This window comes from Stegastes partitus, unplaced genomic scaffold, assembly GCF_000690725.1.
Source record: "Stegastes partitus isolate 25-593 unplaced genomic scaffold, Stegastes_partitus-1.0.2 Scaffold767, whole genome shotgun sequence".
In the NCBI taxonomy this organism is placed as follows: Eukaryota; Metazoa; Chordata; class Actinopteri; family Pomacentridae; genus Stegastes; species Stegastes partitus.
In genome coordinates this window covers 46,370-107,725 of record NW_007578498.1, presented here as the reverse complement: position 1 = coordinate 107,725, position 61,356 = coordinate 46,370, and the positions used below count along the sequence as shown (strand labels likewise).

Sequence of the window (61,356 nt, the reverse complement as noted above, 5' to 3'; positions counted from 1 at the left end):
AGAAAATATACTGGAATAAAACTGGGATATTTGATGTACATGAGCGGCGTTAAAGTGGACGTTTCTGGCAAAGAATATAAAAAGTCTTTTTTGAGAAAGCAGCCAATAAAAATGTGTTGTAAAATTCCATACAGTGTTGTTTTAAACTGCTTTTTTTTTTGCAACATTTTTTCTTAAATGTTATATTTAAAAATGCAAATGAGGCACTACCGCTTTAAACATGGCATTTGCATAACTGTTTAACAGGCAAAGTGTGATAAAATAGACTCTCTCACTAGTGTTTTCTTTCCACTAGTGACAAAGAAAAGATGTTACAGGAGCAAAATTTGCTTAACATCTGTGTGTGTGTGTGTGTGTGTGTGTGTGTGTGTGTGTGTGTGTGTGTGTGTGTGAGACTGCTGTAGATGTGGTCCTACAAAGGCTTTATTGATACACACTGTCTCTGATTCTGAGAAACAACGTGAATGATGTAACACAAATGGGACGGAGGCTGAGCAGCACTTCTTGGTTCGCTCGTTCGCTATCTGCCGTACGAGAAGCACTCAACTGTGGAAGCGCAATCAGATTTCAGACACTCGATGTAAAGACTACAGGACGAGCTGGTGGAGAAGAAAAGACACACTGCATTGATGCAGGGGTTCGTACAGTAATTGTCCAATGACCACCTCCTGTTCTTTTCCTCTGAGCCCTTCAGCACTGTCCGCCTTCCTTTTTATCTTTCAGTTTTTCCCTTCTTACGTTTTCATTCAACCACTGACCAGAAAGGATGAAATTGCCTGCCTGGAACTGGTTCCTACTCTCTCTACTGTTATATTACCATGCTCTCTACATGAATATATTGTACCGCTAATACTTGTGAGGGCCTTTCTCATTATTGACTGCAAAATTGATGCCATATACATGTGGTTGTCCTTCCTGCCATATTATGTAGACATGATATATAAGCATAGATGGTGCAGGGAAAGCATCCATAAAATCCCTCCATCATCTATACACCGCTCTATCATCTGTAGAGAGGCTGGAGTCTATCCAGTGCCCCCACCATCAGCTGACTCGGGGCGAAGGCAGGATTCATCCTGGACAGGTCACCAGTCCAGGCATCTGCTGAAGCTGATCTGTCAGTGAATGTATTTTCAGTCAAACAGGAGTTTTGGTGTTTATTAAAATGCATAAACACTAAATGTCACAAGAGGGCGTGATGGCGTCAAACAGTGAGTCCCATCACTACTTTTATACCATTTGGAGCCTTCATCTACTGACACATCCAGCACCCCAGCTGTAATGTCATCTGTGCTGGTCTTGGGGTCAGACCTGTTTAAATATGAACCACATGACAGCTCTCCAGAGGGGCAGCCAGATTATCTGGTGGTTGGTTGGTCGTAAACCCGCCCCCTCTGTGTAGTCAGATGGGATGTTTGTGCTCACATTTAGACCAGACAGGAGGCAGGACATTGAGTCTACTACTATTTTTGTTTCACTTTATGTAAAGTCAATGCTGCAAACACATCATTGACATAAGCATAGACTCAAAGGTACCTCGGCTGATTTGCCGAACACGTTTTTACTGTATGTAAAAACCAATCAGGTGTTTAACTGGAGCAATGCTTGGTGATCGAATGAGTCCAGCATTCAATCTGTTTTAGCTCCGTTTTGGTCTCCACCAACTCCTGAGGAAAATGTCTGGCTCTAAATCTTCAAACAGCAGCACAGTTAACTCTTAGTCGTTTAGTCACTGCACTTCCCTTTTACATCACACACAGTGAGTTCATCCATTGTTAAGATGTGTTGATTAGTAGCTCTAAACCCACTTTTTTTTACGCTGCACAAGGCCTCGAGTTTTTCTTCTCTTGATGATCCAAACAAATAAAGATAAAATGGCACCAATCGCACTGTTCCCCCGTGACATTTGGAAGCATCTCCACAAAGAGACATGACAGAAAGAAAGAAAAAAAATCAGCTAAAAGAGGAACAAATGAGAAGTAAAAAAGCAAGGATGTGAGCGTTTCAGAAGAGATTAAAAAAAAAAAAAAAAACCTGAAACCCGGCGGGTCTTTATTCCTGCAGCACAATGGGCAGAAAGCGACTCAAAGAGGCTCAGATGTGAAGACATCCTGCGAGCCACCGAGAACACATCACAACCTTGGAGACACAAATTGCTCTATTATACCATGTGAATTCCTGCTGAGCTTTTCATGTGCAGGCTAAAGGGATCAGCTAATCAAAGGCGCGAGGAGGAAGGAGCGCTAGCCGCATTTAGCCGCTGTCTTTGTTAGCATGGAACTACAGTGAAGTTGGAATTGGACAAACACGGCGGAAAAAGAGATCTTTTTTTTTTTTTATTCTCGACTTAAACTTCTATTAATCAGATGATTCATATCTAATGTGTGAAATGCTCTCTAAAGTGTGAATTTAAAACTAGCTCCGAGTCTGAAAGCAGAGATTAAATGAGATAAAGAAAGCTTGTTTAAATGCTTAAGTGAGAGCTGCAGCGTCTTAGTGTGAAGTTCATCCTGTGCTGATTGTGAGATCAGACACTTCCACTGTGCTGGTGTACGCACAGGTTTGTTTTCATTGTAAATGAGCAAAGACCTTGTGTGCTGAGAATAAACGATCTGCCTCGTTATACGTTGTGTTCCACTGTCATCAGTTTATCTTAAGAATACAACAGCTTTGTTTAAGCTGTGTAACAAATTGTATTTATTCCTCTAAATGACTGCGTCAATGAACACAGCTTCTAAACTCAAACAAGCTTGGATGGTTCATAGAAGTAACTTGTACACAACACTTGAAAAACACCCACATAGAAGCAAGACACCCGGACTGAAGGAGAAACAATTGACTTTAAAAGATGCCGATGTGTTGAGTCTCTTGTGTTACTATTTTTAGCCCTATTGCACCTTTTTTCAGCTGCTTTGGATCCAGATGTTTTTGTCTTTCTTTGCTGTCATTCTGTCTGTAGTGGTTTCACACGACTTGGTGTTCATTTGTGTCTCTTTTTAGTTGTTTTGCGTGATTTTTGTGATTGTTTTGCACTTGGTGGTGCTGCAGTGTGCAGTATTTTGTCTCAGTTTTGCATCCTTTTGCATCTATTTTTAACTGGCTTTGGTGTTTTGAATCATTTCGTGGCCATTTAGCATCTCATGCTGACCTTTCTGTATCTCTTTTTGCTTGTTTTGAGTCTCTTTGCAGTTGGTTTGCGTAGCTTTGCAATTATTTTGCATCTACACGTGTTCCAAAAACGACACAAACACCATGGGCTGTAACACTGCCTGTTGTTTCTTGGATGTTTTGCGTTCTTTTATGGTCATTTTATATCTCATAATGATCTTTTTGTGGCTGTTTTGAGTCTCTTTGCAGTTGGTTTACATTGTGTTGTAATTATTATGTCTTTATGACACTTCTCGTCATTTATGCCTCCTTTCTGGTAGTTTTCTTTGTGCCTCTATTTGCGGTTACTTTGCATCCATGTGTTCCTTTTGCACCTCTTTATGCTAGTTTTTGTATTTCATAATGTTCTTTTCCTGTCTCTTTGCAGTCACTCTTTTTCTGCCTTAATGGTTTTTGCATGATTTGTGTTCCTTTAATGTACCTTTTTAGTTGTTTTGTACGTTTGTGGTGCTGTGGTGTGCAGTATTTTGTTTCTGTTTTACACTGTTTGTGTTCTTTTTGTGTCTCTTTTCAACCATCTTTTGTCTCGTGACCTTTTTGTATCTGTTTGTGGTGTTTTTGTTTTTGTCGTTGTTGCTTTTCTCTGTGATATTTTTGCATCATTTTGTGGTCATTTTGTGTTTTCTCTTTCTCAGTTCTTTGTCTTTGTGGTTGTGTTGCATCTCTTTCAATTTATTCTGCATTTCTTTAGTTGTCATTTTGCATCAAGTAGCTGCTCTTTCTCGCAGTGTTTTTGCATTTGTTTTTGTTCCTTGAAACACTTGGAAAGAATCAGATATTTTCCATCAGACATATCCTGTCTGCCTGAGCATATCAAGATAGGAATAATCTTAGTCTAAGTTCATATGAATTCATGAAACTCTTTATTTTTGATTGTAGCTTTTCTTTCCTTTCTCATTTTATTTGTGTATAATGTGTTGTGAGGTTTGACATTTTGATCATACACATAGAAATCAACAAACATGAATGCTCTTCATGTTTAATATGTCTTTTTTTTTAATCGAGCTCTTACAAATGACGCGAGATGAGAGTTTACAGAAACATACAAGACACAAGACAAACATCAAATAAGTTAGATGTGCAACAATTGATATAAATATATCATTTAAGGAAAAAATAAAATTATATATATATGTATCTGTGTATACATAGACACATACTGTACGTACATACATGCACATAAAATAATATAACTCAAAAAATTTAAAAAAAAAATGTAATAATCATATTGCTGCCAACGGAAGACAGAAGGCAAAACAACAGCAATAGAAACAACACTAATATTAGCGCTAACAGTCATTCAAGTGATATCTAGAATCAAAGCCATAGCAAGATGGCAACAATGAAATCAATAACAACAACAACAACATGTTTAATATGTCTGCTTTGTTCACTATTAGTCAAAAAATGAATATTTCTCTCTGTAAACTTCAACAGTTAAACGGCCAAAGTCATGAAGTGACAAAAGCACTTTTTATCAAACCCACTAAAAGCTACTTAGACGAGTCAAGAGACAGCGAACGGCACAAAACAAGCAATTGTGAAAAGTTCTTCCTTTTATGTGTTTTCATTTTAACAGACAATGTTTAAGGCAAGAATACATGTTATTCACAAAGTGAGAAAATCTGCGAACTGAGACACTTTAGTTCAACTTTTCAGATGTGTTGAAGAAAAGACAGAAATTTGACCATCATGCTTTAATAAAGTAAAACCAACGGAAACACACTATGTATGAAGATGTTTTTTTTTTATAGGGCATTGTGATTAAATTACACACTTTGGATTGTTACATTTATCTGTATTATTGATTGAGGAGCATTTTCTGTTCATTCATAAGCACCAGCTGATGCATGTACTTATATGAATATGTTTATATGGATTAAATGACTAAAGGTGCATCAGGATGAGTTAACAGTGAACAAACAGCAGCTTGAAGGACTAAATTCATCCAGGTGTATGTTTATTTTTATGTTTTCATGCCCTGAATTGCTGTGAAACACTCTATAGATTCAGCTTTGCAGCCTTTTTGTTGCTTCACTTATGAAGCAGCTGGAAGGAGACCTGAGAAGCTTCATGATGTTTTAATGAGGATGATCCACCAGGTGAGGGCGCTCTCTCTCTTCCAGTCTGTGCACAGAGGAGGAAATCAAGCCTGAGTATCTCCTCAAAAATCAGCTCACAAACTGAGACAATGACTAAATCTGCACATTCTCAGCTGTTTGAATGAAGCGTGACTTTTGACTCCTGAAATACTCAAACAGAGGCTTCGGGTGAAATCCTGCACCAAGTTTGTTTTGATAAAATTCATTTTCCACTTTTCCTCAACAAGGTATTTATGGAAATGAGTGTGCAGTCAGAGAAAGGCCAGAATCATCTTGCCTTTTTTTCCCCCGCCATGAATTCAGTGAACATATCATCTCCAGCTGACAAAATGTATTTGGGTGTCACATTCCAGAGCTGTAACACCAGCGTCTGCTTTCACGGCTGCTATTTGCATCAGATTTCCCTTCATCTCCTCGGTTTCTCTCCACAAACACTGAAATGACGGTTCATCCTATTACCTGCAACTCTAGCGTAAATGTTTATGGAAATGGCTCATCGGAGCAGGCCAAGTGTTTTCCATCAGCGGCTCTTTGCAGTAATAATACTGCAGTGTTGATGTCAGACCCGCCCTGCCTGAAGAGGGGAGGCTAATGGCCCCTTTCCCCCCCTGCACGAACTAGTGAGTAGAGAAGGGAGGAAAAAAAAAAAATCTAATTCACCTTAAATGTGGTGCTGCAGGGTTGGGAAGCGAGAGGGCATCTGTTCAGAGAGTCCCCATTAAAGGAACATCATGTAAGATCAACCACAGTGCAATTACAGGGAATATGGACACGAGTGAGAGTCTGCAAGGCTCACACGTCTCACACACTTGTTGGCTTTTGGTGGCTTGTTGTTCAATGCAACATTTGAATTTCAGCCTTTATCTTTAACTAAAACAACAACAACAAAAATAATAAGAATTATTAAGAGCTTGTGGTCATTTTTATTGTAATTATTTATTTGTATTTAGTTAATCATTGTTGACTCTTTAATGGAGGATGTCTTTGTTGATTTTAAATCTTTGACTTTGTTCCTGCTAAAGCATTTTTCTGAAATCTTAGTTTTTAATATTTATCACATTTTTGCTACTTAACCTGTCTGCTGCATCTGTTTCCCTTTTCTGTCTTCAGGCTTTTTGTTTAGGTGAAGCTGTAAATTACTACAATTACATGACAAAATATTTGAAGCTAACAGGGGTGTACAAATTAGACATCTGAAATCTTGCATCTTACTTTAGATATTCGTGTTGGAGTAAATGAAGCTTCAACTGTACAGAATCCCTGAATCAGAGGATAAAGGATTGTACTCATCAGAAAAGACCATATTATAAAATAAAAAATAAAACTGATATTATATACTTTTACTAAAAAACAGAAATTACTACATAAATGAGCAAGATTTTCTAAAGTGGCAGATTTCTTTTGGATGCTGCAAATGTTTAAAGAGAAAAATATTTTATAGTGTAGGATTAGCTACTCAAACTTACTCCTGTAGCTATGAAAATAAAACATATAATAATATAACAATACATAAAATTACATATTCAGAATATAGAATGAGTCAAGTGAGGCATCTGGAATATTTTAGCAAAAAAAGCTGTTAATAACAGGCACAACTGATGATAACAACAATAAGTTGAGGAATTTGTGAATGCTTTAACAAAAAAAAAAGGACCAAAAGTGGAAAATAAATGTCCATTTAAACTGATAATTTAACCCCAAACCCAATATGATTTAGATGCTTTTCTGGTTGAATATGTGCTGAATATTTAGATGGATTTACAGAATAGACTGCGAACGTCTGTGGTATTGTAACTGGTGTTGTGCCAAGAACTGATCATGTTCTTCTTCTTGACGCTGTACTGTCCAGTTTATACATGTCTACAGCTGTTTTTATCCAAATCAAACTGTCTAAATACTCATACCTTTATTATATGTGACCATAGCAAAGGTGTGTATTTGTGAAACTTGACTGTTTTTTGTAACAATATAAATGTGAAAAAAAGTGTTGTCAGTTTATAGTGTAATCAGGCCTTAGATTGAGGATGATTAAAAGTAAAACTACACTACTGCTTTCTATGATCAGACTGAATGTATTTTGTATGTTTAATAGCTTTGCTTAGACTGCATTGAATATGATTTACAGATGGGTTCAATGAGAAAATAAAGAAACTCTGTCTTTTCCAATCATTCTCTGATCTATAATCATTCAAATATATTCCTAATGAATGAAATCAAGTTATTCATTTCACTTTTTAGCACCACGTGGCCGCAGGGGTCGCAGTTGGCGCACGCGGCTCTCCGAAACGCTCCGGAAGCAGCCGATAAGACCCGGACGTAGTACACAATGGCCGTGGCAAACAGCATGTAGCCGAAGTCTTCTACTGCTAGTCTTGTGTTTTAATTGAGCTATTTTATCCGTTTCGTACGAGTTCACATTTTATATAAGCTAACAGATTAACGAGTATTTACCGGAGATGGGAGTCCCGGCGTTTTTCCGTTGGCTCAGCCGAAAATATGCGTCAATTATTGTGCATTGTGTTGAGGAGAAGGTAAGTGGGTAGCATGTTAGCTAGCAGCCTGCTCAGTGAACGTTAGCTGGAAGCTTTGAACGCCTTTACTTCTGAATTCGTCTCGTTTACGGTCAGCGGTCCACCAAGTGTCTGTTTAAGCGGGAAAGCCGTGCATGCCGAGCTTCATTCGGGTTTTCTGAAGTGTTTTCTGTTTTGCTAACACGTTCACTGACGCTGAAAACAACGGAACTTTGTGTTTACTTCTCACGAGACTGTAAACAAAACGGCGCGCGTCTTCAGTAACTTCAGCCTGCAAACCAAACACTGCAATGCAAGGACAGCTTTACCTTTTTATTATTTTTACCTTTTTGCAAAATGGGGCTGAAAATGATATCCAAATGTTGCCATGTTGTTAGAAATTGAGTTTCCTTGGGGATGCTTATTTTTTAACCCATGACTGAAACACAGACAGGTTTAAAGTCAAATGTGTTTTTCAGATATAATTATCTATTATGAGTAGTGAATGCTCAAACTATGAAATATGAAATCTTTTTTTTCTCTCTATAATCTTAATGCGTTTATTTTTGGTTTCTGGTGTTTTACTTGTGTCTTGGACTGCGTTAGTCTCCCAGTTCATGTTCATCAGGAACTGTCATCACTTTGAACTGCATTCAAGGAGCCACATGAGTAAAGTTTGATTTAAGGAAAACATAAAACATACTGTTATACAATTAAGGAAGTGAAAGGATAGAGGTTGTGTCTTCAAGCATTTGCTAAGTGCATCGTTAATGTGTGTTGTCCAGGCCTTTGCTAATAATACTAAAGAAGTCTGCAGCCATTGATCATTTTTAATATTGAATTATCTGTTACTTTGTTGTGCACAAATTGCTGGTAGATAGTGACAAATGTCTCTTGGAGTTTCCCACAGAGCAGCTGCCATCTTCAAATGTCGTGTTTGACCGAACAGAGTTCAAAGAAAGAAAGTTTAACACAGCAAAAAAAAATGATACTTCTGCCTAAAAATCAATTTGGGGATCATCAAAATAGTTGCAGATGAATTCAGCAGTAATTAGTCGACGAACTTGAATCATTGCATGTTGGATAACAGAATGGTTTTCTATCTGTCTTCAAACAAACTGATTTGTTTGTGTCCTATTTTGTCTTCACAGGGCAAGGAGTGTAATGGAGTTCGTATTCCTGTTGATACCACCAAACCAAACCCCAATGAGGTGGAATTTGACAATTTGTACTTGGACATGAATGGGATCATTCACCCTTGTACACATCCAGAAGACAAGTAAGAACCATAAAGTTTGGACATTCATTGCACTGTTTTCTGTTTCGTTCAGCTTTGACAGATTTTCCCTTTCCATCATGTATTTAAGGCTTCTGTAAAAGCAGAGGTTTCGCTTGTGTGTGAAGAAACGAAGTGCAAATTCCATTCAGAAATGAGCTGGTTTTTACTGGCTAACTGTGTGTGCATGTTCATTCAACTGTTTCCAGAAAATGTGAATTGAATTTGACATATGTCAGAGCTAAATAATGTGTTATACTAAGATAAACGCTAGTAAGCCCACACTCTGTCTCTTCCACCACAGACCTGCTCCCAAAAATGAAGACGAGATGATGGTCGCCATTTTTGAGTACATTGACCGCCTTTTCAATATTGTGCGTCCCAGGAGAGTTCTCTACATGGCTATTGATGGAGTGGTAAGTTTTTATTTTTACAGTAACACAGAAGTACAGCCTGAATACAGTTTGAGTTTCAACAGCATTAATAGTGCATTTAGAAAGAAAGGAGTCCAACCCAAATTTTATCAGCAACTTTCATTATGACTTACTGTTTTCAGTGTGGCTATGGATGTTACTGTTTTAATTATCTGCTAACCTGATGGTTTTTAAAGAGATATACATCTATTGCTGTGCTTATATCTTAAAAGTAAATTTGACATCTTAATCTGTCTGACCAATAGTCCAGCATCCACAAAAAAATCAGAGGAAATTGATTATTTGTCTAATTCTTGTCTATAAAAATGGCAAAATAGCTGGAGATGTTCTAATCAGCATTTGGCAAGTGTTGATTTCCCTTCTTGTTAATAGCTCTGTTTAAGGTAAAGCTGTGTCTGTGTAACCTTGAGTCCTCTTTGTGGGAGAGCAGGTAGATGAAATCAAAGACATGATCACAGAGAATATATTTAATATGAGTTATAAATCATTTGCATAATACATAGAACAGAGTTTGATGAACTACTTTTTCTCTCAGTGGTGCTTTCACTTTGGTTAATTAATGTTGTGTCATTAGATATAGTTGGATTGAATGCTCACACCTGCCAGTCATGATGGACAATAAATGAGAAGCTTTACAAGTTTTTTGTTCCTTCAGTCTGTTCCATTACTGTTTGGTCCAACACAGGATCCGATTGTTACGCGCCTCAGTGTCCTAACTATTCAGAATAATGCAGTGTTTTGACTTTTGGTAGGTGTGACAACAGTTTTGATGGAAATCTAATCTTAACATCGGTTTGCCTCTGCTCAGGCTCCTCGTGCTAAAATGAACCAGCAGCGCTCTCGGCGGTTTCGTGCCTCCAAAGAAGGAGTAGAGTTGGCCGAGGAGAAGGGCCGCATGAGGGAGGAGATCATCCAAAAGGGTGTGTGATGTTTACCTCTTTACACTGCTGGATCCTAAATACTAAGAATATGTTTATTTCCACATCCTTCACATCACACAAATTACACAATTTCTCTGTGTTGTTATGCCTCCACACTGGCGACAGCTTTGGATGGAAGCATTATGTTTTCTTGTTGTTCATGCAACCCCTTTCTTGTTAACGGGATATCTTGACAGAGGTGTTAACTTACTGAGACTTACTGATGAACTGTTTCGATTTTGGTGGTCAAAAATCCTTGTCCTATTCTCGTGAATACAATACGTCAGGGACACATGGAGAGAAGTTCATGACATCTGGCCCAAATCTTCACTTAGACTCAAGACTGAACTGATTAGCAAAAGATGGTCAAAGATCCCTCTGACCTCACAAAATACATTTCTAGCCATTGAGAATTTTTAAATATAATATTTATATAGAAAATAAAGATCTAAAAATATAAATATTATACAATGCTGAACTGCTCTCTGATTGGTTTGCAAAAGCATAGAACCACAAGGCAGTAGTTCTTAGTATTTAAATATGCGCCACAGTCTTCGTCCTTTTGAATCTCTTGTGCACAGTTGTTCCGTGGGTCTGAAGTATAGTTTACACACACACTGAGAGGAAACATGCTTTTTCCTGTCAACCCTCTTAGCGCAGGACAACAGTCAGTGGCTAAAGTAAATGTAAAGTCCTGAATGAAGCAGACAGATGCACTTACCGCCCACTTTGCACCCGTTTTATACAGTGATAGATACGTCACCGTGTATCTGATTGATCTGTCTTTTTTTAGTATTACAGTCAATTCTCAATGTAAACGTGCTTGTTTTCTTCCCCTACAGGAGGTTATCTTCCACCTGAAGAGATTAAAGAGAGGTTTGACAGCAACTGCATCACTCCAGTACGTGTGCTACATTCGCTAGCAGTTTTAAATAACTTTTATTTGCTTGGAATGACAGAAATACAGATTTGTCTTTGAATATATCATTTGAATGGTGACTCGAACTGTTTCTGCAGGGAACAGAGTTTATGGACAACCTGGCACAATGTCTTCGATACTACGTGGCAGACAGACTCAGCAACGATCCAGGATGGAAGAATGTTGTTGTGAGTGTAACGTCGCTGCTCAGGCTTTGAAATACTGACAAATGTTTCCAGTTTATCTTCTTGTTTCTCGACTTAATTAAAAACAAAATGCGTTCCTTTATTTAAGCTATAGTTTTGTTTTCAGCTCTCATTGTAAGTGTTCATAGTTACTAATCTTTAGTTATTTGTTTATCCAGGTTTTCCTGTCTGATGCCAGCGTTCCAGGTGAAGGTGAACACAAGATTATGGACTTCATCAGGAGGCAGAGAGGTACAGCTGCTGCGCACCGTTTAACTTTAGTGAACATTTTATTAAAGCACCCACACTTCAACACTGCACATGACATTTAAAACTTTAGAATAGACCAAGTAGTCAAAGGACGGCAAAAAATACTGTAACAAGCAAATATGAGGGACATCTATCAAAGTGGGTACATATAAAGGATCACACAAGATCACAGATGATTTGCAGCGGACAGAATTTAATCAGACTTGACAGACTGAACACAGAAGTGCTGTTGAATATGATGTCGACTCTAATCTTCTGGTCCGACTAATGATTTGTCACCTTTGATGAATATAAGTCAAGTGTAAACCTTGATTACACACAAAAACACTGTCTGATATTCTGTTGACTCACTGTTAATGGTCCACTTTGACAGCTCAACCCAACCATGACCCCAACACACACCACTGCCTGTGTGGAGCCGACGGTAAGCCTTTAAGTCCTCCCCTTTAAATCCAGAATAAGAATCAAACGAGTGCACTTGATGTAAACAGTTTACTTTATCTAACCTGATCGTCAGCCTGAAGCGACCTTGTGTTTCCGTCTGACGGACTCATTTACATCTTACTAAGCCGGCATCGTTTTCATCTCGTTGAAGTAACGTTTTTTTCTTTTCGCGTCAGCTGACCTGATCATGCTGGGCCTGGCCACACATGAGCCAAACTTCACCATCATCAGGGAAGAGTTTAAACCCAACAAACCCCGACCCTGCGCTCTCTGTGGACAGATGGGTCACGAAATCAAAGACTGTCAGGGTGTGGCCAGAGAGAAGAAGGGGCAGGTGAGAAAACTTTTCTTCTGGACTTTTGAAGTTCACGTTTTTGTGCTGTATTGCATGTCTTGCATTTGTATAATTGACCTATAAAATGTGTTGTATAGCTTTTGACTTTTGTAAACCATCGCAAACTACCAGAATTGTAGCTTAAACTCCAGAACTAAGCATAACATCTAAACTCACTTTTATGTGCTGTAATGAAAACACAAAGCAAATATGAGAAACTTTAGAACCCTACGAACACGTTTTGTCATTTTTTACTAAACCACTTTGTGATCATGTTTCCCACAAAGGCAGTAATTTCACATCATGTTACTGTGGCTCATTTAATGACTACGTCTTGTGATATTTAAAGACATGTGGTATCATGTATTTTAAATGTGTAACTCTGTATATCAACAATTTATCACCCATAATGTATAAAACCCTCTGACTGTTTTCTTCTTCACTTTTAGCATGACGAGTTTGCAGACACGGTTCCAGTGTCTGAGCAGGAGTTCATATTCATCAGACTCTGTGTTCTGCGGGAGGTTGGTGGTTTATGTTCACTTTGTCAGACTTCCATTCCTTTTAGCAGGAGTTTGTCTTGTTCATTTTAGTCAAAAGTCAACAAAAGTCAGGAGGAAGTAGAATAGCTTTTGTAAATAATCTGCTTTTTTTCTAAGTTGTACAGAAATTCTCATTTTTTCTTCTTTCTGTAATAATCCAAACATTGGGCCTTCCTTGAACTGAGTTAACTTCATGAGCCAGCTTTGGATTCAGTTACTGTTCTTATTAATCTTGCTGTCTCTCCATGCCTTCAGTACCTGGCCAGAGAGCTGACCATGGCCAGCCTGCCGTTCCCCTTCGACTTTGAGCGGAGCGTAGATGACTGGGTCTTCATGTGCTTCTTTGTTGGAAATGACTTCCTACCGCATCTTCCGTCCTTAGAAATCAGGTGAGCTTCAATTCATCTCTCAAACACTGCTTTATTTGTTGAAACTTGGTTCAGTCAAGAGTGCTTCACTGTTTATGAGATAAGTCAAGATTTTCAAAGGTCCTTTAATAACACTGAAGCAGCTCTGTTGTCTTCATTCAAGAAAATTCTAAAATGCACTAAAGCATTGTAAGTTTGACACCTTATATTTGACACTTCAGATCAACATCACTCAGTATCTGCTTCACTGGGACGGTGCAGAGCTTTTTCTCAAGCTAGCCTCCATTCTACAGCTACAATTAGTGGCTGTTATTATTGTTATTCATTTGCTGAATATTTAATTGTTTAGTCTATATCAAGGCTTCTCAAAGTTCTCACCTCTGTCCACATCTGGACCAAACAACAAATTATTTCAGACACGGATGCAAATCTTGTTATAAACATAATATATTAAGTGTCATGTTTTCTCTTATTAAAAAATATCTATTGATCAATAAATTGCCTAATGCACAGTGTAGATGAAGAATAATGTACTGGAGAGGATTATGCATTGTTGCTGTTATTACATTAAAGTTTTCCAGACAATTTAACAGCTCCTAAATCACAGATAAAGAACATGTGTGTTTTTTTCCCCAATACACACTTTGTCAAACTAGTGTGAATGTAAGAAAACTAAAATCAAAGTGGACAAACGGGCCTGTGCTTGGCACCAGCCCGATCACAAGAAATGTGATGTTTGTGGTGAATCACAGACTTGGAGCTTAAACTGATGCAACTGTTTTCATGCATCTTATTTTTCTCACTTTGCTGGAATGTGTTTTGACTAACTTGACTGTTTTCACCTTAAATGTTTGAATGATACGTCATTGAGTTTGTTACAGACCTCTGACACTGAATGAAGGTCAGATTTGACTCTTTGAATAAGGAGCCTTGAATCTATGATGCCAGAAAAGCGTTAAAGTTCCTGGCACTTTACCAGAGAAAGCATTTTGTTCCTTAAAATGCTCGTGTCCAAACTACAAGTATTTACACAGAGTTGAGTTTACTGTCTAAGAAAAGTGTTAAGTCTTCATATTTGGGAGGCTAAACAAGGAATGATTTGGCTTCAATAATTACACAATTAGAGTAAATGAATGCACATTAATTGTCAGTTGACGAGCCATTTAAAAAAATATTTTTTTAGTTATACTCTGAATCACTACAGTTCCCTCAGCAGCACGTTTCAGTTTCTGACAAAGACTGATGGTAGAAATAAACATTGTGTTTTATTTCTTCAAATAAAATGCACTGAAAACTATTGTAGTGGAACCCCGAGCCTAGAAGCCAAGTGATAAAACTACACATAACTGCAACATCTGTGATTTGACTCCAGTCTGGGATATTTGTTTCATGCCAAACATCCTTCGTTTCCTTTGTTTTCTGTGTTCGTTTTCAGTAGCTGTCAAAAAAAAGAAAGCCAAGAATCTTTACAAAAGTGAAAATATAACAATAAAATAAAAGCTTAGCCAGAGGCTGTTTTTTTAAGCTTCACAAAAATAGGGCTGTTTGCAGGACTCTCCATATACTTGCTTTATTATTAGTTGTTATCGGGCCACTTCCCCTTTTACCCTCCAGCAATGATGAGCCTAAATACCACTGGAAAAGCTCAGACTTTTCTTGTTGTGTTTAGCTACTGTTTAGTGTTTTTTATTTCCACAAAATATAACAGGAGTATATATGTTGGTTGGTTAGAGCAGTCAAAGATAAGCACATATTTGGTGAGTTTCATCCATTGTCCCATCCGGATCATTATTGAAATCCATGTGCTTGGTTCCTTTTTGGCTCATTTTTAACTTGTTCTGTGTCTGTTTTCTTACAGAGAGGGAGCGATAGATCGGCTGGTCAACATCTACAAAGACGTTGTGCACAAAACTGGAGTGAGTGTCATAAGTTAAGCAACAAAGTCAAACCCTTCTTCAAGGGATAGAGACAATGCATTCTGGGAAATCACTAAATTTCCCTTGGTGCATGCGTCCAAAAAATAAATTGCTTCACATGCTGAATGTTGAAAATCTGTCATTTTCAGTGTTTTCTGTCCTTTTTGTCTCTAAAGCAGTGTTAAGCTGTGATGTGACCTGTCCTGTGTTTCTCTGTAGGGCTACCTGACACAGAACGGCTATGTTGACCTGGAGCGAGTGGAGATGATCATGCAAGCTGTGGGTGTGGCTGAGGACAACATCTTCAGGAAACGAAAAGAGGATGATGTAAATATTCAGTGTTTCTATAGAAATCTTTGCACTACGTCATATAACGGCACATACAACCAAACTAGTTTAGTTAAAGGTTAATGAAAACTTTCAATGTTTTTGCTGTTACTAGGTTTTACACTGACAATGTCTTGTTTTCTTTCTTGCAGGAAAATTTCAAGAGGAGAAATAAAGAGAAAAGAAGGAGGATGAAAGTGAGTGAAGGATGATGATACTAATAAATGTTTCCTTTTAATAACGATCAGCGTTGATTGAACCTCTCACAGATTACTTTTAGGCACATTTTGTCTCCAGAGTGGTCGAACAGCAAAACAGTGACCTAAATGGAACTGAATTAATCAGTCTCAATTTAGCAACTTCAAAAAGCAGGAGAAAAGAGACAAAGCTAAAATGTAATGTCTAGATTTTTGCAGTAGATATTGTTGTTGTATATTTTCATAGCGTTGCATATGGCTGCAATTGGGTGACTGTAGGCATCAAGTTACTTCTTTAATTCTGCTGCAGTAAAATTACTAAATCAACATTTTCACTTGTGACTATTAATTGTGCAGCAATGCGTCTTCCCGTTATTGTTAATGGTCAACTTCCCACTCAGACCTCATCTGGAGGTACCGATGTCCCAACAGTCCAACTGATCCTGGTCCAGATTTGCTGCTGTTTTGTTTTTGAGTTGTGACATTCGTACAAATGCTGTTCATGATACAGTGGCTGAAGATCACAGTGACACCAATCATGACCCCGTTCACTGAGCATTGTTGTTGGTTTTTTTCCTTCTCACTGCAGGCGGAGCAGCAGGGTCCTGCCTATCTGACCACGGGCCAGTTCGCCCCTCAGGCCCTGGGGAGAAGAGACCGACCTGAGGCCGTCCACAACGCTCGGCACCAGGCCTACGACATGAGGATGCAACACAACAAGGTACCAGTTGTTGTTTACACTTAAATACAGTCGTGACTCGATAATCTGGCCCTTAACAATCCGAAAACCTCACTATCCTGCTGGTTTTTAGGAAAAACGAACGGAACCCATTAAAAACAGCCTTAACATACCGACAGCCTTGGATTCTGACTCCGACATGACGTTTTATGTCACAAATCAGGATAACGGCATATTTTCTGACTGAACAATCTGACAGATTGGCTACGTTCAGACTGCAGGACTTAATGCTCAATTAGAATTTTTTTGTGAAATCCAATTTTTTTTGTGAGTTTGTTCAGATTTCCAAATAAATGCGACTTGTATGTGATCTGCTGTGTGAACTTCATACGACCCAAAAGTGTCCCGCATGCGCAGAAGAGGACACAACGACGTGAAGCAATGTCTTATTTCACTAAATTATAACTTAGCAATTTTTTAAATTTATTATTACTTTTTGTTGTTTCTAGTTATTTGAGTGACTATTGTGAATGTTGCCTTTTCTTTAATGGAAGGTTATGAATACATTTGAGGACGACTGTAAATAAAGGACCAGAATTCCAACATTACAGTATAACCTATTGCAGTAGAGCAGTCATGATGAAGTGATGTTTTTTCTTTCTTTTTCTTTTTTTTTCTTCTCCAGGATGCTGCTCAGTCCCTGAAAGCCATGATGAAGAACGGTGGCAATGTGAGTTTTGTCAGTTATGTGACAGACATACAACACGAGTGTGGCTAAGATGCAAGATATCCTTTCATACCAGGAGTTTTGTTTATCATTCCACCCCGACTGGAAAACAGTGGTTTAATACACTAACTAGGTTGTTGCATAGTTTTCTATCTGCTTGTCAGAGTAAAAAAAGAAAAGTAGGAAGGGAAAAGTGTTGGATCAGTGTCAAATGTCCACAGCTGAATACATCTGTACTCCAGCAGTAAATCTTTCCATCAGCAAACTACAAAAAATGTGATTGTTTCCTTGGGCAAAAATCCCTAGATTGTTTAAATGTCATGCTATCAGCCAATTTGAAGCAGTGTCACCTTGTCATCTGGATATTTCCTCCACGACATTATCTACGTGTGGAATGAACAGCGGTCTGTTTTGAACATGGATATGCTGTCTTTGGTTGAGTTCATGGCCAGGGTTTCTGTTTAAAGTGTCTCTCAAGCTGTTAAATTTCCTGCCCTTGTACAGCGATAAAATTTATCATCCGACAGTAGCTGGCCATACATTAGCACATGAATGAAGAGAGCACAAAGGAGCCAGAAAAACAGGAAGGCTAAGTAGCTATGGTAGTGATTATTTTTCCTCTCTGCATCAGCGTCCTTCGAGCACAGAAAATGCACATATGTATGTACAGCGCCTTTACCTCGTGTTGCTGCAGGTAGTTGACATAACTCATTATCGGTTTAAAAAAACAAGTTTTAGACTTCCTCTGAGGTGTAACATTACCATCGTAATATGTTTGTCAGTAACATTTAAAATGCACATTCTCCTGAAAACCATTCTTTAATTCATGCTATAAATAAAATGCAGTGAAATGTATTTTATCTTTATGCCATAATCGGGTTTAACAGGAGTTTAAGTCTAGGGACATTATAGCTGCTATACTGTCGGTCTTTACAGCAACGTATCATCTCATTTTTATATAACATTTTTAAAAAAAATAACCAAATAATCTAATTTGCATCTGTTGTGACATTGAGTTATTCTAGCTTCGGTGTTGGGAGGTTTTGCTGCATCTGTTGGTTTTATATGACAGTAAACTGAATATTGCATTAGAAGGTGCAGACATGAAATGACACTTTGGGATTTTAATTTCTAGGCTGTTTAGTAGTACTGGTCCTTAAATAAGGTTTTATTTTATATATATATATCTTTTAGGTGACCTTACCAGTCAGACTGATTCTTTTCTCTTTATTTAAAAAGCCACAGAAAGAAGAGACGCCAAATGGCAAGAGAGATTTAAAATATAATCTCCACATTAATCGCTGAAATAAAAGACATTCACTTCCTTTTTGTTTGGATCATTACCTAACAAAGAACACCTCAGAGGGTTCGTGTAATTTGCTGTGAAAATTTTCAAAGTCCTCTGAATGTTATATATAAAATACTCTGCGTTTTCCGACCACACAGTCCTTTAAAAAGAAAATGCTACAGTTTTTTTTTTTTTTTTTGTTCAGTGAATCTGAAGCTGTTTGTCCTTACGGGCGGAACGGTCAAAGCTTTTCACAGCTTTTTGTGTCAGTTTAAACACTGCATTACTGCTGCTGTTCAAAGAGATAAGCCCGTCATGTACAGCCCAGCTTTACGGTCTCTGAAAATGCTACAGCTCACTGTTTTATCTACTTGTGCTCAAATGTTAGAGTCTATGTTTAGTCATGTTTTCTCTTACATCAGATATAGTGAAAGTAAATTAGAATCCTTAAGCCAAGACTCTTGAAGTTTATTAGAGCAGATGTTGTACTGATTAAAAACTAATGAACAACTTTAAGATTTATTTTCCACCTTTTTCTGGTCATGGTTTTTATTTCATTAGTTAATTCATTCATTTTCTGTCTTGTCAGTCGTCTGCGGGGCCCAGTAACAGCACAGAAAGCAGGGGAGTGAAGCGGAAAGCCGAGGACAGTGACAGCGAGCCGGAGCCTGAAGACAACGTCAGGTACACCTTCACCAGCCGGGAGAGGACAGGGTGTCGGTGGAGGGCAGTTTGCAGGACACACATCTCAGGATTTTGATTTCCAGTGAATACAAGCCGTCATCTGGGGAAGCGCCTATGGAAACTAATCGTTGTGTTTGTGGTGATTACGAGGTCCACCTGAGCTAGGGGAGACCTCTTAATGTCTTAAAGTGTCTCTGTCAAAATTGTACTGATGAATTGTGGAAGCAGGTCAAGACAAGTGGCTGATGAGTACCCCATTCACTTTTCATTTTTCTTTTAAAAAAAAATTGCTGCTTCAGCTTTGGACTCCCACAATGTTGCCAGAACATTTTCTAAAATTTGCAATTAGAAAAAAAGGAAACATGGCCACCAACATTACCCACAATGCAACTTGACCGCAGACAGACTTTAGTCTTTATTCCCAACGAAAGCTCAACATATAATCTATCAAAGTGGTTTTCATGAAGAGTTTTTTTAGATTTCGCTCAGAAACGTTTCTGTTTGAGTCTGAATTGAACCCAGTCACATAAAAATGCAGCAAAACACTGAGAAAAACTAAATGTCTGTTTTGTTCTGCTGCTCAAGAGTTCTGCTGTAAACTTTCCATTCAATTATTGTTTTTTTTATTAACAAAGAAACTTCAATCCATTTAATGATACACAATACACACGGTATAGTCAGAAAGTTTCAGTTGAAGAGAATATTCTTATATGAGATGATAAAAATTGGTTTTCAGTCAGTTTTCTCACATTGTGCTAAGATGCAGAGGAAGGGGAAAAAAACAAGACTTCATTTATGCAGGCCTTTAACAAAAGATGAATAGATGCTTTGGTAACATCACTACTGAACTGCCTGCTGCATCGAAGGCTTCTGCGACACACAGTGTTCAGTACATTAGAACCTTCTCGTGACTGACCACCATAAGCCGACCAAATGAAGACAACAAAATGATTGTATCAGATGGGCTACTGATTAGCTGTCTGCTCTACACACAGTGGAAACATGATTGAATGTCTCCACGTGGTAACTACAGAAAACAGCCTTAAACAATATTAACGTTTGAGGTTGATCAGTTTTTACTCCGGTGTTTTGATCTGCTGTCGTCTGTTGAGATATTCTTAAAACCGTTTATAGTTTTTATTTTGATCTTTAACACTTTATAAAAAATTACCAGCTTTGCCATCTTAGCCAAAAATGACTTTCAAATTAAGTGATGGGTGTGCATGTAGTCAATGAAATGCTTCTAAAATACATCTGTACGGATAAGCCTCATTCAGCAAAGGTTGCGTTAACAAACACAACCAGAGAGATGCACTCATTAATGCCACCGTACTGCAGCACAAGCTGTTTAACTCTCTCTCACACACACACACACACACACACACACACACACACACACACACTGAGCCCTCTACTGAGCAGCTCCCACTTCCCTCTGCACGTGATTAATATGGAAAGCAGGAACATTCGAGTAAATTCCTCTGTGACGCACTCGTCAAAGCTGCTAAATCCATTGGGCTAAATTGGTATTCATGGAGGCTTTCCTCTCAGGAGTCGGCGCTCCCTGCGGCCCGCTCCGAGGATCCACGACACAGATGCTAGACAGCCTTGATTATGTGTGCAGAACGGCATCGCCGCCCCAAATCTACCAAGAAGTCAAAGCCATTAAACTATTCCTGGAGCTTTTTTAGCCTATAGATGAACAGAGGAGCCTCCTGAAAACCATTTGCTTTAATGTGTTGTTTAGATTCACTTGTGTTACAAACATCTGAACATGTCGTCCAATAACCAACAATGGATTTACAGTTCCTGGTCATCAACAGCATTAGTGATGAGAAAATATAGTAAAGTCTTCTTGGGCAACAACATTCAAACAGTTTATTGTTAAAATGTTAAGCCATTTTCAGTCTGGGTGGGAGCAATTAAAAAAAACAAAACATGTTGTGAAGTTGTTGGAGGTGCTGTGATTCAGACAGAAATGACCAAAGTGTGATGAACGCAGTAGATTAGAGCACTGCTGTCACTCAGAATGTAGCTTGTTGTCTCCAAATGTGTATTTATAAGTCAGAAAGCTCCATATGCACCTGCAGCAAGTTTTAGACTTGAACTGCAGAATATCCTGTGCTGTAGTCTGACGGGCAGTGTTGAGGTGTCTTAATGTGTCATATTTCCAGATCCAGCGTTGTGTAACAGATTTGATCGGCTGTCTGGTTGTAGTCGTACAGCAGAGTGTGAGTGAATGATCAAACTGCACAGTGTCCCTTAGAGTAATAACAGGGATAACAAAAGTCTACAGTGTCTGCAGTTCATGTCTGTCTTCATTAACTAAAGAAAACTAGTCCCTTCATCTAAGTAAGTCCAACCACACCTGTGTGTGCTGCAGGTTGTGGGAGGAAGGCTGGAAGCAGAGATACTACAAGACCAAGTTTGATGTGGACGTGACAGACGAGGACTTCAGGCGGAAGGTGGTGAAGTCGTATGTGGAGGGTCTCTGCTGGGTGCTGCGCTACTACTACCAGGTAACACTGAAACCACACTGTAGATCCACCACTCTGTACACAGGGAAAAAAACACTGACGTTTTTCACTCGCAAAAGCCAACAACAGTAGCTCTGGTAATAACTACGTCCATCACAATTAATACACAAGTGTCTGGATGCTTTTTTTTTTTTTTTAATATGACTGTGATTATTCTGTATAATGATTTGAATGTTTTCCGTTCACCAGTATGAACAAATGGATGAAATTGACAGAAATGTAATATTTCAAACACACACAAATGTAATGTCTTAATCACATTTCCCACCATTTGTGCCTCTTCGTCTGCTTTGGATTGGTGGCACCAAGTGTTTATCTTGAGATGCTTAACTTGTGATATTTGACCGACTGCATTTCGATGAGTATCTGTTTACATCAATGTCATGGATTTAGCTGCAAAGCCAAACTCCACACCACTGCTGTGGGCATATTTGAGTTTTAAGCCAAATGAAAAGAAGACCTCCACAACTTGGGAGGTGATTTATCAGAATTGTGTGCTTAATAATTTAATCTCAACTTGGATAATGGACGGAGGTTTCAGGGTGACACTAAGAAAAAGTCTAAGGAGAAAGACATTGTAGAGCTCTGATGAATCTGCTTGCATCTCGCCCACTACATAGAATTGCACACTTGGGTTTGTTTAAAGAAAAAGACAAGACAAAACTAAATATATATGTATGTATGTATATATATATATATATACACATACATTTTTTTTTTCCCAGTGGCACCGTGATTGCACTAGAAGCTAGTTAAAACTTGTCACCAAAGACGTATTGATTGCCATAACTACTAATACTTTTGAGTAAAACCACAAACTAGAAACGCCACAGTGATTAGTTTTAAGTTAGATGAAGATTCAAATACAAATTCTTCAACAGAACTCTTTTAAATGTTTAATGCACGGTCCTTGTTTGTACTTAAATGACTTTACAACACACAGTTCTGATCTTTTTCTTGATTTAATGACTAACTTAGATTAATATGTTTACAAATAAGTGGGACTGAGCGAACACACATTAATTTCTAAAACAAGCATGTAATCATAAAAGATGTGACCATAAATCTAGAACACTCGCTGAATTTTAGCTGATGGTATTTAGAATTAAGGCAACTCCAACACTCTTCAGTCTTCAAGTGACCTCCCAAACAAGTGATGCAAAGTAAAGTCAAACTCAAAGCCAGAATGAGAAGTTGGACCACCCGTCCTTCCTAAGCAAACAACTCTGAGAAAACAAGGTCCTCTGATGAATCCGCTGATCCTCACATCTCAGCCAGTGTCGCTTCAAGCATCTGAACCTCCAAGCAGCTTCCTGACACTTTATGGTCAGTGGGCTCATTGTTTACTGCACCACAAAGTCCTGCACCTCTATGCAAACAGCACAGCTTTGGCTGCAAGTGTAAAGAACTTTAAAAAAAAATCTTAGGAGCAATGTGACAAAATTATAATAACATAAATATGTCTTTTAAAAGAATAATCTAAAGTTGAATTTCTTTAATTATTTATTTTACAAAAGCCAAAAAAACTGAATTAGCAACTTTTGTCCAAGTGCCGACAGCTGTTACTAAAACCAGAAAAGAAGACTGCTCCACGTATTCTATTTATGCTATTTGGCAAGGCCTGTTTACATTTATAGTTTATTTTCAAGTTTGTTTGTTCCTCTCGGTGTCTCTTGTCACCTCGTCTTCTCCGTGTAAAGCACAACCTGCAGCTCAGCCGAATAATCCCACAGTTTCTGTCAGGTGACTTTTGACCGTAGTTGATATAATCATGGCTTCTCAGTTGAGTCAAAGTGCACAGAATTTTTTAATTTATTTTTTAAACAGGATCTGGTACAAACTACTTATTTCTGTCATGTAGATTAAAGCAATTTTAGGTATCTACATTTTAAGCTTAGATTTGTTTAATTTTCTCTATTGAACCACGTCACACATGGTGCATTCAAGGACTGTGGGGAAGTTGAAAATGTGAATTCATGGCATTTCTGGATCTGGTCAATCGTGTCTTTAGCCCAGGTTGAAAAGGTTAAATTGGGAAGGCACTCCATAAACTGCTTAAAATGTGTCCATCACTGCTCTTGTAATAAAAATGAAGATTTTGTTGGATCTAATAGTAACACAGATGATTTATGCGTCAAAATTTAGTTCACAGAAAAGACATGTAATAGGTGATCAGTGTTTTTAATGGCACAGCAGTTCTTTTATTTGTTTTTAAAACCAGTAACGGTAAAGCTTCCTGCAGCGGTCTCTAATCTCTCCAGGTGTTGTTAGACAGTGTGATTCTACACTAAATCATTTTACTGTTGTACAATATTGATCTTTATCTCAAAATGAAATAATCAGCTGTGGGCCCTCTCCAGAAGAGTCGGGGCGCTTCAGGCTGAGCCGGGGGGATTTGTCCGAACTGATTGTGCTCTCAGTGTACGCACACTGTGTTGACTCCACATGCTCACCAATCCAAAGCCCGTCTCAGGGGGCCATTCTGAATGAATTCATTAGCGGGCCCTCGGTGGACGTGGACGTGTCTGCTCTCTGCTGCCGCACATTCACGGTCCTGTATGCCGCCGCAGAGTTATGATCACGCACACCTCGCCAAATGATCGAGGAAGACGGAGCTGGGTTTATCCAAAAACACAAAAGACGAGATTCACACGTCGTTCGGTATTTCAGTTTTCCGCAGCCTTTGTGTTTTCAGAGGTGCAGCTCTTCTGCAGGCAGCGTTTCTCATGCCGACAGTTCATCCATAAATTATTTCCTTCAAAAATAGACGTAGACAAATCCTCTTTGTCACGAATTCATTCATTTTCAGCAGCTTCACCACAAATCAGAAAGATTCTAACTAATAGCAGAAGGAAGTAGGCAAATGAATTAGTTTTAATACATTTAATCTTTACTTCCCACCACCAGTAATTGTTTGTGATTCTTCTCTGTGAATATGTGAGCAATACACTTTTGTTATTCCAGGTTTCCTCTTTTGGTGAACAATTTTACAAAACACTGGACTTGGTCGCCAGTTTATTAGGTACACTTTGCAAAAACCTTTTTCAACTTCAGCAGCCCCACCCTCAAAGTCACCAGTGACAGTTTTAATGTTGAGAGAATTTCTGATTTCTGTTGACAGTGATTTAGCGATCTGTGCTGCCTGTGATGCATTACTCAGTCAAGTGTAATATTTAGCTTCACTGATGTTAATGGCCTGGATAAAACACCTAAACATCTGTCAGGACTGGATTTATCTCATGGCTGTTAGTTGGTCACTAATGTTCTCAACACACAAGCTTAGAAATGCTTTTGTTTTTCTGCAGCTTTTGTCTTCATCTGATGTGCTTGAAGAATCCAAACTAATTTAATCAAACCAAATTTAATCCGGACTTCATTGATTAAAACGGAATATAATTTGTAAGATCACTCACGAAAGATGTTTCAGGTTTTCTGTCTAATTTAATGGACCTCCTAAATATTGTTTATCGATAACAGAAAAAAGCACAGTAACTTTTTGTTTGATTTGTTTTAAGATGCTTGTTTTATGACGGGCTGTTTGATTTCCAAATTCCAAGTTCCAAATCCATAATATTTTAAAATATTTTTTATGATTTGGCAAATGTGATCAAAATGTTTTCTAAAATAATCCAACTGTCCATCTGTTCTGCATTTACATCACACAAAGGTAGAGTTTGACCTATAATTAAGAATATTGACAACACTTTTTAATTACTGTGTTGTTGCAATCAGTATTTGGGATTTGGGACAAAAATCACAATTGATTCATTTCGCCATCTAACACGTTTTTTTTCCTATTGTCATAATTTAAAATAAAATTAGGCTTTGTAAATTACATTCATAAAGAAAATAGTACACTGGTCTGTTAATAGAAGGATTGATTAGTTAATAAATTGTTTAAATCATCCCAGTATATTTACTGGAAAGCCAAAAGATGGCATTCAATCACTGCTTGTTCTTTATTTTCTTTGATAATACGGTGGGTTAGCTTTAATTTTCTTTATCAGTTGCTCTGAAACTAAATGTAGTAAATGAGTAAAGTAAGACATTGAGTCTAGCAAATCATTTTTTTCGGTGGTTGTTGTGGTTTGTGGTCTTTGACCCTGCCAGCTTCAGTCACAAATGAATTTCTCCTCGAGACAAAACATTTTGTCATATTACCATAAATGATCTGTGCGATTATTTGAAAGTGGAGATCGGAGCCTCCTCTGCCTTTTATTATGGTAAAGGCCCATATTATCATTTGAATGACCATCTTTAATAATAGAGTGGTGGGCTTTAAAGCGAGATTGGCTGAGATGTGAGGATTGGTGGATTTATCAGAGGACCTCGTTTTCTCAGAGGTGGATTGTGGGAAGTGAAGGTCGTTCTTTGGTGTGAGGCGTGTTTGCTCAGGAAGGATAAGTGGTCCAAATGCTAGATCTGCAGGATTAGATTTTTTTTTCCCCCCTCGCCTCCTTCGTCTTTGTCCATAAACATTTCTAGAACACAGAGCTGAGGAAGGGAATCATTTTTGAGATGCGAGAGCCCCTCAGCAGGTGTGGGAGAGTACTTCGTCCCCCGAGGGCCTCAGGGTTCACGTACAGTCAGTTTTTCCAACAACTGGAAGGACCTTTGCTTTACTGTACTTGAAGCAGCGAAAACGAGCCCCAACAAAACATCAGCGTTTAACTTTGAAAGTGTAGCGGCAATGAATGGAAATGTAATTCTGGGAGTCGGAGCCCCTCAGCAGGCGTTTCACATGAATAAAAGACATCCTGTCTGATCAGGATTCAGGCTCGTGAAGGTTTTTAAATGTCATCACAGCAATCTTAGTCTGGTCAGATTGGATTTTAAGCTTTCTGCTGCTGGGAAACTTTTATGGAAAAAGGGCAAAGAAAAGCTTTTTCGCTCTATTTTCTAGCCTTGCTGATGTTTTTGTTCCCTCTCATGTTTCCCTGCCAAGACTTCACCTCAAGTCTGGCAGCATCAGCACCAACCAACAATTAAACAGAGAAAGGAAAAAAGGGTTCAGTATGTGATTAATACTGATTGATTAAAACTTTCTGATTGTTTTCAGCTATTTTTTTGTTATTCTAAACTGAACATGTATTGGGCTGTTTTAGGGAATCACATTGGGCTCTGGTGAATTTTAAAGGCCAATGTCCCCTATTTTCCTGCATTATTTGATTTTGAGCACCTCTAGGAAAAATATACAGTCTATTATCAGGTCAAGGTTTTGAGATGGTTATTTATTCTAAACTGGGAGAAAAGAGCTTTTAAAGTATGGATGCTGGTTTATAAATCATGACAACTTAGAGGAAAAAACAACATATCTGATCTGCTCAAAGCATATAAACCCAGCAGGCTTTAGCACCTCAGTTGATAATACCTCGAATCAGAGCAGAACAGCTGGAAACTGCTTGTAGCTGCAATGCCACACATATGAAACACACTATAGAATTATGTTTTGACTGCTATATTTGTCTGCCGTGCCAGCCACAGACTTTCAGAGGTTGGACTGTTTATTTGCTAAAACACGAGCAGCACTTGACCTTCATGTAGCAGATGTGTAATTTCTTTTGAAATATAAACTCTTATTAAAGTCTGTGTTTGTTTGAATGTTGATTTCTTTTTTTTTTCTTTTTTTTTTTAGGGCTGTGCCTCCTGGAAGTGGTACTTCCCATTCCACTATGCCCCGTTCGCTTCGGACTTCAAAGACATCAAAGGGATGTTCACAGACTTCGAGAAGGAAACCAAACCAGTAAGATGGATTTTATTTCTCCTCTTATTTTGTCTCACATTTTCTCAATGATGATTTTCAGTCAGTGCTGTGGGTTTTTTGGGGGTTTTTTTCAGGTAAATGATGTGGCTCATTTGAATTGTATTTCATGAATTAAACACAAAACCTAAAGAATTGAAAATAGTGGTAAACTGATACCCCGATCTTTACCTGTGGATGTACATAATCATCACTAAATTAGAGTTCAGTAAAAACTGACAACATAAATCTACTGCAGAGTAAATACGAGTGTGTAAATAACTCACATGTTGGATGTTCTGTGCAGTTCAAGCCACTGGAGCAGCTGATGGGAGTGTTTCCTGCTGCCAGCGGTAACTTCCTGCCCCCAACATGGAGGAATCTCATGAGCAGTCCAGTAAGTTTTAGAGACCTGAATGAGGTGCAGTCTTTAGAAAATTCACTACAGAGTGGAGACCTAGTGTGCATTTTAATTTGGCCTCACTGCTGTCATGTTTTTAAAAAGTTGTTGTGGTTGTGCCTCAGTTTCTTTCAAATTCTTTCTTTGATGCAGGATTCTTCCATCATCGACTTCTACCCCGATGACTTTGCCATCGATCTCAACGGCAAGAAATACGCCTGGCAGGGTGAGTCTGTCCCTTTAAATAACTGGAGATCATTTTGACAGTTTTGTTCCAGCAGTTTATCATTTTTTTTGCTACCAGGGGACAGAGTGGCTTTAGATTTGTAGTCAGATGTTTCCTTCCCGTTGCTGAAAAGATAGTAAAGTAGATGGTTTATTGAAGGGTTCGGGTCTCTCATTCCCAGTGTGTGCGGCTGAATTTATGGAGTGAGAAGTGAGGATGGGCAGCTATTACCCCCAGTGCTAGATGTGAAGCTTTGGGGCTTGGCATAAGTCTTTCAAAAATGAGAGAAAAGCATCAGTATAGCTCTGTATTTGGTGGCACTCACTCCATGCTTGTGCTTCTTTTTGAAGGTGTTGCCTTGCTGCCATTTGTGGATGAACGTCGACTGAGGGCAGCTCTGGCTGAAGTCTACCCCGACCTCACGACCGAGGAAGGTTAGCAAGAGCCCATCATGTAAAACTCAATGAGTGGATTTCTCTTTCCATGAACAGTCTGAAACAAAAGATGTTCGACACAGATCAGTCTTCTAAGACAGAAAGTTTAAGAATCATTTGCATTACAGTGAATTTACTACATATGAAGCAGAAGAGGTTGTTCTCATCAGTGGTAATTTCATTTATAAAAACAAAATTAGAAGTAAATAATTAATTACTTATTTCAAGACAAGATGTATGACAAAATATGGGCATTTTTTCCTCAACAAATTCAAACTATGTGACAAACAAATAAACTAAGTGCTTGTTGACTGCAGCGTCTGTAAAATGTCATTAGTTTGATCTGGTGCACCACAGCTACCAGAGCACCTTACATTCAGTAACATTGCCGGTCTGTCAGTCATGTTATCTGGCATTAGTGCTTCTTGGAAGGAACGCGTTTATATATTAAACTCAATCTACAAATTACAAGAATTGGGGAAGAAACGGCAACAAAGCAGCTGAAACAAACTGCCAACATGTAGGCAGCAGCTGTCACTGATAAAAAGGTAAACTGATGCAAGATTATAAGGTGATATGAATGTTATTTTCAATGAGATATTTTTCATGTTGCTGTCACAAACAATGAGTTAGTGCCAAGGTCCATGCTGTGCTCCATCTAAAGCAGCAGTCCCCAACCACCGGGCCACGGACCGGTACCGGGCCGCACAGAAAGAATAAAAATGTTTTATTGTTTTTCCAGCGCAGTCTGCACGGTGGTTTATTTTGAAAAATTACCAGCTCGTCTTCCCGTCACTTCCGTCTGCTGTCTGACTGTCAGTTTTCATGCTCGGCCGTTAAACGAAGCCGTCAGTCTGACCGCCGCCGAAATGTTTAAAAAAAACAAACGTCTCAGGAGAGCTTCTTTGGAAAGTGGGAAAGACTCGATGCTGAGGAAGTAAACAGACATTTAGCAAGTAATTTTATTTGTTTATGAAACTTCTTAATAGAAAAAACTATTATTTTTTTGTTATGTGCCCGGTCCGTAGAAAATTGTCTTGCCTAAAACTGATCCGTGGTGCTAAAAAGGTTGGAGACCGCTGATCTAAAGCTTCTTCCAGATGTTAGCCTAAGTCTCTTTGCAGGCTAAGATCAAGACGGTTAAAATGATTTTTAGTGAATAAGTGAAGGAATCCTCTTCTGAGAGATGTTGTGCAAATATTTATACCTTAATAGTAAAATAGTTTGAGCTGCATTTTATTTCTAGATACAAGCCTTAACACTAAATTTGGGTATTTGGCAGAGAGAGAACAGTTCTGCCTTTTTGTTTTCTTTGTGGTGACACATTTTGGATGAATAGGGAAAGGTTCAACCCAAAACAGCTCACCATTAAAGTATTACACCTACTTTTATTGCACCAGCTGCTGTTAGCAATAGAGTTCACAGGAATCCTGATTATCCCATTAGAATACAGGTGTCTCTCTGTTTTTGACTATAATCATCATCCAGGTAACGACTCTACGTGTTTTCTTCATCGTTCCTTCTCCTCCTCCTCCTGACATCCAGTCTATTGTTTTGTGTTGTCTTTATTTCTCAGTGTTGTTCCTTTCCATTTATCGACCCTCACATCCCATCATTTTTTTTTTCTTTCTTTTTTACCATCCAGCTCAATGCAATCAGAGCCGTAAACACTTTGTTTTTCCCTCCCTGACCACCGTTGCTGTTTCTTCTCTGTTTCAGTGAAAAGAAACAGCCTGGGAAGCGACGTGCTGTTCCTCTCCAAGGCTCACCCTCTCTTTGACTTTATCCATGAGCTCTACCGTGCAGAATCCAACGAGGTAATAAAACTAATGCCACCGGACACATTAGCGGGTTAGCTGAAATTCAAATTCAACTGCGTTGAAGTCAGTTATTGTAGCTACAAATAGCTGAAAATATGTGACGACGTGCAGCGTCTGAGAAGTTTTACTCTAAACTCGATAATGAGTTTCTCCCAGTCTCGCTGTGTAAAACTGTGGGATGAAGCACACACACACATACTCAGCTGCTCGTTGTTTTCTGTGAATCAAACTCTGATATTTCCCACGTCATTCTGCTGCAGATGTGTCGTGAAGCGGTGCAGGTGCCGCCTGCGTTGGATTTACTCTTGTTGATTATTTGTAAACTGAAGCAATTGTTGTTTCGACTCATATTATGCTCGCTGGGTGAATCCTTCCTAATGTCGGAATAATGCAGCAAAAGTACAGCGGCATGTGAAACTGCACACATTGACCTGAGTTTTGTCAACTCGGGTCAGGCAATGTGAGATCAGACACATTAGTGAACCTGTTCATAGACGGTTCCCAGTCTCTCTGAAAATGTATATTCAATTTATTTTTTTTTCCAGAAAGCATCGTTTTTCTGTCAGTGAAGTGTGCAACTCTAAAGAGATAAAAATCTGAAGTTGTTTAGCCAACTGCTCGATTGGTAATTACTGCATTGACTTGAATATACATCATTTTTTCTTTAGATTATAGTTTGAGAAGTTGGTTGTCTGGAATAAACAGTTAAGAGAACCAGTGTAGCAGCGGTCTACTACGAAGTGTTTCATTGTCGGTAGTTTATAGCGTTCAGCTTGATTTATAGCCTTATTTTGAATCTATGCACGTGGTGTACGCCGTTGTGAGCTGGTGTCTGTGTTGCTCTGCCGTCACACTGCCAGTGCTTGTTAGCGGTGGGGTTTCTATGCCACTGAGGTTGTTAACAGATCATGTTGGAATTGAAGCTAATGTTGAACAGCAGTTATTTTTACTAGAAACAGAGCTTTGAAAATGAGACAACAGCATATAGATGCAATGGCAGAATGCTGGCTGCTGCGTCAGATGCAGTTACAGCTTGTCACATTTTACAATTTGCCTCACAGAACATTGTCTTTGCATAAATCACCACAGTGCATAAACATGGCCTATTACTACCAAGCTGATCAGTCCCAGCTCTTCTGTTTTTTTGTATTGCCACAATATCCAGTTACAATAAACCTAGGAGCATTAACACCAGCTTTAATGGAGCTATGCTGTTTTTTTTTTAGTCTGTTTATGGTTGGTTGGCCTTGTTTAACCTGCAGGAGTTTATGTTTTGCTGTCAAGTAAAAATGAGTTCAATCTCCAAGCATCTGTCAGAAAATGATTCAGCGCTTCAGGAGCCTGTCTGGGGAAAGTTTGCATCTGTAACTGATAGAGGAATGCATAAAACCCACATCAGTGCGTCTTGCCCATTTCATGTTGCACTTCTATGAGAAAAGGCTTCAGTGACGAGGACTCTCTTCTCCTTGGATTAATGGTATCTCACAAAAACGTTTCCAGTCGAAACACAAGCTGTTGCACGGCCTGTCTAGACGTCAGTATTGATTAAAATAAAAGTGCATCTGTTAGGTCAGATAAGGGTGGGAAAAACCTCTGAAAAACACTTTAGAAACGCCTCCTGCATAGACACGCTGTTAGATTATTGCTATTTTCTGTGCAAAGCTGACACGTTGTTAAGAGTAGAGAGAGACAAACATCCTGGGGAGAAGATGAATGTGATTGCTAAATTTCATGGCGATATTGCAAATGTTCCCTTGATGCCAGCAGGACAAAAAACAACTTTAGCGCATTTTTCCAGTGTTGTACCAAATATGCCTGGGTGTTCAACTGATCAGTAAATGCTGTCCCTGCACTGACACTTTGAATCAAAAATGCGATTTAGTACCGAATACAACCTACAACTTTGTCTCCTTCAGGACACTGAGATCCCTGCAGAGCTGTGCCATGGAATCCAAGGTGTATTACAACTTGATGATGACCCTATTCTGCCTGATAAGTAAGGAGCACCTGCTTTATTTTCACTTATGTACATTTTGTCCCATGTTTCTAACGGTCTAATCAAACGAAAAAAGAGCTGGTTGAGCCTGACGACTGCTTCATTTATTAACTTTTGTCTGACGTTTATCTCTCAGGACAGTGACGTCGCCTATTCCAATGCTGCGTGACATTTCACAGAACAGCTCCATCGGGTAAGTCTCTCATCAACATAAACCGACCAACAGCAGAATAGATCATTATTGTCATTGTTTACAACAATGAAAGGCAGTTTAGACGCTCTTTGGATTAGCAGCATAATGAACAAGAAATAAGAAGCAGTACGAGTGGAACAACGTTTGCTGTGGTGTTACCTCAATGTGAACGTATATTTGTCTGAAAGGCTCATTAAAGGTAAATGTTCAGATGAGGTGAAAGCAGATGGGACAAAGATGATGTCAAATGTGACAGAAGGTGGACAAAATAAAAGGAACACTTGGGCATTTAATGCAATCGAATCGGGTAGCTAAGCAGCAAATCTTTCCTATTCAAAGCTTGTAATTGGGTTTGCAAGTAATGAATAGTGCAGTCGTTTAATCTATGCAGTGTTCATTGTTGAAAACAGTCACCTCAGTGTGTTTGAACCCGAGATGATGATGTTTTTATCTGACCAACGGTCTAGAACCTCAAGACGTAAAAGACGACGCTGAGAAAAGCTCTAAATGCTCACATTGGAACCTAATAATGTGACATTTTAGCTTTATGATTGACTAAAATGACTATTAAATGTGTTATTTGTACGCTTTGCTTTGGTCAAATAATGAATTCATTGTTTAGATGTCACTGAAAATATACAGTTTTGCTGCGACTGTGCCATTGATTGTTCAGCTGTTTAGTTATTTCCTGGCTGTTATTTGCAGTGAAGGTATATTTAAATATAATTTGTCGGCTGTTCCTGTATTTTGTTCGCCCCCTCCCTGCAGTTTGAGCACAATCATAACAAACCCTTACATACAGTTCGAAATCACAGTAACAGTTCACAGTATTCTGTCTACATGTAGTCTATATGTCCTTCCTTTATATTTTCTCTGTTGGTTTACTTATGTCCCTTCGCTTTCAGTGAAGCTCCAAAGCAGTTTAAAAGCAGCTTATTTTTAGACACATCACAGTTTTGAGCTGTGTGCACCCGTACTCCTCCCTTTCATTACTGTAATATAAGTGTGCAGCCATTCTGCGAGGGTGAAAAGACATTCAGGAACATGTTGAAAATGACAGTGAAGTAGACGAGGCAGGTTGAGAAGAAAATGACAACACTTGACATGAACATCACAAACTCAGGATCTCAGCGCTGAAGGGGAGATTATTTTTTTCTTTCAAAAAAAATGTCTTAAAAAAGTGTGAGCTAATGGAACCCTTCTTGTCCTCAATTGAAAGATGATTTTCTTGTGCTTTCCAGAGTGAAGTTCAAGGATCCTCAGTATGCAGATGGCTTTGTGTTCAAGGCAGTCCTCCTGGCTGGAGCAAAGTGAGGATTTTTCTTTTTAAAATTTATTTCATATCATAAATTCTTTGCTGATCATTAAAGAGTCATTCATTTTAGGTGTGGAAATAGTTTTTCATTTAGCCCGTGTCATTACATAAATGTACGACTGGTGTATTGTATGTTTTTCCTTTTGTCAACAATCCATCTCACAAAGCTTTGTGACTCTCAGCTTCAAGCCAGTGGGTTCCAACTAATGACAGAACTCTTGGAAACTGGTTCACAAACATGTTTGTTTTTACAAAATGCTTTAAAAAAATTCCTGAAACATTTAGTCACTGCAGCTTTTATCAAATGTTACTCAAAAAGCAAGAAGTAGAGCATTTGTAGGACAACTATGAGCAGCAGAATAAATCAGCATTTGGTGCTGTATTGAGTATTTGAGGCAGCAGTATGGAGTATGTGGCACTGAGTGAAAATAAACTCCATCAAACTGGCCAGAGCCCACAGCGATGTCTTTAAAATGCTCCTTTTGTTTGGTCACCCCAAAATGCACGTAGTCTACTTTTTTAATCTAATTGGAAAAAACACAAAAACCTCTTTGGTGGGGCAGAAATCTTGTTCTGTTCCAGTTATTTTTGGGTTAATTAAGAAACAGATTGTGCTGGGTTTTATGTAGACATGACAGGAGTTTTCTCTCAAAAAATGGATAAAACATTTTTACATAAAATCTAGAGTTGGAGCAGCTTTAACTGTGATTCTCTCTTCAGGCTTCCCAGTAAGGTCTTGAAACCAGGGGACTGGGAGAAAGGGAACAGGGAACCATGGAGACCCCAGCTGGGCTTCAACCGAAACAGGCAACAGGCTCACCTGGACCAGTCTGGCTTCAGGGCTCTTGGGTAAGTTTAGGTTTTAATTGTAGCTGCAATAGCCATTACTGGTTGCATCTGTCGTTGTCAAGAACCTTGATGTAAGTGTGAGAAAATACACAACATGGAAATAATGCATATAAAAACATTTTCTAACCAGTCAGAGTGTCGAGATTTGATGGTGGGTTGAGTGACGGCAGTAAATTTCTCTATAGTTCTGTACTTAATAAATGTGTCTCAGAGTATGGTCAGATCGTTTAGTACAATTCAACCACAGTCTATTTAAATTAATAGTACTTTTGTCTGCAGTGCCCATGTTTTATACATCTTTTTTTTTTTATTTTATTTTTTAAAATTTTATAGATAAGATCACAGCAGTTTGTAAAATCCTTTGCTCTCTCACAGGTCTTTTTCCCCCATTTTTAAATGCCTTGATAAAACTCAGCAAACACACACCTGCCTCCACAGCATCTAGTGTGGTGTGATGATATAATTTTATAGCATCAAACAATGACTGCTGATTCTTCAGTGACTCAGTACAGTATTTTAAAATGAGAAATGTGTTTAAATGTTTGTATCCCCCCCTAACGGTCCCCATTAACCAGCCATCCTTGATTATGATCTAAGCTCTCTTCTCCACACATTGATATTATCATTAAGGAAATGTGAATAATTGAACATCTGGCTCAGTCCGACTGTAGCGTGTTTGGGAATTAATTATGCACAGATTTGAAGAAACAAAATGCAATCCCCTTTTTTTTCTCTCTTTTTTTCCTACTAAACTAAGTCGTTAATTCAGTAATTTAGGCAGTTATGTGCCTTGATGGGGCCAAACGGGCAGGTGCTCAGAGGATGGTGAGCAGGAAAACCTGGAGAAAATTGTTTAAAAAATTGTTCTGCGTTGCTTTGATTTTAAATCAGTGACTGCTCTGTGGAAACAGGAATGTGTGTTCAGTTCAGACTGAGGCAAGAAGCCAACATTGGACTTAATCCAGTCAGTGTTTTACAGCTCTTATGTGGCAGAGGCTCCTGTGTAAAAATGAGTAAAGAAAAAAACCGTAAGGAAAGATTGGGTGTTCCTTACTAAATCAGCTATCCTTCGTATGACAACTGCTTTTGACTTGTTTGTTTTCCTGTGACGTGGTTGTGCCAGTTGGGAAGACAAATTTACCGTCCTGGGACAATCGAATCAATTGATATCTCTTTTTTTTTTTTTTTTAATATATATGTTGCACACACGCATATCTCTGTGTATCTCTGTTCATATATCTATCCTTAGAACTTTGTATGAATGTCTTTGTCTCTGTCTGTGTCTTCATTTATGTGTTCTTATATCTAGTTTTATCTTCTATACATCTCTATATCTCCAGAACTTTTACTATCTTCAGCCTGAGTCTCAGTATCCTGGTGAACCCGTTCCTCCTTAAGGAGCTGCTAAACCTAAAAAAATAATTTCACTCATACAGATCCAGAGGCTTTCTGACCTGAAAAAAAACAACAATTTGAAGGCAAACTCAGACTAACTGGAATTTCTGAAAATTTTAAAATGGTTGTTGGTAAAGATGATTAGATGTTTGTTTTTTTAAAATGAGTTTTTACAGCACAACCTTTTCTCTTCCTTCAGTCACAGTATGAACAGAAACCAACGTGGTGGAGGACAGTACAGCAACGCCCCACCTCCAGGCAACTACCACCAAGGAAACTACCGTCCTCAGCACAGCGGCGGCCACCAGCCTTTCCAACGTAAGATACACGTACACTCATGTGTCATGCTGTTTTATTTCTGCTGCGTTTGGACCACAGATTAGCATTGGACTCATTTAATTTGAAGATATGTGGCTCATGATAAAAAAATCATCCTTAAAGGAAAATGATCTGTGTAACGGCCGTGTTCATTTTGGTCAAAACAAACACGGGGAGGCCTCCAGACAATTTTCTTGACATTGGTTGCGCCGGTGCAACTTGCGTTTTCCATTTAGGTGCAACAGCACAACTTACACGCAAAATGTTTCACCTCTTGGCGCAACACTAATTCGTGCAACTGGTGGGCCGCTGCATTCTCCCACACCATGATCTGTTTGAGGTGATCTCTATTTATTCCGACCGAAATAAGTGATAAAGAAAAAACATCATCATGTAGTAAGCTGCTCACTCCAGCTCCTCATCCACAGTAGGACAGCACAAAAGGACTGGCTTGGACAATGGTTGTGGAGTGGGCAACTGGGAATACTGCTGGGTTTATTTCTGACTGACAGCAATGTGTTGGTAATTACAGAGGACTAGTAGTGAAGATAGTTGGTTACCCTCTGAAGCCCTGCAAGGGGAAGCATGGCGCTGTTATATCTCGCTTTATTATCAGACAACTGCCAGTGTTTGTTAAAAATGTGTCAGTATGTTGTGTAAAGAAAATAATATTGCAAACTCAATTTCATCCAGTATGCTAAACCCTGCTGAGATAGTAAAGGCCTGAAAACACAATCTGTTTTGATATAGATATCAATACAATATTGTATGTCACCCAGCTACAGCGGTGCCAGGTACCGGTACAGTTTCAGCACCGTACAAAGGAGATGTTGGTTTTTCCTGCCACTCGTCAGCCTCCATCTTTAACTCTATCGCTGTCAAAATCCATCAAAGGATGACAGTAAACGATAAACTTTTAGTTGATAAAGTAATATTTGAGACTGCCTGACCTTGTTAGTCTGAGTGGTGTATATAACTGAAAAAAGCAGCTTCTAATATAACAGAAAAACGTCGGCATTATCTCAGTTAATCAGACACACGATCCAACAAACTAGATGGAAGTTTAGTAAAAAGGTAAGTGGACCTCTTCAAACTACTATCTCCAAGGTCATGAATGAACTTTGAAATTGGATGAATTGTTATATTCACTGCTGTAACCTTGGATTAAACAATGTCGTATGATATTCCATATTATTGGACCCCTACCCATAATACCAGCTCCATTAAATTCAGCTGAAGTTTTCTTTTGGCCCCCAGTTTCTTCTCTGGGGTTTTCTTCTTTTCTCTTCACTTCACAAAGACTTCTTTGTGAGTCCGTGGCCATTGTGAGGCTGTCATGTCCATTGGAGTTATTCTCATGGAACTATTATCCTTAAGTTGAGTAAAAAAAGAAAAGAAAAAAGTAAAATGTAAGACTGATTTGATCAGATTTAGTGCCTTCTACCAAATTCTGTGCCAATACATTCTTCACTTATTTTCCCCTTTACTGCTGCTGATGTGAAACTCGTAGTGAAACGACATTTTGTGGCCTTTTTGAATTATTCTTACATTGATGGTCCCTAAAAACGTGTATGGACGTTGTAAACGTGTGCTCTTTGTAACCTGGTGTCTGTTCTCCAGTTCAGCACGGCTACAGATGATTCATAAGGAAAGAAGCTCCACTTTGAGTGTCTTTGTAGATCCTCCAACTCCAGCTCCATCTGTGCTGCTTATTGCAACAAATCACCCTCAGGACCCACATTCTCACAGTTAAACCTTTATTCATGTCGTAGCAATAATCCACATGAAACTCAGAGTGTTCAGATCAAGTAGCTGGTGCCAGGCTTAGTAGTGGTGCCAATGGATCACAGGAATCATATCAAATCAACACTTAAGACTCAGTAGATACCCAAAATTGAAGGACTGGGGGCCATAAACACTTAATCTGGTCATGATCATGTCTCTCCTTTGTACAAACCATTAGTTACAGATTGCATGCACCTGAAACTTTCTCTGAACTCGTTTATAAGCCAGCAAATAGGAAAACCAGAGAGTCGGTACAACATCAGAATCAGAATCAGGTTTATTGTCAAGTGTAGTTCTCACAGTTTGTTCTGGAGGGTTGGTGCAACAAAACCGCAAAAAATGTACAATAAAGTAAAGTAACTAAAAATAAAAATAGCTGTAATAGTGCAAAGAATCAAATTTCAATTTCAATAGGAATGGTAATGTTATTTACAGAAGTATCGAGGGTGCTGATATATTGTTATTTACATTTATACAGATATAAGGAGGGCAGGGGGGTCCTGGGCATTGTTCATGAGGCTGGTGGCAGACGGAAAGAACCTGTTCTTGTGGCGTGAGGTTCTGGTCCTGATGGGCCGAAGCCTCCTGCCAGAGGGGAGTGTTTGAAAGAGTTTGCGTCCAGGGTGGGAGGGGTCGGCCACAATCTGACCTGCACGCCTCAGAGTCCTGGACATGTGCAGGTCCTGGAGAGAAGGCAGCTCCAGGTCCTTCAGCCAAAACACTGAATCTCTAATATAAACCTCTAAAACGTCACACAGACAGCAGACAGAAGTTTAGGGCTGGAACAAACCATGGCTGTGATAAATGTGGTCATTCTAATTCTATATCGTCTTTACATCTATTGATTGTATAATAGTCAATCGTGCAATATCTGAGATTAATTTACTCCATGCACTTCATATGACCAGTTGTTCTTTTCAGTAGCTGTGAATGTAGCTAACATTTGAATTTTTTTTTTTTTTGCTTTAATAATGAAAATGGCAGATCGCTTTCCTTCTAATATTTTTAATTAATTATTGGTTAATCATTTTACACCGGTTATTGTGACTAAGAGGAAACTGGCGGCTGAATACCCAGCTGCCAAACTGAGGCACAAATAATTGTGTTACATGATTATGTTCATCACATGAGGGATAGTTGAACAACTCATCACATATGGAGGCAGAATCTCTTTCCCAGCTCCTAATCACGGTCTGCGCTCGGCCCCGGCCTCAGCCCCACGGTCCTCTGCCAGCTCTTCTCCAGTTTGACTTTGATGTGCCAATTTGCAAATAGATGAATAATCTCATCTGCCCACTGATAGCGTGCGGGGGAGTCGCAGCTATTCTGGTGGCACTTGATGCAAATGGGGGCTTTTGGCTTCTCCGGATTGCTGTAGCACCTCCCCTGGCCTCTGCTGCTCGTTCTTCGTGTTAAACTTGCCAATTAGCGGTCCAGGACATTCTTTTTTTAATCTCGCTCGGCTGTATTTTTTTCTCGTCGTTCGTGGAGAAATTGTTATTTTAATAAAAGGGAATTATTGTAAGTCTTCAGCATGTTCCTCTGTCATCCGCCTGTGTGTGATGACGGAGGATGATTTTTATCACATCAGCTGAAGTACCTGGAACAGAAATGTGTCATTGTCGAAGGTAGCACTTATATTATTTGATTTTCACAGGGGTTTTTTTTTCTTCTGAAGTTCTAAACCTTTGACTTTTTTTTTTATTTAGCAGTACCATTTGGATGCCCAGTTTTTGTGTAGAATTAAAATCATCAATATTTAAATACCACAAATAATGAAATTTTGTGATTCTCTGGTTAACATTGATGGTAAAAAAAAAAAAAAGCTGGACTGAATGTGGACCAACTATAATATTGGCGACTCCAGGAATGTGATTATCCAGACAAGTAGGCCTTATTCTGCAGCAGGAGGCCAGAGGCTTGCTTTTGTCCAGATAACACTTTCTCAGGACCAGCCCTCTGCTTGCCCAGTAATCACTGCAGGCTTTGCTGCACTGGGCTTTTGTGAGTTTTTTTTTTTTTTATTTATTTTTGGAAGGGGGGTTGCTTGCTGATTAGCGTTGTGGGAGACCGGGCCCGGTAATGAGACTGTCGAGTGGCTGCGCTGGACACAGTGGCCCCCTCTGATAAAAGCATCCGGGAGGATCCCGTTTGATTGGGTGTGTGATGCGCTCTGAAGAGGGTTGAAACCAAAGTTAACTTCCCCCTTTGACGGTGCTGCTACCTCCTGCGGTGATGTGTCAACACGCTGCCTCTGAAACATGCTGCCGGGCTTTGTGCGATGCAGCCGGACCAGCTGGTGTTTAATAACCAGCCGGGGAGTCTCTGCTGGTGGCCATTATTGTCTTGACACACAGTGACACCAAATTTTAACCAGGGCAGCAAAGTAACATTTGATCCAGCAGCCACAGTGGCTGATAAGCCTGCAGGCTCCCCTTCCACTTCAGAGTAACAACAGCACATAATAGCTGCTCACACTGACTTCTGCACCAACTTCAGTATCAAGAACTCACCAAATTCACGGGCTGTTGGTGATCATTGTTATCTTGTCCACATTTTCACAAATGTTCCTGTGATATGACAGAGAGGTTTTTTAAAAAATGTGTTTTTGATCTCAATGGTGCTGATCATTGGTGTACTGGTCGAAACCTACGAGGTTAAATATTTATCAGCTTAATGTTTATGTTCATTTAACCTTTGCATACTCTGATGTAAACAGAACCATCTGCTGTCATATCTTAATAGGTGTCAGAGGAATTAGACGCTATTGCTAATCAGCTTTTAGTGGATTTATATTACAATCATGAGCCCATCTTGTTTTATCATTTTACCAAATTAATGACTTAAAGAACATTGTAATTGAAAACTATCTGCTGAGTGAGTTGTCAGATAAAAGGCAACACACATACAACAATACTTCTGAGTTTATGCAGTTAAAACATTTCAGTGTTCTAATAAAATGATTGGGAGATGCATCATGTTAGTATTTGTATTGGCAATATTCAGTCCTATCCAATGTATATGTGTAGAATTCAGAAAAATACTCTTATTTTAATTCAAGCCATGTTCCCCTTAGACATCTTTTGTTCAGTCTCTTTTTTTTCTTTTGAAATTAATTCTTGGTTTGTGAAGCAGCAGAAGGAGGGACTGCTAAGGTTTTGGGAGTCTGTCAGTGTGCTTTGTCCAGCGGATAGAAAAGTTACTGTCCTGTTGCTGTTGTCAGAGCTGAGCCTGCTGGACGGGATCTGAGTCAAATAGTCGCTGAACTAATTGAAAAGAGGTGGAGAGAGACGTTTAGTTGTTTAGCGCGGTTGTAATCCCTGCATTAATACAGTGCACACAGCGTGTTTTAAGGATTTAAAGCGTAATCCTTTGTTGGCCTTTGTCTACTGCAGACTGGAGGTCTATACACTTTCAGATCATTGTTAATTAAGGAGATTGACAGGTGTCCACTTGTAATTCTCTCTTTTGAGTCATCGGTGGTGATGAGAAAAAGAAGACCAGAGTGTCGTGGAGTTATAATTGGAGCCCAACTGGGTGGTCCACTTAAAGTTTGTTGGCCGAGGAGATAATCAAACATGAAAACTGAATGACAAAAACAAAATGATAATGTGCCAACAGCAGTGTGCCTGCTGGCTGGTAATTGTGTGTTTTACTACTTTTTGCAGCAGTCTGAAGAAAACTGATGTAATATTTCCCACTTGACTTTCCTTTAGTTTATTATGTAATACAGAATATATGTTAGTATTTTTTTTATCCATTTGTTGGTGAGGTTTATTTCAGCAGCATATTAATGCACCATAGTTTTACCCTTTCTTCTTTAGGCTTTAAATCAAATATCAGTTAGCAGATGGTTCCTCTTTAAACATGATCAAGGTTCCTTTATAGACCAAAGATCTTTAATCCTGCATTGAGATTTAAATTACATTTTTTTTTAATGCGGTTTCTTAGTGATTTATATTCTAAATGTACACAAAGACACTGAAGTATTCCAGAGTTTTTACTTTGAGTATGTGATGTTAGTTTTTTTTTAATTCATACACAAAATAAGTCGTTCTGATGTTTCTTAGACATAGTAGAAATAATAGTTCTTAGATGTTTATGTCAGTAACACACTCATCCTCATAGTGCTACTTGTCCCATTGTCATATTAACTATCTTAGGCTAGCATGTTAGCATGCTAGCATTTGTTTATTTCCACTAAACAGAAAGTACAGCATCGGCTGATGGGAAATGTCATTTGTTTTTATCATATTTAGTTTTAAACCAACAATTACAACCAAAATGACTTTATCTAGAGGTTTCATTCAAACTTAGTCACACTTGACGTTAGCAGTCATCCCATTTGGACATTTTCAGCACTTTGAATTGCCCGTTATCAGCTCACATCATTCTCATACCTATGGGCCAGTAAGGAGCTCCTAAACCTTCTAGTCAGCTCAGTAGCAGAGCTATCCTCCATTCTGATCACTGATGAACAGAAAGTAACTCCAGTCAGGTGAAGAAGTGCATGTACTATCACAGGCGGGGATTTTAGATTCATTGGACCAAATGGAGCTTTGTGTGGTCAATGTAGTGTCATGGTGTGTTCTGAACCAAAGCAAGATCCGGGTTCTAAACCTAAAAGTAGTTTTGATACCTAAACTTAACCAAGCACTGAGTTAAAAACACAGAGTGAAAGCACGAGTCAAAACAAGCAAATAAAGCTATAATTATGATCCAAGATAGGACTCAAGTTTCCTGGGTATAGCAATCTGCAGGCTTACCTCTCCTCCATCCCCTCCAACCTCCAAATGCGTACTTTACTTCCTCTTATTAAATGCTACATCACAACTGCACTTCTATTAAATAAGGCCATCATCGGGTGACAACGCCTACTGAGCCGACTACAAGATGAAGTAGTTTCCTACCTGCCGATAAGTACGGGAATGATGGGCGCTGATAATTGTAGTTGAATGTTGTGCCATCGGGTGGCGGGCTCCTTTCCTTAATTTGGGGAGTATCATTTACAAACAGGACGACTCAGCTGCAGATGTCAAAGCAAGAATAGGCGAAACAAGAAAAGCCTTTTTACAGCTCAGAAACATCTGACACCAGAATGACACCGTAACAAACACAATCTTCAACTGCAGTGTAACATCAGTGCTCCTTCGTGGCCCTGAGACTGGAAGAATAACAACCACCACAATCAATAACGATTAATGAAGTGCTGAAGAGAAGTTGTTAATACCCAGAAGCCAGACAAGCTGAGCAACAATGATCTGTAGACGAGGACAACTATCAGCCCAACCAGTGTCTATCACCAGCAGATAAGCTTTAACTGGACCCTCTAGAGAAGAACTGAGGCTGTCCAAAGGACCAACTGATCTCCAGGCAGATATGAGAAAGACACTTGGTATCAGATAGAAAAGCAAGCACTTGACAGAACTCTGTAAATCATCTGTCAGTGGCCTCAACTCCAGGAAAGGTGTCAGGCATAAGAAAGAAAGCAGCTCTTGCATTTGTCTAACTAACTACATGTTCCACATACACACACCATGAACAAAAGACTAGGAAGAAGCTAGAAAGATGGGGAAATGGAAGTTTAATGGGAAGTACCTCAGTGGTAGCAGCTTTGAGGCTACTTGCTGTTTGTGCCAGAAAAGTTTCAAACTTGGATAAATTAGAATTTAAAAGTTGAGAGCCACATGAAATTAGAGAAGCACAGGCGCTCTGCTGTATTTGGAAAGATTTGGTAAATATGGTGTCGTTGCTGACTGCTATGCTGAGCTGCTGCACACAACATGTCGACACTATTAATACAAGTCAACCAACGACATTCATACACTTCAAAATGGAAGAACTTTTGCTTGTGTTAGAGATGAATGCAAAGCTGGATTTGTAGTAGCGCTGTTTATTAAAAAGACAAGTAATTACACAAGTAAACGTCAAATACGACCAATTAAATGACGACACGAGAGCATGTTTTTATACTAAATGATGTCAAATTTGTCTTTAACAAAATATGTTCAAGTTTTATCATAACCTCAATTTGTCATACATATATTTACATGTGTGCTGTATAATTTTTGTCTTTATTTAGGTCTAAATTGATTTTAAAAAGTGTACAACAACCCTGAATTTGAGGCGCCAAGTCCACAAACAAAACATGCGCCACAAGACACATAAGAGCACAACTTTATAAAGAGTTAAGTGTAGCAGGGGCGTCACCACAACAGCACACAAGTTAAAAATATGTAGAAGTGAAACCCTAAACAGAGATAATGTCGCCCCGAAGTAAAGTCCAGCTGGTGTTTGCTGCTTTTAGGCATTTATATTTGAGATCAAAGCCTGGCAATGGGACTGACATAGAGACAGACTTTTATTTCATGCTGTTTATATTTACATATTTAAATGTTTTATTCAGCATGTATATCTACAGAAGTGTGTCAGCAGTAGAGTTACCTGTCACAGTACTGCCAACATACTTTCTAAGCTGAGGTCGATGTTGTTTACAGCCCCAGGTGTGAACATGTAAAACCATCGTGACACCGGTTTGTCATCGCAGCACACAGCTCAGTCATAAACAAATATTAATATCCTGCCCACATCTAATGTCCACACACACTGTGTTTACTCGCACCAGCTCCAATCCAGAAACATCCCCACTGGCTTCTGTAAACTCGTATTGGTGGATAATTTTCGTCGCGACTCCTTCCAGGTTTGTAAATGTGAGCCTCCAGGTCCTTTTCACAGCACCCTTCACCCACCCCGGGCTGAGCCACTCAGCAGGCCTGCCCCTATAAACAAACAAGTCCGCGGCTCGCAGCTCGTCATTGCCTTGGCAACAGTGAATCTGGAAGAAGCCCTTCGCTTTTTTTTTTTTCCCCTTTTTTTTTTAAGTGTGTCTTTGTGAAGGGCTTGCAGCGATGGAACCAGGGTACTTGAGGCGTCCACAATGCTGCCGGCTGAATGCTTATTTCATTTTCTGAACAAAAAATGCAAATGTGGCGCTCTCGCTCTCCTCGTCTGCGTCTCTCCCCCCTCCACCTCCAGAGCCCGGTGTGATTCGACGTTTGAAATATCTTAATTTTATCATGACAACTGATTCGTTCTGTATCCATGACAGAAAAGAAGTCGTTGGCATTTTTCTTTCTTTTTTTTTTTTTTTTTAATCTTTGAGGTTAAAGCTGACATGAGTCGGGTTAATTAGAGTCCATGTTTAATGTCAAATTCTTCTGCATTTGGCCTCTAAACAGTCAAACTGGAGGATTTTCTCAGGTTTCATCACAGTTTAACTCAGTGAGAGTCCACCGTTGACGTGAACGTGACACATTCTGCTGGTTTTTACAATGTTCACGAAGCCGTTTGTTTAAACTGAAGCACTTGTCAACACGCTGAGGTGAAACGCACAATAGCAATAAATAACAACAACCAGCTCCTCACTCTGGGTCATGTGTTGTGTTAAAAGCCTTCAGATGCAGGTACAAAAAATTCCTCCAAGCTCTCTGCTTCTTAAAAAACTTCAAGCTTATCTCAGTAGAACCACTTGTGAACGTGTCTTTTGTTCTCTGCAGATTCCAGGCAGAACAGTTTGCTGGGAGCGCCTCCCTCCTTCCACCAGCCGCAGTTTCCAAGGTGAGTGTCGGCTTTTAGTAAACCTGCCTTAACTGGTTGTTGTGGGAAGTAAAGTTCACACTTAACATGCCGACTATTCAAACATAGATGTTGGGTGTAAACACTTTTGGACTTCCTCCACCACTGTTTTCATTTTGTAAGGTTCGAAATGTGATTTTTTATTTTTTTAAATTGTTTCCTCAAAGCTTGTGTTTGTGTGGTTCACTGGTGTGAGTCAGAGGTGAACCTGGTGTGAGTTAAACGTGTCCGGGCCTGTGTGGTCTGTGCTGATAGTAGCTCGTCTCCATCTAAATCCCCGCACAGATTTCCAGCCGTTTCCACACCAGCGCTCTGCCTTCCCTCCGTCGGGGGGCTTCGCTGCTGAATTAAGATTTTTCCCCGTCGCTCTAAAACAAATTTCTCTCGAGGAGGTTTGTGCAACTTAATGAGGCATCACTAATGCTGTTGGTGGCTGCGTCGTTCCCTGCGCCGCGGCCGGCGAGTCCGCACAGACCGCCTATTGATTCTGGCTCTAGACCTCTCCAAAGTCCTAATCAGGTTCTCTGGTTCAACTTTTCAGGCCCATTGTGGCTCCGTGTCACCTCAGGTCAGTAGTTATTAGCAGCGACTGAAAACAGTTTCTTTAACTACTCAGGACTGGACCAAATGAAATGCAGGAGGAACTTGGAGAGAGGGGATTATGGATTCCAGCGCTCAGTTAAGTCCGGCGCTGGCCAGAGTGTGACATGGTTCAGTAATGAGGGATGGGGCTTCTGCTCCGACTTTCTTCTCTCTTCATTGTTCCTCCAAAGAGACTTTAATATCACTGTTGGATTGACACATTGTCCGGTGGCCGTTTTTGGAGGGCCGCGGCGTGCCGGCTCTACGCTCGGTCCCACGGGCGCAATGTGGCCGCCTCATTTCAGGGATGAGGACGATTCGAGCCATATGTGAATATGGTTCATTTCATTTCATGTGCAGAGATGCTCCTCTTCTCTGAAGTGAGCCTGTTTTTGTCTCTTTGACAGCTCGATCCCTCAGTAAACGCCCGTCGATGGGACTTCAGGAAGGTCACTTCAAAGCACAGTTCAGCACGTTCATTCAAAACAGTCGTTCATTTTGGATCAGTCGGCTCTGAAATCCCCAAACAGGATTTATTATGAACTTCTGGAGTTTATAAAGTTGGTAAAATATAAGATTTTTTGTTATATTTTTAAATAATGAATGAAACATGAAGCCAAAGTGCTGCTACGCACTACACCTTTCTTTTACTTAATTTTTAAAAAATGAAACAGTGTTAAGTAAAAGAAAAGTCTGGAAAAAAAGAGTAAAAACTCCAAAATGACGTCTTTTAACTGATCAATGAACCAAACTCAAAAGATATTCAAGGAAATCAGAGAAAAATCCCAAAATCCTCACATCGGAGAAGCTGCAGCCTGTTTTTATGATAAATTCCTACCAGATTGAACTGTTATCCAGATGTTTGTAGAATGTTTTTGTCTGACTAGTTATCATTTCGATTTTATTTTATTGTATTTTTTTAGTTCTGCTTAATTTAAAACACGCACAAAGCAAATAAAAGTTTGGAGTGTGAGTTTTATAGGAAAATGTTTATTTTACTGGACCAAAGGTTCTGAACAAAGTGTCTTCCTGAAGCTCTGGTGTTGTCGTCACACCAGTCATACAAATATAACAAGGACACATCTTGATCACTGTATTTACAATATATTTAAAATAATGAACAGAACCAAATCGTTTCTCTGCTGTTGATGATGTCCACGTGGTCACTGAGTCCAAACTGCTGTCCAGCCGCTAACGTTTAACTTTGGAGTGAACGCTCACATTCATCAGAAATTAATGAAAAGGTGACGGTGTCAACCTGCTGTGACAGTTCATAATGGACTCCCTGACGTGAATTAACCCGTTTTAACCCGTCAAACAGTGTTTCTAACTTTACACTCTGATTCCCTCAAAGTATTATTCTGTGCTTCCTAACCAGTGGTGAAGTGTGTTAACTGCACTAACGGGTTCAGGGATGTTCCAGTTTTCAGCCGCAGTTCATTTTGAGCTCAGGTACCTCTCGTTCTGGGTCTCTGTACCCACTTCAGACCAAAACACAACCTGAAGCCACTCTTAAAATATCTGCTCCGAAATAAGACCTCGTCGGGGCGCTTCACTGATCCTAACACATCTGATGTGTCTCCAGGCAGCAGCAGCAGCAGCAGCAGCAGCAGCAGTACAGAAGCGGAGGTCACGGCTGGGATCGGGCCATGCAGTCGCAGCAGTTGGCGTACCAGCTAAACCGCGACCGGGGAGGGGAGGGGTCGGGCGGCTACCAGCAGCGCTACGATCAGCGCAGAGACGACTGGCACGATCGCAGGGACAACCGAGGGCAGCAGCATCGGGTAAACACTTTACATGTGCAGGCTTTGTTCTGACGAGCTGTGGGTGGAGCTGAAAAAGTTTGTGATGTGACTTGGAAACTTCTTTTTTTTTTTTTTACTGGTTAAAGTTAAAGAAGTGAACTTTTCTTTGGACTGAAGTAGGAGCTGTTTCTGGGCAGATCTATACAGAATGAAATGAGTTTAATAAGTTAACGGCTGATGAAAAGTCCAACATGTGTCCTCTAAGTCGGCTCAACATCAACTCTGATCACTGAATTTAAGAATTTGTTTGTGTTCATTTGAATTTAATTTCTGATGTTGTGTTGTTGAGGTACAGCAGCAGGATTTAAATGGAGTTCAGGGTCAGGCCTTGTGTTTGCTGCGTACTGTTTTCTGTTTTTATATCTTTATACACATCAATAAAATGTAAACAGACATTAGCCTGTAAACATGTGGGTCAGAATTTCTAATCATCTGAAACCTGCTCAGTTCATATTAACGTCAAACAGATAAAAACAGAAAGTCGTTGAGAAGCTAAAACCAACATTCACGTGTTTCTGCTTTGAAATGACTAAAATGATCAAAGCTGGTCATCGTGCTGTTGGACTGCTCAGTTAGTCGCTGTGTGTTTATCGGCTTTTCTTCTGATCAGATGACGACAGAATCCCACAACATCTGACCTTCACATAGTCAAACTCCAGATTAGAACCCGTCGCTCTCAACATTTTGAGTTAACATTTATTCTTTAAACACTATTGAAAGCAGCTCGTCTTCCTGCTTCCGTAAACATCTCCTAATGAGGAAACCGATGCATCAGTCTGACTCTAAACTCATTTTGTTTTTGTGTCAGCAGCTTTTTATTCTGTAATGAAATAAAAGAGAAAGACAGCAGAGAGTCTCCAGCCAGTAATAAACCTGTTCTCTAAAGACCAGACCAGAGTTTAGTGTTTAAACTATAACAAATAACCTCAGATTATTCTGTTGGTTTGGTTTTGAGGGCTCAGACTGAACCTGTTGTGTTTGTAATGGAGCCATAAATCACAGTTAATGTATTGAAGTGTGGGTTCATATAAATCTGCATAACGTGGCTGCTCCATCGCTTCTGGTCCACGCAGACAGTTTGTCCACTCACATAGTTCAATGTGTTTGAATGAACCACGTCGCTTTAATCCAGATTATATCTTCTGTTGAAAGTGGATTCCCTCACCCTTTTTTCTTTCATTCTTTGTGGTTTGTTAGTAAATGAGGAATATATATATATATAGATTTATATATGTATATTCTGACAAATTTAAAAATTTAGATTGAAAAAACAATAAAACACCAGATTTGCTCTTTTATTTTCTCGCCCGTATCAGAGCAGAAACACAAACATTAAATTCAACTTATTATTATTCAACAGTCTGAATTTAAGTGAAATATTTGCAGCAACAGAAGAAATTTCAAATCTGCCGTTTTTAGATAAAGTGAATTTTATTAATATGATCATTTTATCGTTGATGCCTCTGATATCAGAACAGGGCCGTTTTCTAAACCCTCCATGTGTTCTGTTGGTCTTTCAGAGCTACAGCGATGACAGAGGTTACCCTCCTCCTCCTCCATCCAGAAGATATCAGTGGAACTCAAAGTAACGTTGGACTTTGGGATTTTGTTGGACGGGCGACTATTTTTAGGGGAACCATGTCATCAGCCGGCATCTTTTTCATTTTATTGTCTTCTTGTACAATGAATTTTTTTTCCTCCTTTTTGTTGTACTTAAAAAAAAATGGAATTTGTGATTTTTATGATGAGCAGCCTGTTAAACTTGTAAAATACAAGTGAGTCATGGACAAAGTGTCCCACTGTGTTTGTTTTTGAGAGGAATCTCCAGAGTGGTTCATGTTTAAAAAAACAAAATTTAAAAAAAAAAAAGGAGAAAGAAGGAAAAAGATTTGGTGGAACAAAAGAACAAATTCTGTTCTTCTCAAACTCAATTTAAATCCCTGTTTTATTTTTGTTAACTTTAAAAGAATTTAAAAGTCTTTTCATTTTAATAAGTACCTCAACAGAATGAGTCCTTACATAATGAAAAGTGTTTAGTTTGTAATTTTTTTTCTGCAGAATATTGGATCGATTTCGATTTATTGGCTTTTTCAAATATTTCATGGTCCAAATGTTGCAGAAAACTGTTTCTATCCACCTGCTGTCACTGTCTTTGTTAGAAATACTGTTTTAAAAATCTGTTAAATGTTTGCTTGAGGCTCCACAGGGAGAAAAAAAAAAGAATGTCCAAAATGAAAATATCATTTATTCAATACTGGAAACAAATTAAATCAGCCGTAACAAAGGATATTTAATGACTTGCTTCCAATGAAAATACTCGTCATTCCGTTGACTTCAGAGCTGTGGAGGGTTTGTTTTGTGTTTCAGATCTGCTCCTATTGCTTCACTTTGTTCAACCTGCAATAATTTAATTTGTAGTGGAAGTGAAAGGGAAGCACGGGGAGCGTGCCTCATCCTGGATCTCCTTAAATTAGACTTTTGTGGTTTTGTTTCATGAGCTTAAAAGCAGCAGCAATTACATCTGTCATTTACAAAAAAAAAAAAAAAAAGACTAACAAATATTTCGTTTAGAAGCGGGAGAAAATACATTATGATCAACATTCAGTCCATGTTCGAGGCTCTATTATACAGTTTATTTTTGCACCGTATTGCCCAAAACCACCGAGTGTCTTTTGAGTCCCTGTGTGCGTAAAGGAACCAGAACTTTACGCACGGAAAGAGAGAAAAACAAAATGTGGTGCTTGTTTTTGTCCAGCAGCCGGTTCTCCAAAAACAAAAAAAGCATCCATCCCAGGCCTGCTCCCCGCCTCTCGGCATCCCTACCAAGTTCTCCCGTACAGTAAATTGGAGCCGATCATGCTGTTGGTGTACTCAATGAGCGCCGCGTCCGTCTGCGTCATGTTGATCTGACCGTGGAGTCCGAGCGGCGGACTGGGGGACAAATCCTCCAGCTCCTCCGTGGACGACAGCTGGTTCACCTGCTGCTGCTGCTGCTGCGGGGTCGCCGTCATGGCCTCACCCGAGCTGCTCTGTCGGTTCCCGTTATGGTTGGAGCTGCTGGAATCGGTCCGGCAGCTTTTACCGTTCTTGGAGAGGACCGGTGACACGGAAGAAGACCGGCGAGTCGTTGCGCACAGGCCGCCGCCTCCTCCTCCACCGCCGCTACCGTCCTGCTGCAGCTGCTGCGTGGCCTTGTCCTTGGCCTGGCGCTTCAGCTTGTACCGGTGGTTCTGGAACCAGATCTTGACCTGGTTCGGGGTGAGGTGGATGAGCCCGGCCAGGTGCTCCCTCTCCGGGGCGGACAGATACTTCTGCTGCTTGAAGCGTCGCTCCAGCTCGTACACCTGCGCCTGCGAGAAGAGAACCCGCCGCTTCCTCCGCGGCGCGGCGTGGAGCGTCACCATGGACTTGGCGGAGGAGTCCATCCCGGCCAGGCTGCCCACCATCCCGGGCATGTTCATGCCGGCGGAGGGACCCATGAATCTGGAAACTTCGAGAAACTATAATCAGCGTTTGACTGGACAAAAATCTACATTTTACGCGCGATAATTCAACGGATAAAAAAAACTCAAACATCATTAATCACATCCAAACCTCGAAATGTACAATATATAGACTTTTTATTTGTTATTATTATTAATATTATTAAACCCTTAATTAAATTTACAATAACGGAAAGCTAGAGTATAACAGCAATTAATTTTTTGCGTAAAAGTCATCCATAATTTTAGGATTGCAAAGGCAGAAATAGATGTTTGTTAATATAGAAGACCTGCATGGATGTCCATTTAAGTGATTAAATTAATTAAGGCCACTTTGGTGGATCACAAACACATTGAAGTCAATAGAAGAGCATCAATAATGCAGTTGGTTACAGTAAAGTTAATATAAACACTCCAAATAAGTGGAGAAAAAAGGTCCAATTAATTAAACTAAACTGTTTTAAATTAAATCGTGAGAAGGCCTGTTGTCTAATATTAATTTAAATGTAAAAATTACAAGTTAGGCCTTTACAGAAAAAGGCCACATAAATGCAACTCTTTAAAAAACAGAAACAAAGCGCATCAGATGGGTTACCGTGAATCCAGCTGATATTTTCTCCTTTTCACAAACTTTCACATTTAAAATAAAATAAAAACTTTCCAGTGAAGCTGCTCTTACTTGTGGGGTACCGGGGCTCCGGGTTGCTGTACCAGGCCGCCGCCGCCCCTCCGCCCCGCACCGTCTCCTGGTAGGACGGCAGGTCTCCGACGTTCCCGATCCCGCCGTTGCAGAACCCGCCGACGGCCCCGGAGAACTGCGGCACCCCGTGGGACACATGGTAGGGCCCGCCGGGTCCCAGGGCGGCTGCTGCGGTGGCCGAGGCTGAGGAAGAGGAGGAGGAGGAGGATGAAGAGGAGGAGGACAGGTGGTGATGGTGGTGGTGGTGGTGATGGTGGTGGAGGTGAGGCGGCTGATGCTGCTGCGGCTGCTGCTGATGCTGCATACCGGGCTGGGAGACTTGCGGCTGCCGGTAGGCGCCCAGCGGGGATCCGAGGCTCCCCGCCGCGTGATCCATCCCTCCGAACCTGCGGTAGCTGTCCTCCATCGGGCTCAAGATGTCTGTGACTGAGAAGGGAGTGGAGTGCTTTGGGCTCAAGGACATGGTGCGGCCACCCCCGTGCCCTCCGGTCCGCTGCGCTCCGCTGCTGCCTCTGGCTGGATGTGCTCGGCTCTCTGCCTGCGTCCCCCTCCCTCCCTCCGGCTTCTTGCTTGTGGTGTCTCGCTGGGAAGAAGTCCAGCTGATCGGCGGCAGGAGGAGACCAGTTGCCCTTATCCCGCTGGACCCACATGGAGGGGCGGAGCGACGCGGACACGGCAGCCAACAATGGCAATTGACATTAGAGGTAAGTAGAGAAAATGGTTTGGACCGACTTTCTCCTGCTGCTGAAGATGAGAGTCAAACCCAGAATTCCTCTGAAGCCACAGATGAGACAGATGCACTGACCTCCTGATGTCCAGTTAACCAGATAGATAATGATCTCCAAACTGATCAGCTGTCACATCATTAATCATTATGATCAGTTTTCCTTCAGGATTCATTCCCTGTTTGGAGCTTCAATGTTAGAAACGCAGCTCTAACTTCATGTTTCCAGAGTTGAACTGTCACAACTTTCCGTCCAGCCTGTGACACCTTTTATTACTTTATCTGTTTCAGCTACAGTCACTGTTTCTCTCTGAACTTCAGGTTTAGATTTCAGGATTCCACATGTACAGATTTTAAATGAGTTTTTGTTTCCAGCCTCGTTCTTCCTGCGCTGCAGACTGAGCTTCACACTCATCCCAGAGTTATTTAAAGTTGATCTGTTTTAGTTTCCTGAGCCAAAGTTCGTTTTCTGTAAATTCACATGATTTTGAACGATTTAAAATCTCAACTTGTTTTTGCTTTTCAACATTATAAAGTTCAGACAATAACAAACACTTAATTAATCATCTCCTCCTCTATTATGACCAGACTTCCTCTATTTAACATCCATTTTATAATTAATAACACTTCTCATTTAAAAAAAAAAAAAAAAAAAGTATTTGTTTTGCCTGTATTTACTGGTGGTGGTGCATGGATGTACATAATTGTTTCAACTCCTTTAAAGTATTTCATTTATACCATTATATCATGTATATTATATTATTACATTGTTTGCATTATTCTGCATATAAATGATTAATGTGTTATACTTTATTAGTTAAATTTCCAATGACTTATTTCCCCCCAATAGATGTGAATCATTCTAACGAATATTTAAGTTAACTTTAAATAAGAAATAAAAGTTTCTCGACCCCCTTTTTTTTTTTTAATTATTTAATGATTTTTTTTTTCGATCAAAATAATTTGGAGTCACAAGTTGGTGAGTCACAAAGGAAATAAGTGATATTTTAAACCAACACTAATTTAAACATCCGGGGGGGAAAAACAATAACAATAATTTAAATCCTCTAGTTTTCTGTAAAACTTATCTTTGTATTTGTTTTTGTTTGTTTTTGTTTTTTTATGTCCTCCTCAGACGTGGGCAGACTTCCCGGCTGCTCGTGCTGACCTTTGCTTCTCTCTGCAGGTTCCTCATTAACCAACAACAATCCACCTTTCTGTCCTGTAAACAGTCCGAGCAGCCAATCACCTGCTGACCTGCAGCATCGCGTCACTTCGCGTCCTCTCCGTGGTTTGCTGAGATCTCGCTGCTGCTGCTGCTGCTGCTCTCCGGTGATCTGCTGCACGAGGACCGGGCAGGCGGGCGGACCGGGACCGGGACCCGGGACCGGGGACCCGGAGCTTCATCCCGCCGGTCAGAGAGGACACCGGAGACGGTCCTGATCCAGATGTTGCTGCTCCACCGCATGATGAGTTGACGGTGAATGAATTCTTCTCATTATTAATTCTCATTAGATTGGTTACAGCAGCACTATAATAGTCTCTCTACAGTATTTATTCATGTTTTCACCAACATGCTGCTCATTTAATCATCGCGATGCTTTCATGTGTCTTTCTGGAGAATTAATCATTTCACTTTAATCTTCTGATGTTGCTCTAATATCCCAGAAACTAATTCATAATGTGTTTGTTCTTTAACTGTTCTATTATCACATCATCTCCCTACAAATACATTTAATGTGTCTGAAGCTGTTTGTGACACATTAAAGCTCAACAGAACCTGGAAACATGCTGAAGGCGTTTAAGCTCTTCTGTCAAGGTGAGTTTCCCTCTAAGGTTTGTGATTTATTCATTGAGGCAGACAGTATGTGTGGCTGTAGAGAGATTTAAAATGTGATTTTTAAAGTCATATAACAATGTAAGGCTCCTTCAGGGGGTTGGAATAAATCTAAGGCTGTTTTTAATCCATTAAGGGGAATATTTTCTAGTTTAATCGTGTTTTTCTTTACATTTCACTATTTGTTGACCTAAAATAACCTTTAAAAATATGTTATCATTCCAGCACTGACTCTGAAGGTGATCGTGGTGCTTTTAGGATCAATTTAAATGTAAATATACTGACAGACATTTAAAACTTGTGTTTAATAATATGTGAACAAATAAGGATGTCACGGTGCCTCTGGTGCTCCAGAGTCATCGCTGCATTTAGTTTTTCTATTTAATACTTTAACATATAAATGTTCTAATGGTGTAATGTGGAAATCGTGGCTATAAAAGGTCTTTTTAACCCTTGTACGTCTTCTGATCTTGCTGTCACACTACAGGCCTCTGCTGCTCCAGTTTTACTGTTTATTAACCTCGTGGACGCATAGAAGAGAGTTTTAGAAATGTTCTAACATCACAATCTTTCCGTTGTGACTTTTTATGTGTGTGAGAAATTTAATGATGCAAAGTAACATGTAAATGGACTGAAAAGGCATTTTAAGGTCGTTGTATCGTCACAGGAGTCGAGGTGAGTTTGGTGTGCTTAAGTTTCTGATGTAGTCGTGAACAATCGACTTTAAATGACTTTATAACTATTTATAATGTGATTTTTTTTTTAAACAATGTGGTCTCATAGGGATTTATAATGTGTGTGTAGATGAATTATTCACACTCAGGGTGGTTTTTACTTCTTGTTTCTATTCTACTGTTTATGAACTTTATTGTGACCTTTTTTAAAGTTCTAATGTTGAAATATTCCAACAGGAGGCTTGAATATTTCTGGTTTATTTTATGATGCATTGAAGCTCAGAATAACATCTAAATACACTGAACGTTGTTTTAACTCTTCATGATAACAACATATTAACATGTTGGTGCTCTAAAGTTTCCAATATAATCCTGACAGACTTTTACTGTAATGACTTTAGAGCAGCTTAAAATGAGCGTTTTAATGGTTTTAATGTTCTTATTCCACAGTTTGTTGAGCATATGGAGACCTACAAGAGGCTTTTTAAAATAACATTCCCACAATCACTGTGAATGTTGAGCTCGTTAATGGGTCTGTAGGTTTCTAGAGCCTCATGTTTCTAATGTTTTTATCTGCAGATCCCATCTAATGAGTTCATGTTGAATTAATTACAGCTAAAAATGTTTTAATTCTTCATCTTTAATTCCTACAAACACCTTTAATGTGTCTGAAGTAGTTTGTGATTAACCTAATGCCACTATATGACTTATAATTACACTGATGTATATATATATTACAATGGATATAATAATATAGTACTATTGCAGACTTACACTGTTAAATACCTTCATGATGAAATAATTAACTGAACGGTATTTATTAGTCTCTTAATTATGTGTGTTGACTTTAATACTGAGTTTCTAATGAAATCACTGCAGTAGATAACGAAGAGTTCATCGACTAAATGATGTTGTTGTTTGTTCTAAGTGATCATGTTCCCATTAGAATTTATTAAGAGATCACTGGTTTTAAAAAAAAGAATTACAGTTCATAATGCTCAAGTTAAAATCCTGCATCCTAAAGAGTAACAGTACAGAGGTTCTACCAGCAAACTGAATGTATGAAAAGAAAAAAAAAAGCTCTTTTTTTCTTTCTTTTTTTTTTTTTTAATGTGCCCCTAAACTGATATTTTATTTCGTTTCAAAGAGTAACAGATGAACGTGAGCACTTGTGAGATGATTAATGCAGGAGGAGCATTTTGTTCAGGTTAACTTTGGGATAATTAGTGTTATTTAAACGAAGCCATCGTCAAGGTTTCGCGGGAGAGGAGTCATTCATCTCATCGACATCTGAGACGATGGGCCCCAACTGCTTGTTTTAACAGCGAGTTGGATCTTATGAGCCTGTGATGTGTTTTTATTTAAAATGTAAATGTTAAATTATTAATCTTAAATGTGAGTGTGCTTGGTTGTCTGTCTCTAAGTGTAGCCCTGAGTCAGCTGGGATAGACTGCAGCCCCCCGTGACCCCAGTGAGGATTAAACTAATGGATGGATTATTAATCTTAAGGATCTAGTATCTTAAACAGGACAAAAATAAACAGTGTTTCCCTCTGAAATTCCTCAACGAGCTACAGTTCTTGCTTCAGCAGTTTTCCGTCCTTTGTTATTGGTGGACATTGGTTGGTTGGTGTTGGTTACAGGGAGGTTTGTGGTTTTCTGGAGAAGGTTTGCACACTTCTCTGTTTTTAAAATCCTGTAGTATCATCACACTGAACTGTGTCTTGGAGCTGCTGATATATATTTTTTGTTCATTTATGATACATTGTTCAGTGTCAGAAAGTAATGACAACATGTGAACGCAGCAGCATATTTCAATTTTTGTCAGACCAACCATCAAAAACAAAATGGGTTCATTTAGATGATTAGAATGTTTGTTCTTCAAAATTAATCCCTCAGAAAACTTATTTGTTTTATTTAGAAATTAGAAACTGTTAGAAGGAAACTAGAAATTCTTCCTCTGGCTGGTTGGATTGTGATCACAGGGAATGGCTTTGGCAGGAGGATGTTGGGGTGGATGGAGGACGCACAAAGCTCACCAGAGTTCACATCCACACTCCTGTCCTTCTGTGGTTTTGGTTCACAAAGAACATTGCTTGTGGTTTTGATTAGAGGTAAACAAATAACTCAATCCAGACTCTTTCTTTATTAAAATAGCAAACCCCAATCTGCCCTTCATGCAGAGACATGAAGGCCTAAACACAATCATAAAATAGTGGAGTGACTACAAGTGGATCCAGAATCTTATATTTTGTCATATTTTAGTGTCAATATATTTGCAACTTGCCAAATATTTAAATTAGCAACATTTCGTAATTGCAGCAATGATCTGCTAGTGGTTGTAATTTGAATGTATGGACACTGACAGGATGGAGATAAACTGGTGGTTGGGGGGTTTGGCAGGAGGACCCCAGAGGACCTCAGTGTTGGTGGCTCTGCATCCTGTATCATCACTGAAGTATGTTTATTGTCAGATGATTGTAGTTTGATTCATGTTCTTCTCCCACAGAGAGGTGTTGGTAGTTCAGTATAGTTGAAGCTGTTTAAACTCTTCAACAGTCATGTTTTAACACAATGGGCACTTTTTTTTCCTTTAAGTTTGATTGCACAGATTCCTGTCCCCCCCAAAAATTAGGAAAAAAGCCACCTGGACCTCCACTTGTCCCTTTAGAGCCAATTCCAATTCAAAAACAGGCCGATAAAAGCTGCAAATAAGAAACAGATTGTGAACAAAGGAGTGAAATCTTTGTCTGTTTGCAGAGAAACATTTGTGTCTTTCTTCCCTCTCAGTTGCTCCAAGTTGTGATTTGCATCCGTCTGAAGCTACTTAACTCGACTCCGTGGAGATTATTGTCATCAGTCTCTGGAGGTGAGTGAACTCCTTTCTAATCATTTAAAACAATCTTCCCCCCAAAAAAATCCAAAATCAGAAAAAAAAAATCTCTCTCATGTCTGTTTTTCTATGTGATAAAGCGTCCTTGACCTCGGACTGTTTTCTGAATAAGATAATTTCAGAAAAAAACGAGAGAAACTTCATCAAACCCTTCAAAGTATTTAAGTGGGTTAATTTCCAGCTAAATCAACAAGAAAACAGCGAGCATCAGGAAGCACACTGTGTGGAATATGAGCTGTCATGTTTCCCTCAGCTGGACTTTTAGCTTCATATTTAACCATAAAGAGGATTTTAGATTCAATAATTTAGTTTTCAAAACTTCTCTCCAAACTCTAAATAACACAAATACATTTTCTTAGCTTTTCTTTAGCTTTATTTGAAACTCTGCAGTCCGACACAAAGGATGTGACAGACATCAGATTTAGTTCTGTACGTATTTCCATGAACTTTGGTCACAATTTTTGAAATTAATAAAGCTTATTTAATTTTTTATTTAAGTATTTAACAGTAAAATGTAACCTTCTGTTGCAATAAACTGCTGCAGTAAGATTAACCCTGTAAGTCGGTCCTTAACCTCTAAATACGCTCCCCTCTGAGCAAAATGTAGCTCAGATAAACCTTCCCCTCCGTCTGATTAAAAATCCAAAACAGGATGGTCAGGTTTAAGGAAATATCAGGTTTTGGGTTAAAAAGTAAAAGGAAAGACTTGGGGAAAGTTTTAAAAAACAAACACACAACAAAACATGTTGACGTTCCGATGAAATCAGTAAATGGAGCCCTTCATCCACCCCGACCTCCTCCTTAGACCCACTTTGTAGCTCTATGAGCTCTAGTTGGCAGCAAAGTTGGAAATTAGTTTCAGTGAACATTTACTGTAAAATATGACAGCTGTCGTATTTCCATAACTTTTCTGATGCACTATTTCGTATCACATTAAAAAGCAGGAATATTTACAACAACAAAAAAATTTGAGGTGTTTTTTTTTTTGGCTTTTTCAAATGTGAGATAATCACATTAACCCTGTTCAGGACTTCCATGTTGCCGTACGTAGAAGGTCTTTCAGGGTCTATTGGACCCCAAGAAAGAATATGAACAAAGTATTTGTTGGTGTTCATTATAGACTTTTATACTCTGTTAAATTAATTTTCTGATAAGTTGACGTATTTTTGGTTCCAAATGCACGACAAATGTCCCTCTTTTTATAATTAAAAAAAATCTTTAAAAATAAAAAAAAACAATACCTGTCACCTAAACCAAATGGCCTGAAGACCCCAAAAGTCCTGAACAGGGTTAAAGGAGATGAAACATGTTTTCCAAATAAGTTCTGACAGAGAGAACATTTCTGTCACATGACTGATCAGCTGTTTCCACTTCTGTTGTCTTTACCTCCAAACAGCAGGAAACCTGGTCAGTAGCAGCTGACAGACAGAATAATCACAACCTGTCTGACTGAAAACGATTCCTGAAGACTCATCAGACATTTTTTTCTCCTGGATGGTCACATGTTTGTTTCTTCTTCTTCTCCTTTAACAACAGTCGGTTGTGTGTCCAGCTTCTCTGTTGATCAGCCATGTGTCCTGTAGTCTTTACTGCCACCCAGTTTAACAAGCCTCATTCACATTTTCTTCTTTTACTTTTTGCGACATTTCAAAAGTTAATTTCGAATTTGCTTGACAATTATGTAGAAACACAGCGATTAACATCCACCCCTGTCAAGCAGCACCCGTTTATCTGTAGCTGTAAAACAAGAAAACAAGCATTGCCTTCTGAATGAGAAGTCAGTGCCACTCCGTCTCTCAGACACCCTGGACTTTGGTGAGCCTGGTAATTTTGCAATCAAATTTGCACAAAGAGAAGGAAGTCAATTCACAACCACAATGAGCTGCGTCCTGTTTCACGTAGACATGAACGTGAAACGAATGTTAGTCAGATTGCACGACTTCATCTAAAGCGCTCAGGAACCTCATCACTGAGCGAACACGCAACCTGCACTTTCTCCAACAATAGACACTGATGTTGTGTTTAGCGTGGTTGTGTCTTTGTTTGTTTCTGTAATCGTGAGACATGAAGAAAACAGGAATCTACACACTCTAGTCATGATGGCAGCACATGAAGACTTAAACCCGTCCATGGCCGTCTCCTGCCGTGACACACGAGCAGAGATGTGCCAAACCAACCAGCCAGTCTCCAGCATGAAACGCTACTTTCTTGTATTATTGAAAATTCATAAATGTGCCTTTTGTGTGGCTTGTCTGAGTCTGTTTTATCTGTTCATAGGTCCGGTGAACAGCTGTGGCCTTGAAATCACAACAGCAGACTTGCAAACGCATCTATACCTTCTACAATTGAGGGTAAGTGTCCACGGACAGATGTGCGACCAGAAAACTCGGTGATTTCCTGATAGCACGGCGAGAGCTGCTCTGTTTATTGTGCTTGGCTTGTGGAAATGCATACGGTGTACCAAACAGTTTTGCTGGTTTCAAATTTGGGCTGTGTGTGGACAGAGGGACCAGCTGGGATGCGTTACATGATGGGAGAACCATGGATCAGCGTTGACTGGTTGGTTTGGCAGATGAGCATCTAGCTAACGTTCCCTACATTACACTCAGTCCACATCTATCTGTCAGCAAGAATTAGGCAGTTAGGAACACAAAAGACTTGTGCTTTACTTCCCACGGTTGCAACTACACGAGGATCCACAAGGGTTCAAGTGCTGTGAATTTCGTC

The 61,356-nt window shown here is 39.4% G+C and overlaps 2 protein-coding genes across 4 annotated transcripts; one reads left to right on the top strand and one right to left on the bottom strand.

Moving 5' to 3' along the window:
- Window positions 1–7,597: 7,597 nt before the first annotated feature.
- Window positions 7,598–50,614, top strand: xrn2 (5'-3' exoribonuclease 2). Of its 3 annotated transcripts, none has more exons than XM_008291885.1 (31): window positions 7,598–7,801; window positions 8,932–9,059; window positions 9,361–9,472; window positions 10,299–10,410; window positions 11,253–11,311; window positions 11,428–11,517; window positions 11,694–11,766; window positions 12,158–12,208; window positions 12,405–12,562; window positions 13,012–13,086; window positions 13,360–13,493; window positions 15,331–15,388; window positions 15,608–15,715; window positions 15,868–15,912; window positions 16,502–16,633; window positions 17,277–17,321; window positions 19,196–19,290; window positions 21,674–21,809; window positions 27,463–27,570; window positions 27,875–27,964; window positions 28,121–28,193; window positions 28,544–28,627; window positions 30,347–30,444; window positions 32,364–32,443; window positions 32,580–32,636; window positions 33,878–33,946; window positions 34,672–34,800; window positions 36,395–36,513; window positions 45,855–45,915; window positions 48,107–48,299; window positions 49,841–50,614. In XM_008291885.1, the coding sequence occupies exons 1-31, from the start codon at window positions 7,727–7,729 to the stop codon at window positions 49,907–49,909; spliced, it is 2,916 nt and encodes a 971-aa protein (XP_008290107.1). In that variant the 5' UTR covers window positions 7,598–7,726; the 3' UTR covers window positions 49,910–50,614. The 3 variants fall into 3 exon arrangements, with proteins under 3 accessions (XP_008290107.1, XP_008290106.1, XP_008290105.1); XM_008291884.1 differs by having other exon boundaries at window positions 48,104–48,299; XM_008291883.1 differs by having other exon boundaries at window positions 48,101–48,299.
- Window positions 50,615–51,139: 525 nt separating this feature from the next.
- nkx2.4b (NK2 homeobox 4b) lies at window positions 51,140–52,965 on the bottom strand. Its single transcript, XM_008291881.1, has 2 exons — window positions 52,482–52,965; window positions 51,140–51,810 (listed from the first exon to the last, which is right to left on the bottom strand). Exons 1-2 carry the CDS (start codon window positions 52,963–52,965, stop codon window positions 51,140–51,142), a joined length of 1,155 nt encoding a protein of 384 aa, XP_008290103.1.
- Window positions 52,966–61,356: the final 8,391 nt, after the last annotated feature.

What these genes read in the sequence shown, in the direction of transcription:
- xrn2 (XM_008291883.1), top strand. Translation starts at nt 7,727, where the DNA reads ATGGGAGTCCCGGCGTTTTTCCGTTGGCTCAGCCGAAAATATGCGTCA. An exon ending in AGAAAAGAAGGAGGATGAAA is followed by an intron (nt 15,913 to 16,501) that starts GTGAGTGAAGGA and finishes TTCTCACTGCAG; the next exon opens with GCGGAGCAGCAGGGTCCTGC. An exon ending in CACCAGCCGCAGTTTCCAAG is followed by an intron (nt 45,916 to 48,100) that starts GTGAGTGTCGGC and finishes ATGTGTCTCCAG; the next exon opens with GCAGCAGCAGCAGCAGCAGC.
- nkx2.4b (XM_008291881.1), bottom strand. Translation starts at nt 52,965, where the DNA reads ATGTCCTTGAGCCCAAAGCACTCCACTCCCTTCTCAGTCACAGACATC. An exon ending in GGAGCCCCGGTACCCCACAA is followed by an intron (nt 51,811 to 52,481) that starts GTAAGAGCAGCT and finishes AGTTTCTCGAAG; the next exon opens with TTTCCAGATTCATGGGTCCC.